General features: G+C 37.0%; 1 protein-coding gene across 1 annotated transcript; it reads left to right on the top strand.

Annotated features, from left to right (window-relative positions):
* Nucleotides 1–14,726: 14,726 nt before the first annotated feature.
* LOC105087697 (T-cell receptor-associated transmembrane adapter 1) lies at nt 14,727–49,597 on the top strand. The gene is made up of 6 exons (XM_010978397.3): nt 14,727–14,974; nt 26,254–26,364; nt 33,043–33,079; nt 39,374–39,435; nt 41,841–41,929; nt 46,727–49,597. The coding sequence occupies exons 1-6, from the start codon at nt 14,968–14,970 to the stop codon at nt 46,982–46,984; spliced, it is 564 nt and encodes a 187-aa protein (XP_010976699.1). The 5' UTR covers nt 14,727–14,967; the 3' UTR covers nt 46,985–49,597.
* Nucleotides 49,598–72,089: the final 22,492 nt, after the last annotated feature.

The following is a 72,089-nucleotide window of genomic DNA, read 5'->3' as shown; positions in this document are numbered from 1 at the left end:
AAAGACACTGATAGGTTGAAAGTAAAGGGACAGAGAAAGATACACCATCACTAACTGAGATAAAGGTACTCATGGAATGTAGAATGTTAAGAAGGAAAACCAGTTGTGGAGCATATAGGAACTCTCTGTGCTGCTTTCATCACAATTATGTAAATATTAAAGTGTTCTAAAATTAAAAGTTGATTTAAAAGGTGGATAATAAATTATTTAAATGAGAAACAAAGCAGACAATTAAATATAAAATACCTTTGAATTAAAAAAAACAAGTTGCTCTGAAAAGTGTATCTTAGAGATCACGGCATCTCTTCAGCCCGCCATGCTACTCTAAATGGTAAATGGTAACCACATGTTAGGCTGACAGAGTAAATAATTCAAAAGCTAGTTTTTTATGAAATCTGCATATTGTTCACTAAGAACTGGTACTAATTTATCCAATTATATGCATTTGAATTTCAAGAGATACAAAAATTTTAATACATGACAAAATGAAGTTTTTCACAATATTTAAGTGTAAAGCATGAGTAAGTTACTGTGTAATTTAGGTCTGTCTAGGTTTCCTGGTTTGAGTTAGCTCAATTCCATTTTGTTAGTAAATAAACATTGAGCACCTCCTATGTTTGTGGAACTATTTTCAGCATCATAGAGAATCACAAAAATGCATAACAAATAGTCTGTGCCCTAAGAAGGCTGCATGATACAGCTTGAAGTCCTTTAAATATTACTTCTATAACACTGACCCTTTCTTACAAATCCATATTTTCTTAATACCAGTAGAATCAGTATATAAATTGACCCTCCGCCTTGTAGGGTTCTACTGGGCAGTGAGTTTGTGTGTTTCACCAATAAGGTGGAAACAGTTTTGATTTCTTCTCAGGCACATGATAGCTCAGTTTACATTAGGCTAATGTTACTATTTTTTAATTAAAAAATTTTGACTAAAACTACTTTTTTCATTTTTCTTTTTAATTCAGTGTTGTTTAAATACATGGAAGTTTCTGAAAGAGCTGTAAATTCCAACATTTATACTTGGCCATGATTCTGAAAATGATTTGTTAGCCTTTTATTTTGTCTGGATGGTTTTAAGGGCTTCAGTCTGGCAGATTTTTGGTATCAAATGAGGACCTGGATTTCTGAGTAAAGTGATACCCTTATGCTATGATCTTTTCACCCAGTTTTGCTTTTATTAATAACAGGGCAATATTGAGCATTTTTGTCTAATGACTGATTGCTGGCAATTTGTTTTGATATTTCTAATACAAAATCTCAGTGATATAAGAAGGATGGTGGCAAATAGGAATGATTTGTGTGAACATTTACTGGAATAATTTAGCAAGGGGACACTCTCAAATATGAAAATGGAAATAGGCAACACAGTCTATTTAAAAACTGAATTCTCCCCATAGTGAGAACAGGCTAAAATTGAAAGGGTTTGTACCAATGCATGCAAAGTACTTTAGTAAAGACTAAACAATTAGCAACTGTATACATAACATTGATATGTTCCTTCCTTCTCCTCTCCTTTTTATCTAACAATAGAGATGCTTTAAAATAATCACTTTAGTGTTAATATTATTTAGTAACTTTGCAGAGATTCCTTGCAAATGATAAAATGATGCCAGTTAAGACCTGGTGGTGGGAAGGGGAGGGTTAGGGGCAGAGTGGTGGTTTCCCACAGGAAATCCATCATGCAGCTTGTAGTAAAACAGACTTCAAGGGCAAGATAATGAGATCACAGCTTGCTAATCATTTTGAAACCCATCATTTGCTATTTCCAAACAGGATGGCAATTGTCAGGCAGCTTTATCTTATAACATCAGAAACCCTTAGTATCTTTTAATACTGCCACTGCAAATATGTACAGTTTACAGAACGTTTCAGAAACTAATCATATTAGCCAGCTGTGGGTTTAGTAGCATGGAGCACCAACCCTACTGAAGGGAAAAAAACCCAAGCAAGAGTTTTTGGTGACTTCATTGCAGATGAAATCATAGGGAAAATCCCTTCTCTCAAAGTGTGCTTGCTATTCAGTTTAGCAAGTATTTAAGAGAATTCTATGTGAAAGCCTCTGAGCTGGGCACTTTGAGAGCTGCAAAGATAAATAAAGTAAGACCTGCAAGATGTGGCCATGGCCAAAGAGAAGCAATTAAATGATTTGCAGTGGTAGAAGGAGCAATTGTCATCTAAACAATGTAGGGAAATTATGCTTTTGCTCTTTTTCCCCACCCTATCCTTAGCTGTCAAATGACATTTTGTCTAACTCCACAAACACCCAGTGACAGAATTGTCCAAAGCCCTCCATTGCAGAGCTAGATCTAAGCCCAATATCTCTGAGTTGTGAAAAAGTTCTCCATCCCAACCTGCTCCTCCCCCCCGGAGCTGACCAGACTCACAACTCCCCTCCAGAGCTGACCAGACTCACGCCAGTTACTTTATCCCCAGTTACAGAATGCCTCAGCCACATCCACCCATGCTGAGTTCTACAGAGCGGTTTCCACTGGCGCTTAAACCACCAAGGCTGACTGTTCTTGTTCTGGGGTCAACAGCAAGTCTTGCTGACTCTTTGAGGCAGTGGTTCAGGATGAGTAGGGTAGTGTATTGGGGAGATCTCAGAAACTTTCCTTTGGACTTTTCAAATCTCTTAGTCACATTAAGACAATGACAGTCATGCTTCTGCCCAACGGACAAGCCTATCAAATCATGCCTTGCCCCACACTCCCCACAGATGGTATCAGTACATATTTGTTGAATGAATAAATGGCTGAATCAGCACAAAGAGGAACGAGACTCCTTCTAGGAGCTGCAATCCCAGTGTGTTGTTATCCTCTCACACATTCTAGGTTGTTCTGAAGGGAGAGGAAAAGCACTGTATTTCCCATGGGAAATTCATATTAGATGTGCAATTAAATGACTGAAGGCCATTTAGGAAAGTCAGCTATAATAGGTACTTTTCAAAATTGACAAATATTTGCAGAACACTGACTCTGTGCGGTCACTTTCTAGGTATTGGGGAAGCAGTGCCGAGGAAGAGAAGACAGAGACGGGACCTGACTTCCTGTAGCTCAAAGTCTTGTGGAGGAGAGTAGACCATAAACAAAAACATCAGCAAAGTAATTTCTATTTTAATGTGTTACACAGGAAACAGGATATGATAGTGTGTACCCAGGGAGATGGGTGCCCTATTTTAGTCAGAGTTATATAAAGTAAGGCTGTTCAGAATATTTAAGTTTAAGGTGAGCCATGGAGGAGAAGATTGAAGAAGCTTTGTAAAGAAACATTTTACTCTTTCCAAGCAGAAGGGAGGACGAGTGCAAAGGCTGGAGCTAATAAAAAGTTTATCTTGATCGTGGAGAGAAAGGAGACTAGCGAGGCTGTAGAGGAGGAGCCAGCACAATTTTTCTATAAAGGGTCTGACAGTAAATATTTTAGACTTTTCAGGATATATGTTCTCTGTTGAAAGGCAACTCTGCTTTACAGCATGAAAGCACTATAGATGTACATGCTTGAGTGAGTGTGTCTGTGTTCTGATAAAACTTTATTTGCAAAAACAGGTGATGGGATGGATTTGGCCCATGGACGGTAGTTTGCCCTGCTCTAGACTCTAGAGCTAAAGGAAGTGCAACATGTTGAACTTGGAAAACAGCGCAGAGTCCAGACCATGTGGGCCAAGGGCAGAGTAAGAAGTTGGAATTTTATTCTTAGTGAAATGTAAAGCTGTTGAAAGCTCCCACTAACCAAGGGGTTGATTTGGTCTAATTTAGTTTTTAAAATAGTATTCTAGATGCTGTGTAGGGAATAGATCAGAAAAGCCATCAGTATAGAAGTAGGGAGGCATTTGCAGTCGTCTGGGAAACAGGTCATGATGCTTGGCCTACAGGGGGCAGCAGAGAGACGGTGTGCATGAATTGATGGGTCTTCTCAAATCAGGACAAGAAGGTGGGTCAGATGTGAGGGTGAGAGACATGTTGAGGCAGCAAGGATGAGTTGTAGGTTTCTGTCTTGAATTAGGTTGCTGTTATCAAAATGTGGAAGATGGGGAAGGAATCCAAAGTTCAGTTTCGGAAAGTTTGACATGTCTGTTGAGACATTCTGAGTCATCCTTCAGAAAAAGAACGCCTGAATAAATAACTACAAGGGAACATGGACCATTTCTGAAGCAGATCAAAGAGAGAAGCAAGGCCAGTAGCCTATCATTCACACTAGAATGACTTTGTAGGGAGCCAAAGCCCCTCTATAGATAAGTATATACAGATGCCGGGCTATGAAATTACACGAGCAAACTCCACTTAGGACTTTTGTTCAAGTGGCCACAATCATAACTTCCTGTCTCAAAACAGAGGGCGACCTCCTTCCACAGCATCTGAAGCTGCATGCTTCCCTCTCGTGTCTCTGTTTCTGCACCGTCAATGAGCAAGCCCGCACAGCAGTGAAAGGGGGCTGAGTGCAGGCAAACAAAAATAACTCGTGTAGAGAAACACAGGATGCTAATTGTGACCAGCAAACAAAGTCTACAGGTTAGTTGTGACCTACAAATGTGCTGCTACACATGTTTCTCCGTTGGGCTTTGACCACATCCTAAGACATAATTCAGCACTGTTGATTTTTCAGAGCTAGTTTGCCTGCTTCAGTCATCCAGTCATAAGCATAAGAAAAAAAAGGGGACCATGTTTTATGGCTTTTGCTTAACTCAACTTCGACTGGGTGCTCCTAGGAATGCTGCTGCAGAAAATATCATAGAAATAGGGAACAAGCTAATGAACCATGGCGCAGAGCACATGCTAAATAATGTCACCTGATCCATTCCACATTAGTTGGTGAAGTTTTAAAAGGTATTTTTATTCACATGTTTAAGAAGCATTAATTTTGTTGAAGTAGGTTTATCTATGGCAGAAAATCTTAATGCTGATAATTAATATCACTCACGTTAATATGCAGTATGAAATTCCAGAAGGAAGATACAGTATTTGGTGTTTTCAAATTTATTGAAAACATACCACAATTTGATAAACACACATGCATATACACTCTATATATACGTACATATACACACACACTATATTTTCATCAGATAATAGAGTCATCATCCTATTTTATAACTTGGGTTAGTTTGGATTATGCTTTGCTGTCAGTGACAGAATGTCCAATTTTAGCTACTTAAACAATTAGGAGTTATTTTCCTTAAAGAGCAAGAAATCAAGAGGTAGGTTAGTGGCTTTATTCAGTGGCTCATGAATGTTAGAACAAACTCTTAAAATTTCTCTTGACCTTTTCCTCTCAGTTGTGAAATAACTTCTGCAGCTTCAAGTACTACAGCTGTGTACAAGGAGAGGAAGAGGGAATCAGGAGGCAGTAAGAGGCGACCAGTTTCATCTGTTCCTTGTTAACAAGGAAAACATTTTCATAATTCCTGTAGCAGACATTTCCTTGGGTCTCATTGTCTTATTGCCATCAGGCTCCTTGATCTAACTGCTGCAGAGGGCGGGAGGGTGGGTAGAGGCTCCAGGAAGCAGTAAACAGGATTCTCGTAATTGGTTTAGACGCATACCATTTCACCTGGCCTGGGCATGTCAGGCTTCAAACAAAAAACGAGGAGAAGCTGGATCTTGGTGAGGCGACTGAGTCTGCTACACAGACTGTGAGAGCAGACAAACTTAGCATAACTCATTTGTTATTTTCAAATTGTGACAAACATTGCGATGTACTGCCCAGATTCCCCTTCAGGAATAAAGGACTCGTTACCCAGCTGCTGGGAGGGTTGCTGGAAGGAAGATGGGCCTCAAGCTCTCAGCTCCCTTGAGTTATCCCTGCAACTGAAGAGTCTTCTTCCCAAGGACATGAGCCTGCCTAAGGCTGTGTTCATCCACAAAGGCTGCAATGGCCCCTCCTCTTGCCCTTCCCTGACCCCGCTCTCTGCTCCCCACACTCAGAACAGCTCTGAAAGGGCATCGTGCCCTCAGAGCAGGGGGTTGGCTAAAGCTTCTGCCAAGACTGCAACTCAGCTTGACTTTTCCCTCTGTGCAGTCCTGCTGTCTCCTGTCTTCCACAGGTTCTCTTGATCCCGACGGCACTTCCAGTAAAGCTCCTGCAAGCTCATGCCCATCTAGTCCTGAGAACCCAAACTGCTCCAAAAATAGAACAGGAAAATTAAATATACTCAAAACATATTCCTTTCTCTATTTTAGTTTTGAAGTTTGTTTGGAAACTTGAAGTATTTTTTTTATTAAAGTTAAAATGAAGTTACTAAAGTTAAAATGTAACTTTTCAGATGCCACATGGAAATGAAATTCTTTGTCATTACAACATTGGTAAGTGTGAAAAAATTTGCTATCTGTACTAACTTTTCATTTCTCTGATTGAGCAAATACTTGATTCTGTTTATAAATTTTTTTAAAAAGCTTTATCTGAATTAGTGCTTTTACTGCAAAATTACAAAAACAGGTAAACGTTTGCGAAAGAAAAATCATCTCTAATCTTAACACATGTTACTCATCTTTGAGTGGTATCTGTCCAGACTTTTAAAAGGAGTTTACACCTGCTTCTTGGACTATTTATTTAGTCTTAGGAAAGTTTGAGGATTTGATCCATGTTCAATATTAGCTCCTCCTTGCAATATTAACTGAAAGAATATTTAGGAATTGAATGAGAGCTGATCCTTACTAAAAGAGAATCTGGCCAAGGACTACAGGACCAAACCATACCTCATCCCTCTGTTGCTCTGTTACTGTCTTTCATGTTAAACAAAAGCTTTTGGGATACGGTTTTAATTCCTGTGTTGATTATTTTAGCTGTATTCTTTGAGATTTGTTGTTAGTTGCTCTAGGGATTAAAATATTCATCTTTAACTATCACAATTCACTTAAAGTTAGCACTGGCATAATGTCAGTAAAAATAGTATACCAGTAAAGCACCTTATTTTCTCTCCCTATTCTTTTGTGATATATATAAATCCTTCATATATTCTGTAAACCCAATAATACTGCATTAGACTTATGGCTTTAAACAGTTTCCTAATTTTAAAGAAATTAAGGAAAAGAAAAAAATTATGCATATACACACGATCTTTATTTATTCACATATCTCTGGTGACCTCTATTTTTTCTTGTGGAGCTGAGTTACTGTCTGGTGACATTTCCTTCAGCCTGAAGAACTTCCCTTGTTTTGTTTGTCAGGTCACCTACCAGTGAATTCTATCATTTTTTGTATATCTTTGTTTAGAAATGTCTTTATTGTGCTTCTTTTTTTGAAACTAAGTTTTACTAGGCAATAGAATTGGTTGCTTTTTCCCCCCCAGCATTTTGAATACGTCACTTCTCTTTCTTGAGGCTTGCTTTGTTTTTTATAAGTTAACTATTAATCACATTGTTGTCTCTTTCCATAAAATAAGTTGTTTTTCTCTTGCTGCATTCAAGATTTTCTCTTTTCACAATAGCGAAGACATGGAAACAACCTAAATGTCCATTGACACAAGATTGGATAAAGAAGCTGTGGTATATTTATACAATGGAATACTACTCAGCCATAAAAAATAATAAAATAATGCCATTTGCACCAACATGGATGGACCCAGAAATTGTCATTCTAAGTGAAGTAAGCCAGAAAGAGAAAGAAAAATACCATATGATATCACTTACATGTGGAATCCAAAAAAGAAGACAAACAGATTTATTTACAAAACAGAAACAGACTCGCAGACATAGCAAACAAACTTGTGGTTACCAGGGGGGAAGGGGATGGAAGGGATAAATTGGGAGTTTGAGAATTGCAGATACTAACTAATATATATAAAATAGATAAACAAGTTCATACTGTATAGCACAGGGGACTATATTCAATATCTTGTAGTAACTTATGGTGAAAAAGAATATGAAAATGAATATATGTATGTTCATGTATGATTGAAGCATTATGCTGTACACCAGAAATTGATACAACATTGTAAACTGACTATACTTCAATAAAAATATTTATATAAAAAAAGATTTTCTCTTTTCTTTGGCTTTCAGGAATTTGAATATGATGTGTCTGGTTGTGTTTTCTTTTATATGAGTATCTACTTTGTGTTCATTGGATCTGGAAATAAATGTCTTTTCATCAAAATGGGAAGTTTTCAGCCATTACCTTTTAAAATACTTTCCATTCCCCTTTTCTCCTCTCCTTTCATGACTCCCAATAAATGTATTCTTGAAATTGTTCTACAGATCTTTGAGACACCATTCCTTTTTTTTCCCTATCTCTTTTATTTTTGTTCTTTGGATTAGACAATTTCAATTGATCTATCTTCTGATTCACTAAGACTTTAGCTATTTCAAATCTGCTGTTGAATCCACCTAGTGAATTTTTTATTTTGGTCAATGTAATTTTCAAGTCTAGAATTTCCATTTCGTTATTTAATCTGGGTTCTCAAGAGTCAATTTTTATTGACTGCTTTTTTTTTTTTTCTGAATATGGGTCACACTCTCCTGTTTCTTAGCATGTCTTGGAATGATTTTATCACTTGTGTATTCTGTTTTATTTTTCTCAAGCTCATTGTATTGTGGGTTTCTGTTGTTATTTGTTTGTTTTAGTAACTTGCCCAGACTTAAACCACAGAATCTCTCTTCTTCTAAAGCTGATAATGTGTCTGATCAGTCTATTTTAGCATTTCCTTTTTGGGGACCCCTCTGTCAGCATAGGTTAGTGGTCAGCCAGTGATTTGGGCAGATACCTTGATTCTCTAAGTCTTCCCCAGATGTTGCCAGTTGAGGTACATGTATGTTGAAGAACACTTTCAAACTTGTAGCCCGTTCTCAAGTCTGCCTTGGTTTTCATTATTTGCCTGCCCTTCTCTGGTCTCCCTGACACCATACATAGTTTAGCAGTAAGGCAGGAAAGAGTAGAAAGCATATTTTAGCACTGTTATAGCTCTTGCCATTACATTTGTGACTGGCAGAAAATTTGTCCTAAACCAAGCCTGCAACTTTAGATTAGCAAAGTGATGGTCTTTCCCCATTCATTCTGAAACAGGCTGCTGCCTTTAGCCAGCAAGGTATGGGGTTGTCACACTCATATTCTCCCTTGCTTTCCTAGCCCTTCCTCCCCACACCGCCAACAAGTCTGCCACCTCTGGCTTTAAACTGTTGAGTTTTCTTGCCTTTTTCAAGCTGGTAAGCTACATGCAATGACGGGCGAAGGAGAAGGAGGGGAATGAGAGCAGCCAAGGCCAGACAACCATGGACTGCTGTTATTCTTACCTGAAACTGCAGCAATTTCCCAAGAATAAGCATTTTTTCTTCCAGTTTTATTGAGATATAATTGACATACAGGACTGTATAAGTTTAAGGCATGCAGCATGATATGACTTACAAACATCATGAGATGATGACCACAATAAGTGTGGTTGAACATCCATTGTCTCATATATAGATATAACACTAAAGAAATAGAAACAAATTTTTTCCCTTGTGATGAGGATTCTTAGGATTTACTCTCTTAACAACTTTCATATATGACAGAAAGCAGTGTTAATTAAATTGATCAGTTTGTGCATTTTATCTTTAGTACTTATTTACCTTATAGAGTTTGTATCTTTTGACTGCTTTCATCCAATTTACCCTCCCTCCCCCCAAGAAAATAAGCATTTCTCAATTTTCATATGGTAGTTTTAGGCACTTTTCCCCTTTATATTTGCTTTATCCTTGTTTTTTTGCACAGTGGAGCTCCATAACCTTATCATGTCACTTACAAAACATCTCCTTCCATCTGATTTTTAAAACAATTCACATGTATGATTTTGATAAAAATTACAGAGGATTTGATGGCTATTTCCTTAACATGATAATATAGCTATATCTTTTTACAAATCTATTGTGTCTCTATAATTAAATCCATATCTAAATATATAGCTATACCTAGCTTAGCATCTATTGACTATTTTTTCTAAATCAGTTATTAATTTGATAGTTTCAAAATGGTGGATGTTCTAACTCCATCATGCCTTCCACAGTTACTAGTTGGCGTTCTGTTCTAAGAAACAATTTTCCCTTTTAATTTGTTCATTTTTCTTCCTTCCTTCCTTTCCTTATCAACATGGACCCATAGATTATTTATTTTTTCTTTTCTCTACCCAAAATTTTAAAGTTAGACTTATCAAGGTGTATTTTACATAGAGTAAAAATGGGTCATTCAAAAAATTTCCCAAAACAGTTCCCTTAGGTCCTTTTGCATTCAATCCTTTCTCCAGCCTCTAGCCCTCAAACCTACTGACCTCATTTCTGTTCCCGTTTTAATTTCTGATTTTTTTATTGCTAATATAAAGTTTTATATATTAATCTTATATTCTGAAACCCTGCTACACTTGCTAATTAGTCCCAGCAGATTGTTTTTGTAGCTTCCATATACAACATGTCATTTGTGAGGCTTCTTCCTTTACTTCTTGCTTTCCAATCCAGACGCATTTAATTTCTTTTGCTTATTTCTTGGGCTAGAACCACCTCTAGAACAATGCTGAATTACAGTGGTGAGAGTAGACAGCCTTGCCTTATGTCTATCCTAGAGGGAAAAACATTCAGTAATTACAAGAATGTTGTCCTTAATCATTGATTGAGGATGATGTGAGCTGTAGGTTTTTGGTAATTTCTCTTAATCATGTTGAGGAAGTTCTCTTCTATCCCTAGTTTCCTGAGAGTTTTATTTTTTTAGTCAGGAATGCATGTTGAGATTTTGTCAAAAAGTTTTTCTGCCTCTACTGAAATGATCATATGGTTGTTTTTTTTGTTTTGTTTTGTGAGTTCTTTCAGTCTGTTAACCTGATTTACATTGATTTTTTAATGTTAAACCATCTTTCATTCCTGGGGTAAATCCCACTCAGTCATAACATATTATTATATTATTCTTTTAATATATTGCTGGATTAGTTTGTTTCTTGTTTCTGAATTTTTGTTATCTACTCTTTTATTTGTGTTTGATTTTCCAAGAATTCTGGTTCTGTAAGGCTATAATAAGTGTAATAAGAAGATCTGAGTATGTTATGCCAAATCCATGCAGTGTTCCATTGCTTTTAAATTATTTTTTCTCTTCCATCTGAATAATTATGTTTTCCAGAAGATCTGATAGTGTAAACTCAATGAAAATATGGATCATCAATATAGTCTAATCAGAGGCGATTGTAACACCATAATTAATTTTGAATAATTTCTCATTTTAAAACAGCATGATTGGAAGCACAGGGGTCCCTTCCCCTCTTGTCTTTCATACAGCTGTTTGCTTACTTTGTACTAGCTTCTGTCTTACTAAAGAATGATTTACCAGGATAAAGAAAACAATCACAGAGAGAGAAATTCTGTTTCTATAAAAACAAAGGTATTCCAAAGAGCCTTTAGAATGAGGAAGCATCAATGATAAAAGTAGTGTAAGCTATTGTAAGTAATTTTAAACACTAGATAAATATATAAAATGTAAAGTTAAAGTCCCAGGCAATCCCCTGCTAATAACTACTCTTAACATTTTAGAACCCCTTGGACCAAAAAAAAAAAAAAAAACTAAACCTCTGTGTGTGTGTGATATATGCATATGTATGCAAATAAAAATAAATATACTATATAGTGATAACGATTAATTATAAACTAATAGAAAAAAAGAGGTTGAAAACTGGGCCTTTTTTTTATACTCTATGACCCATTTTTCTGAGTGTTGAAGCTCTGATTGGCAGCTGCCATTTTGATGTTTTTTTTATTTTCTTTTGGCAACAAAACCTCAATTTTGTTGCCCTTAAAATCCTCATTTCTTGACAGGTGCCCATCAAAACCACGCACCTTTCTCCCAAATTTCATACAACATTTATAACTGCTTCCAGCTTGTCAGGATATTTCTGCTTTGCCCAGCGATCTCCTAAACTTCATTTTGATAACCTCTCATGAAAAAGTACTCCAGAAGCTTCATGTTTATTTCTTATTTGAACATGACTCATGAAGCCATCAGTCAAGTCTCTGAATGCACTCCCTAATGTATTTCATAACAAACGTATATCCTTAGGTTTTTATATTCTGATAACATCCTCATATGCTCAGCCATCCATATTTAATGAAAGACTATCATTCTCCCCCTGGCCAATTCCAACATCTGCAGAACCATCTAATGCACAGACACGGACCTTCTATGTGACCTTGGACAACCTTGTTCTATATCCTGAGTATATGAATGTACGGAATGGGGACCACTGTAATGCAAATCACTTTTCAAGAACATTCTAATAATTAGAAATTGTGAAGTGGTTCAGATTTATCAGCCTGTTTGACTATTCTGGAAATGCCAATCATGCACATTATGTACAATCATGCACCTTAACCCTGTTAAGCCATTAGGTAACCACTCAACATACACCTCAGGCTGCTGTATTGGCCTGAAGAGGGCGGGTGTGCACTTCCTTGGCCCCTGCCTGTCTCCTGTGCTCCTGTCTTCCCTGGATCTCTGCAGACTTGTGTGTAGGAGGCCACAGACTTGAGATAGGCAAGCCTAGGCATCTTCAGGCGCTGTCCCACTGGTGGGTTTGGCCTCTCTCTCCCTGTTGGGCTGTCCTGAGAGCTATACTTCTCGGGCTGACCACAGAATTCCTGCATTTTGACCTGAGGCATTATTGCTGAGTCTGACCTTCTCTGCATCCAAAGCCAACTACTAAACACTCTTATTGTCTCTAGAATTGCTCTTTATCGATCGGCCAGTATGAGGGCATCCTTGTACCTTCTTTTCCCATCCTCTGCACTGTTCTTGTTCTAACAAGGCGGGTGCCTGCACTAAATTTCCAGTCCTGAGACTCTTTCTCTCTCCAGGGTCCTCTGCACGCTCCAGTTGATATAAGTGGAGATCTGCTTTGCGCCTGTGCTAAGGTCCTGCTTAGGGAATCTCTGCAGTTCCCTTTTGAGCCTGGGTTTTCTACCCTTCTTGCCAGTCATCTTGTTTTAGGACCAAAGGGTACCCCCTCATGGCCACCCCACATCAGGGTCCTCGCTTCTTGAATTGATGTCTCAGGTGTCCAAAGCTCCCTGGCAGTCTGAATGTCCTCTCTTCAGCTGTCTCCATTGCTGGGTTCTCTCTAATTCTTGGATGGATCCTTCTGGTTCTTTGTTGTCCTCTGGTCCCTACATGAACTCAAGACTTCTATTCCCTTGAGCTCTTCGCCTGTAGGCATCCAGGCCTGCTCATACAATCTGCCACCCTGCTAACAGATGGCAGCTGAACCAAAGCTTCTCTGCACAAATAGGTTTAAAAAAGCACCAATAAAAAACATTATTCAGGTTTCCTTTTTTGTACAACTTATCTAAGACTTTAATATACAAATTTGCATCCACAGAGGTGAAAATAATACACAATTTTTCCAAATACATTTGTTGAAGGCGTATTTTTTCCAAGAGTTTCTTAAAGACCTAGAACAAAATGTATTCTATGAAACATATTTTGAAAATGCTTTTTTAGAAGATGAGACTAGAGAATCTCCATGGTCTCTTTCAGTTTTATAGATTCTGAATCAATGATTCACAAGAAATATTTTGGGGGGGAAAAAAACCTGTTCATGTTTAGTTAACTCAGTCCAAGGACAAGAGAAGCACTGTATTTTGGTTACTAGGTAGTTGTTTTCTACAATGGAGCAGGGAGAAAGCAGAAAACGAATGTTCCTTTTATTTATTCAATCACTGTGAGAATATTTATTGAGACCTACAATGGGCCAGGCATTATTCGAGATGCTGGAGTTTTAATAATGCATAAGATCAATGTTCTCCTTGCCCTCAGGAATCTTAGAGAAATCAACTAAGCAACTAATGTCTTTGCTTTGAGTCCGTGTGCCCCAAGTCTCATTCTGAAGTTTCCTTTAAAGTTTGAGTTCTTAAAGTTTTAAGTACGTCTCTTTCTGTCATAAATGGGATTCAGATTTGCCATTATTCTATAATTAAACAAAATTGGTGAAGTCCATAAGCAAATATGCATAAGCATATAATATGCAGCAGGTAAACATACACAGAAACATGTACAAACTGTATACGTAGATATGACCCAGACAGTCTCTATCTGAATCATGTTAAAAACAAAACTACCAGTGACATATCCATGTAAGTTTCTCAGAGGTTGCCCAGAACACTTATATTAAAATAGCCAAGGATAATAGTGAAAATGCAGATTTCCACTCCAAATACTTTGATTCAGTAGGGCTCAGGCATAGGCATGTTAAACTCATGCCACATAAGACACTTCTGCATACTAACCTTCAAGAACTTCTGCTATGGAGACTCTGGGGTGGGGGTTGAGAGCTGGAGCTTGTCACCATGGGGCCCCAGATGGGACAGAGGGACTCACATTGGCGGAGGCAAGGATTGGCAGGACAGAAAGCAGGCACTGAATGTCCCAGCAAGATAGTGTGTAGAAGCTACCTGATACATAGTTAAGTGTTCAAAAAGTGTGAATTCCCTCTCCTCTGCCTCAAAGAGAACACAGCCAGCAGCTGAACACACCTGGGGGCTTCTCACTGTTTCCTCCCCGGTTTCGTATATTTCATTTTATTTTCCTGTGACCTCACTTGGGAGGGGATCCCTAGATTCTCTCCCAAGAGATGGCAGATCCTTCCTAGTCTAATTCATACCTTGATTTTACTACTTATTTTAAAATTTGATGCAGGTATTGATAAAAATTCAAATACCAGAGTACAGAGGCTTGTGGGATTTTTCTTCTCACGTTTCACAAAAATGTAACAGACTACTGGTTTCAGATTAAAACTCTAGAAGCCACCATCACCACGTTTCCTGTTTGTAACTGAACAAAGTACACACAAAAGATTTTAAGAAAGAGAAGAGAGAAAAAACAGAGGTGCAGATAAAGACAAGGTTTACTGCCACACTGCTTCTAACATAATAGAGCAACGTTAACTTAGAAAAAAAAGCTTGGGGGAGCATTTTTAATCCATACATTTGCCTATGGCTACATAAGGATTTCTCTGAGAGAAGAAGCATGTCAGGTAAGTGGCATTTAAAATTCTTTTGTTCAATTCCTATGCTTAAAAATTCACATGATAATTCCCAAGCCTCTGGCAAAAAGACACTTCATGTTGGGCAAGTAAATTCGTTTACACAATTATTTCAAAAGTGTGAGATAATCTTTACCATAATTAGAACATATTTTGAAATATAGTAACGTGTGTAAGTTGACTATTTTCTCTGAAAATAAAAAGTTAGGCAGTATTTGATAATATAAAGGTAGTTGTATCTATTCAATTACTAAGTGTTCCTTGATAATCACACAATTTAGAGTACTTATTTTTAAAGAAACTTTTGTTGACCATGCATATTCCTCTTTGGTTTAGTTATAAAGCAGGTTAGGAGTAGCAACATTCTAATTCCTTAGATTTTAGGCATATATTATCTTCCCAGAAATCGATCCAATCATCAACTCTCAAAGAGATGACAATTTGGCAAAGGCCAGTGAAAATTCCATCACTTGTAGAATGAACTGTGAGGGTGGAATCTACATTCATTAGCCGAATGTCTGCTCCACGTTGATTGATCATTCCTCCTTCATCCTTTTCTGTACTTTTTATTTCTTTAATAAAACATCTTTTTGTTATAAGAGAAGACATGCATATTATATAAAGTGAGAGAGCTGTGAAATACATACGGAAAAAAATTTTATGTCGTTTTCATCATTTTAAAAAATGAGATATTATGTTGTATGTCTTTCCAACTTCTTTGTGGTTTGCTTTTCATAACTGAAATAATAATGAACATAAAATAATATATTCAGCTTTTTCACTAACATACTATAACCATTTCCATCTTTATGATAACTTCTGCTTAATTGCTTTATGTGAATGCACAAAGTGACATCTGTTGGGTTAATTATAGTTTACTTAGTTCTTTGTTTATTGTTGGACATTTAGGTTGTAGCCAGTCTTTTTATATTTTAAATGGCAAAAAAGATGGACAACTCTGTAGCTTTTTCTATATTAAGGGTTATTTTCTTAGGAAAGATTTCTAGACATGGAATTACTGAATAAGAAGTTGTGAACATTTTAAGTCTCATTAATGCCAAATTGCCTTTCCAAGACTGATGCCAGTTCACTCTCATCCCAGCAGCGTTTCTCCTTAACAAGCTGATCTCACTTAAAAAAACCACTAATTTGATAAGCGCAACATGCTAACCCATTGTTTATTATGTATTACTTTGATTATAACGAGGATGAACATTTTTGCCTGGGCTTTTAAACAGTTTACAATTATTCTATCATTTGCAAATTGTCTGATTACATCTTTGGCTTAATTATTATGCTAATAGTATTTTAATATCAATATGTATGAGTCATTTATAAAGACAATAAGTATTATAATTTCTGTGAATTTGCTTCCCAGTGGCTTGTTCAATGGATTTTAAAATCAATTGGTTGGATTAATCACACAGGGAATATAACCTGATGTATGATTTTCTTAACTCCCTTTATCTTTTCCAGGTATATATATTAGCAAAGAACAAAAACAATTGTTCCAGTTTTGCTAGTGACATATTGCCATGAGCTCATGGTCATGGGGAACTTGGCAAGGATGGGCAGGCTGAAGGCTCTGAATATGACATTCAACTATTTCCCATTAATTCATTCTAAATTTGGAAGGGATGGTCAGATTTCCTCCATATAATTTCATAGTTTAGATTTAGATCCCTTCAGGAATAATACAGAGCTCCTCTGTTGCCAATTAAGACCTACAGTTCCACAGAAGAGATAAAATATATACAGTATTTGTCATTAAAGCCTCATAGATCTTAAAAGCAAAACAACAAACAAAATCAAGACCCCAGAATGCTAAATGTGAAAAAAAGATACTTGAACGATAGTATTCCTTATGTTTAGATAGGTGGTCAAAAATGAAAATAAGTGTGAACACAATGAAAAAGTAAAATGATTCCTAATTGAGTAAAATGATGTCTGACAAGAAAAACCTAAATCTCCCCTTTTCTCCTACCTCTAATGCCTTGTAACCACAGCAGCAATAAGTGTTCCAGCATCATTATTCCTACTGTGTTTCTGTCTTCATATAAAATCAGTATTAACTGAATCAAATGGCAGAAACAATGCCTTTTGGCTACCATTAATTTAGGTTAAACAATGATTCACAATGTAGTTACACATCGCTGTTTTTCAGAAGAAAAAAAAAAAAGGATTCTCATTGTCTTTACTCAGTTTTGTCTTCCCTTGAGCCCCAATCACCTTTTGAGAACAATGAAAGTCTTTCTTTTAGAGACTAGATAGGACTAATTTATGAATCATCTTTGAAACTCAGTTGTTCTTTAAATTAAAGATGGGTCAATGTTTCACCATTTAATTTAGGTAATATTGGACAGAGATTTTAAGTTAACCCAGGAGAGATTGTCACTCAAAGGTCACAGCTCTAAGAAATAAATCTCCACAAATGGCTAGTTCATAGTGAATAAATAAATATTGGACTCTTTTCCAGGCATTTAAAAATTTCATTTTTTCAGCATTCCTGAATTAAAAAGAAGAGAGAAAAAATTAACAGGCCTTCTTAAAACAGTAAAGAAACATAAGAGTTACGGTATTTTGTTGGATGAAAGTTGCCACACTCCCATGCCACCTTCAGAGGCTCTTCCCAGGCTCTCCTCCAATAGGAAATGAGGAACACATATGCAAAGTGGAGCAGCCAAATCCAGAGAAGGAGAGAGAGGTTTGTCCACAGCAGGGATTTTGGCGGCACGTTAATCCCAAAAGGACTTCTTGAGTTTACCAATTCCAAGTTTAAAAGAGACAAAGAGTGAAGTACTAGCGGAATCATAACCTATTATCTTAAAATCTACCCTTCGTCTCACGCCCATGTGTATGCCGTCCTCCGTTAAATCCAGTAAGCATTATCTACAAGGAATCATGAAGGGGGAACTTCATGTCACATAGATGGGGATCTGAACTTCAGTAGCACGGTTGGCTTAGTGTGAGGTTCAGGGATTTGCGGAAAGTCACACAGCTAGTAAGTAACTTCCCTCATTCTTTGTCCACACACTTCAAAAACAGACATTCCAAAGCCTCATGTGGCTACCGTCCCTCTCCCCACCATGGGCCTAACCGGCATATATCATTCACATTTCAAATAACCTTTTGTTAGTAATAGACACTCGTTTAAGTTTGGCAGTTTTCCAACCTTGCATTAAAAACAGTATCTTATTTACGCGAAAGCCTGGGACGAGGTCTGAGAACTTCTTTCAGGGCTCGTTTCCGTGATTCTGGTGCCTCTGGTTGATGGCATGATGGGAACGGATAATGGGAGCAGAGGCTGTGTCCATGGTGACAACAAGCCACATCAAAGAGTCATCAGGAATGTGCCTACTTTAGCACCAAACCATCACCATAAAAAGAAAAATTCATTTTATAAGTAGAATCCAGGGGGACTGTAATATCAGAACTTTTTGTTGAACTTTCTAGGGTGCTTAAAATAATACACATTCATGGAAATATACACAAAGAAGAGATGGTCACTGCACTGGGAGAATTTACAAACCAAGGAAGAGAAACCATCAAGGAAAGCCATGTCCTATAAGCTAGAAACTCAGTTACAGAGCCTCTGAAGGAGAAACAATTTGGGCATTACATTTATTGCTTTTCTGTTGTTAACTGTTTAAGTTAACTGTTAAGTAAAGGCTTCTGTATGAATCAAACCTGCCAGCAGAAAGACATTACATTTGCTTAGCTGGGTTTCTTTCCAGAGTACTTGTAATTGTGAATTCCAAATACAGTGCTTGCCAAGTACTGTAGGCTTTGAGGGAGTCAGAGGTCTTATAATTAAATCTACTACTCTTAGCCCCTGGTAGTTGAAAGCTAGACAGAAACTTAAATCATAGTTTTCCTAGCTGTCATTACCTCATAAATAACTTCCCGAGACCTTAGCTTTGTAGCAGTGTAAATTGCTAAATTAAAATTGTGTAGGCATTCTTTTTAAATTGATAAAATCTATATAAATGAAAGTAATTACAATTAATGAAGAATGATACTAAAGACTGCATTTGCTGGGCAAGAATTTTTAGGCACTTTGCGCATCTACTATTATAAGAGGCACTGTCTGTGCTAAATGGATACCCATCTGGGGCTGGAGGACTTTCCATGCTGCATATGGAAAATAACTGGGTAAGGGGAGGTAGGAAGTACGTGAGTGTGTGTGTATGTGAATATTTATACAAATCTATCATTCAAGTTGAAAATCTCCACCATTTAGCTATTCAGTATCTTCTCGTCTCTGTGTGTTTTGTTTTCCAAAATGGGGGCATTTATTGCAGGCAATCACAAAATTATGAACGACATCAAGAATGTCATGAAATACAAAACTTCTAAATGAAAATCTTCCTATTTGTAACTCAGATTACATCACAAAAGAAAAATATCTTGGAAAACAGAAGGGTTAGACAGGAATCATGGACTCCTAAAGTCAGAGGAAAACTGGAGACTATGTGAAACCAACCCTGACATGTTAGAATTTAGCCTGGGTTTTAAAAGGCCTTCAATTGTTTATGTGAAACAAATTTACTCTTACAGCAAATGAAAAAACCCAGCCCTACAGGCATGTACAGTGTAGTCCAAGTTCTTGCCTTAGAGTTGCTGACAAATTTCATGAAAATTACTAGGACCTTCCTAAGCCTTCAGTGTAAAGGGTAGACTGGGGGTATTGATTTGGTTGCTTCCCTGTAGCTGAAAACAAAATTATCTTCTTGTAGCAATTAATGGACTAATAAAAACTTTTCAGTGCTCCCCTTAATTAAAAAAGAGAAAGAAAAATTTCTAATTGAAATATAATTTTTGTGTGAATGATAGGATAATTTATGGTTAGCATCAGTATAATTTTAAAATGAAATTAATGCTTTCTGCTTACTGCTTTGAAGTACACCTTTTGATACTGTGCTATATTTAATTTGCCCACACCACAACTATTTATTGAGTATATACTGAATTCTAGACGCTGTGAGAAATGGAAAGGAATAAAACTAAGTACAAAGGAGATGGATGTTATTAGTTCTCCCAAGAATGATAAATTCCAAAGATCTGTTATTACTTTCTATGTATGTATTTGCTTTCTTACCCCTCCCTCAGAAAGAGAAGTATTAAAAGTGCATAGAAGAGTATAAAAGATAACCAGATAAATCAAGGCAAAGATAAAATAAGGAGCAAGGGATATAATTAGTCACAACAATAAGTATCATAATCCCAGAGATTTCCTTAAGGTAGATTGTGTGTCAAATGATACACAAAGACAGACAGATGGCCAGTGGCAATATTCACATGGATTATAAGAGTAAAAATGTCTTGTTCTTGAGGAGATCCCTAGCTTCTTATACCTGATACCAAATGATGTATTAAACAACATCTTCTAATCCATAGCATCTCTGTAAGGAACGAATCTAACAGCAAGTTCCATACAGGCTGTTCTTCCTAAAATGAGCTTTTTCTTGCCCTGATAACAAAGGCAGAAAATGTGGAAAATGATAAAAAACAAAAAGAGCAACAGAGAGTTTCAATTTTCATTTTGCAACTACTACCTGAAGTTCAGTTCTCTGCTGTCATTTTAGGCAGGTCATTGGCAGAGATGGAAGCAAGTTTGATATTCTCTTAAGAAATCTTAGGAACATAACAGGAACATGTCCTAGGATAGAAAGTCATCGAAGCCTCCGTTCAGAGATAGATTCAGGGAGAACCTCCAGCAAGGATCAAAAATCTCCTTCCAAAATCAGTTTTCACTCTTTTCGTCATGTGTATAAATGAATAATCAAATTTCCAAAGTATATGTCATAGGGATTTGACGCAATATTTCCAGGCCAGTCTATTTCTAAAGCCAGGTTACAAGTCGCCCAATTTGGCTCAAGGTAAATTATTTAAACATTCATTAAAGGCTTAATTTTCAGCAGTGCAGCTTTTTGGTCAATGTGTTGTGTTCCTAGGTAAGTTATACTATACTACATTATATTATGGTGTATAGTTTCTAGGCTGAAAATAAAAAGAAATAATAAAGAACGTCTGCTGAAAACAATCTGAGTTTTAAGTAGTGTTGTGATTTGATTGAAAAAAACTTAATGTGTTGTCCTCTAAAAAAAGTAGTTGGTCTTCAGTCATTCTTTCTCTGACAATGACTAGACAAAACAACTATTTCATGAGGCTACTCTTGGTTTATGAAGGTAGAACCATATTGTCAGCATGCAGGAATACATCCATTTTTCTGTTCTCATAGGAGGGGGTGTGCATTTAATAAGTAAAAATAAACATATAAGGTCTTTAAGGCAAAGGTTGAAGAGGAGAGAGTGAAAGCACACCCTCGTGCTACGCTTCTCAAGATGATCCTGTGGTCTGTGAAGAGGCTGTTTCTACTCACCCTGACTCTCAGCTTTTATGCCAGCATCCCAGTTTTACACAAGTGTGTATTATTTAGAGTTGCAACTGGGTTCACAGCTTAGCTCAGCTAGCGATGTTTTCTAAATTTCCTTTTTCTGGAGATTTTACTGACAATAATCAAAGTCCTCAAAGACTAATTTTTTTAAACAAGAAAATTACATTTTACATTTAGAGTTGTGACCACCCCCATAAATCTAATCAGACAGCTAGCTGTTAGCCCCGATTTCCTTGTATCAAGTTTCCTAGGAAACAGACAATAATCACAGATGTTTTGGCAGATACAGATTTGGGGCAGAGAGAATTAGGATTTACCAAAGCTGCAGTGAGTTCCTCTTCTCACAGAGATCTGTTTCCCAGCTGTGGGAGGTAGGTCCTTTCCCCTTGGTAGTGCTAGAGACAAATGTAACAATCTCAGTTGGTCTCCTCCTGGGTTGTGGATGTGTCTAGCTCTCACTTGATCAGAACCTTTCTGTTGGCCCTGGTCATTCCATTCCCCTTCTTGATTCCACTCTTCATGTGTATTTATCAGTTGACACATCTTTAGCCAACACCTACTTTGTGCTGAATAGGTTGCAGAAATAATAGTAGGAGTCTCACCAGTATTAAGATAATAATAATAAGATAATAATGGCAACAAAAGATACCATTTTTTGAGCATTTTATTAGTGAGAAATGCTGTACTGTAAATCTCATTACATGTCTTAACTCACTGAGTCCCCATAATAATAGGTACAATAGGAAATTAAAGCATGAAGATAAAGATCCATCAGACATTCTTCCTGTCCTTTCTGTCACAGTCTAGTGGGGGGCAGACTTTTATACACAAGTGATTACCTCAGTATTTGTTGACATGCACAGGGATATATAAGAGGGCACTTGGTGAGGGAAGGGTAGCACTGAGTGAAAGCTTCAGAGAGAAGTTGGATTTGTAGGAATTTGTCAGAGGGCCAAGGGGAAAGGTGTTTCAGGAAAGGGGGCAAATATACAGACACAGAGGCATGAAATGGGAAGTGTGGTACCGACTGAAAGCTGAAGGAGCTTCAGAACGACTGGAGCAAGGCGTGTTATTGGGGGGTGTAGTGGGCAATCCCTAAAAGACAAGCAGGAAACTTAGAGTAACATTTTGTGGAAATAACACACGGTAAGGGAAGAAGAGTGTGATGTCCTCTATGTTTAGGGCAGAAATAGGAGCAGGCACCTTCTCCTGAAGGACCTATGTCACTGGCTCTAGAGATAGAACAAAGGGACCATGTTCTGCAGAAACCACGGAGGAGGGGAGGGCATGGGGACAATGTGGAAAGATAGTAGCCAGATTAAGAGTGGTGGCTGATGTAGCCAGGATTAACGGAAGGAACTATAAAGTCAGGGCCTATTGAACTAATAGGAACAGAGGCCACATTGACCTGAGAAGGATCTGCTTAGTACCTTTTTAAAATGTTTGCCATCAAGACATCAAAATCCTTTGAGATGTGCATATCCTTTGATCCAGCATTCCCCTTCTAGCAACTGTTACCTTTAAAAAAGTAAAATTGGGTGTCTAGTTTTGGCTACAGATATTCATCACAAGATTGCTTATGTGACTAAAAATTAGAAGCAACTTAAGTGTCTAACAATAGGGGGTTGATTAAATAAATTATGGAAAATCCATACAATGGAATATAGGGAATGGAAGAATATTTTGTTTCTAGGAAAAGAAGCATGCTTTAAATTATTGGGGCAAAAGTAGGTAACAGTATAGTCAGTACAGTTAAATCCTATGCCTTCAACCATAACAATTGCTAAACAGAAAATAATAATAAGTTTGGAAGCATATTAACTGAGGTGTTCACAGTGATTGTCTCTTGATAGTAGGGTTAAAGTTGATTCTTATCATTTTGTTTTTTGCATATCTGTGTTTACTGTTTTTAACTATGAACATGGATGATGTGTGTAATAAGTCTGGCTTCCTTGTAGCAATTAAAGTTCACGTATTTAAGTGTCACCAAACACAGGGACTATAGAGGGGGAGTGATTAGAGTCTTCATGTGGCTAAGCAGGTAGCCTAAGATGATAATCGAAACATACCTCAATAGAAAATACAGTGTGTGCCTTCAAATTGCTTTAAAATGTGGATGAAGTTAGAACTGTAGCTAGACTGTGGGTCCTTAAGGGACACACAAGGAAAAATAACAGAAAAAAATCTTTACTAATAGTAATGATTAATTTAATCACAGAAATCAGACATTAACAACCCTGTATTGTGACAGCAAAGAGGGAAACTGAGACCAATCTGGCAAGAGACAGCTTGCTGGTCCCAGTTTTCACCATTACAGTTAAATCAACCACCTGGAAGGGACTATTATCAACCGGAGGTGGGGAACAATCGCTCTCAGAAAAAGTTTACCTTAAAAATTTCCATTAACTCAGCAATTCTACTCCCAAGAACCTTTCTCCAGATTAAGTCCACATATGGACAAAATGTCTGTCCAATGGAGTTTCTTGCATTATTATTTATAAAATGAAAATGTTTTTAAAAAGTATGTCCATTTTAGAGGAATAGGCAGAAAAATTATACTACAGCAACACTGTGAGATTCTATGCAACCACTAAAAATAATATACAAAATGGTAAAAAAACAAATTCCCCAGATGCGCTGGTAAGGCTAAAAGTGTTATATTAATGTCCCATTTATGTTTTAATAGAGGACCTTAAATGTTATTCTACATTTTGATATTGTTGGAATTTTAAAAATTTACACTCAGCAGGCACTTGTTTTTTTTTTTAATAAACAATTAGACATAAAAATCAAATAAATAATTCTAAAAATATATGCAGTACCATGCAATAACTAGAATTTCAAATTTATTTTAAATAGTTAATAATTATTATGTTGTAGTATTCTATAAATATTTATGGGATTATGATCATGATGAATAAATTAGGCCTCTCCAAATCTTAGTGTTTTTAGCCAAATTAGTTGGTAGGTCTATTGCAGAAGATAAAAAAACTATTCACATGTTCTCAGTTTTCTTATAATTTATGAAACATAAAAATTCCCTTAAAGAAAATAAAATCACACATTTCACTACCATTATCAGTTAACTTTTCCCATTTATTAATTCTTTGAAAATTTTTATAACTCATGTACGATATGTCTGGCATAGCAAGTAGAACGCAGAAGTGGTTTTGTTCTCTGTGGAGCTTATGGTATTTTGAACATCTAACTACATGGTATAAAATTAAAGAGGTAGCAGACATTAGTAGACAGATTTTCTCATGTGGAAAGAGCCAGAGGCTAGTTCAAACCAAAGCAATGTATAGATGAATGTGATATGCAAATTATATGCATGTTTATGTATACATACATCTATATCATAAATGTATATATATAATCACCTCTATGCCTAACTACGCTCATTTAAAAATAAGTGATGCTAATAAATAAATAAAGCAACTCAAATACACAGGACTACGGAGGACAGTTCAACCACTACTGCAATATCAATACTTCGAAGAAAACAATTCAAATGTCAAATTTGAGATATAGAAAAGAAGTAAAATAGAGCAACACAAAGAACATTTGGGTTTAGGGATTCTTTATTCAATGGGTTAAAGAGAGGCTACGGAAGTAAAACTCATTTCCCTCCCATTGAGTTTTATTGTGTTTAACATTGTGGTATTTGGATTTCTTTGAAAGGGCCTAAGATGTTTTGATTCCGGGCAGTCACAGAGAGAAAGCTGAGAATATGAAGGAGCATAATCTCTATCATGGCTGTTTTCACACTGCATTTCTTATTATGTGTTTATAAGTTCATGTCCCCAACTAAACAGAGTTCCTTGAGGGCACGGATTCTGTTTTCTTTAACTCCCTAATATAGGGTATAGTTCCTGGCACAGAAGAGATGTCTAGTTGATACTGACTGAATACATAAATATTTAGTATTAGAAAATCACAAGTTATTTTTCTGGGATCAGCATTCACATGGGTATATGACTACTAGAATAACTGGCCAAGTTTTATATATGTATGTAAATATATCTTATTTATATTTTATAATATACTTATACATATATTTATAACTAGGCTAATTACCTTAGCAGTCACTTGTATATGTGTAGAGTGCCATAAATAATTAAGGGCTCAGAAATGAAAAAAGAGGCCTTCACAGAGGGAAAGGAGAGAGAAAACCAACTCTCCATTACCAGTTCATGGGGATTAAATAGTCAGAAAAAACTCTGTGGCTAATCTTTTTTTTTTTTTTTAACATTTTTTATTCATTTTTAATCATTTTACAATGTTGTGTCAAATTCCAGTGTAGAGCACAATTTTTCAGTTATACATGAACATATATATATTCATTGTCACATTTTTTTCTCTGTGAGCCAATCTTGACGAAACTGGGTCACTACGACTTCAGAAGTATTGTTTTATCCCAACACACACTGTCCTCTAGTACTGGGATCAACAGAAGGCAGTAAGTGTTCTCCATCATGAGAGCATGTATGACTATAGAATTAAAGAAATGGGAAAAGTATAGCCAATTTTGATTCTACATAATTTGGGTAGTCTTGATTTTGAACCAGAATTTTTATAATCAGTCACCAGTTTTCAACTTTTAGTAGCTAGACTAAAAATGTCTTCTATTTCATCATCACTAGGAATGTGGGGAACTTGCTGTCTTTTACCCATGCTGAATGCAGGGACTTGTCACTAATACCCATTTTGAAATCTGTAAAAAGCGTTTGGCTGTCAATGTTAATAAATTTCTTGGCAGAGAATTTGTCCTTCATTGTGGATAAATACAGTGGTTTTAATCATAGGAATACCCAGTTCAAAACAAATGAGTAAGCAGCTACTATATTAAGCATGTGTTTGCTTTTGTTTGCAGAAAACTCTGAATGCCAGTTTTATGTCTGGGCAATTCTCGCCTTCTTGGGTTTAGCTCTGACTATATCGCTGATCTTCAACATTTCCCACTATGTGGAAAAGCAGCGACAAGGTAAGACATTTTGAAAAATAGCCATGTGATACCTGCTTGAATGGAGTTTGAGCCACTGGAAAGCCTACCAAAAAAAGACAATTTTATGAAACGCTATTCAATAGGATATTTTTATCTGTAGAAAATCTATTTGATACATTTCTTTCACCCTAAGGGTTCTCTTAATTTGAGAATGCAATCATGCTAGAAATGTAAACAGACTCCCAGTTTTAGCTTTATCTCTAGGATATAGAATAGGAAGGGATTATCCTGTTAAAATGTATTTTTCCTCCTCCAGTTGAACAACTAATGAAACTGTAGCCTATTCTACAGCATCTCTAATGGCTCTTTCTGATGTGTGATGAGAAAAGCACAGACTAGCTCTTTAAGATTCGACTCAAGTCTACTCAAACTTCTCAGCCTCATTCAGTGCCTCTAGAATGCAGCAGGCTCAGTTGGAATCAGAAGGGAACTGGACAAGCAACAGACTGAACCACCGTTGTTATCAAACACTCCCATGACTAGGAGGGCAGGTCAAGAGGACCTGCACCATCAGCTTTTCTTTTCAATAAGGCGGGCAGCAGTTTTAACCACGTGGCTTTCACCCTGTGGTGCCATGATGGAAATAATGTGATGCCCAGTGTCTGGCACGATCTTTGCACACTGTAGGCATTCAACACAGGTATGGGTGCTGAGCACATGGACAAATAGATGGGAGAGTGAAAGTTCAACTATTTCTCAGAGTGGTCTTAATATTCCAGAATCAAAAAACTCTTGGGGGCAGGACATTTAAGTGATAAACAAATAGAAGAGAAAAGGTAAATACATTTTCTTTTAACAGATGAAAATAAATGAAGTAAACTTAACAAAACTAAGTTAGACACATGTGTCCAAGACAAAGCGTATGAAGCTAATTTAGAACAATGTTCAGATTCCAGGGAGAGTCCTTGATCCTCTTGAGTGTCTTCTTAAGTATTGATTACACGAATGTAAAATTTGAAGAAGGCATTACTGTCATACAGATTTGAAAACAAAGATGAGAGGCACTAGCAGATGAATTGACATAGCTGAGATCACACATCTATTCAAAACCAAGGATAAGTGCTCAGTTTTTCTAATTATCTGTCTAAGCCATTTCCACCAGCACATGCTATTTTCACATCCTTGACCAAATGTCCTCAGACAGAAATCCAACTCTTTTAGGACCTCTATCAGTTCTATGCCTAAGATGAAATTCCAGGGGAGCAACACTCTTTCACTAGCAATGATTTCAGTAGTTATTTTTTAAATCAAATATTTTTCAGACTGACAAACTTTCTATGTTAGTGCAAGAAAGATCCATCATCAGACCTCTTCTAAAAAGTTTCCTTCCTTTACAGAAAGAAGAGAGCTAGGAGTAGCACTGTTCTTTACACAGTAGCTTAAAATGACTATACTTTAATTTCCTCATTAAATATTCCATGAATGCAGGTAATATTGTCACCTGAATTAGTAAAAGGTGAATTGAGAGCTGTAAGAGGTGAAATAATTTAAGGTGGGAACCAGGACGAGAATGGTCATCTGAACAAGCACTTCACTCTCCCACTGACACCAGCAGAAAACCTCTGGAGATTTGTGTGGAGCTAGGGAACAAGTGGGTTCATATGTTCAACTTGAATCCAATTGTCTAACTGAAATTTTATCTAGCGAATCTGAACTATTTAATTTCAACTTAAATAGCCCTTTTTTCCAGCCCTATGATTGCACTGAAGGTTGGTGAATATGAATGTTTAGAATCCCTTTTATCAGTGTGATCCAGATCAGGACTGGCCTGATTTTATTGACCTATCACTTCTGCCCCAGATATATTTGGCTGCACCGGTCTTTTACAACACAGTGTAAGTTCTCCTCCTCTCATTTGTGGTAGTTTGTGCGTTGGGATTTATTTATCCATATTCATACCATTTTGCCACCATACAAACTCCTTTGGGGAGTTGTTTGCTTGTGATGGTTTAGTTGACAAGTGTTAAAAGACAATACGTAGGCTAACTAAAGATCGATCTCTTCTTTTTTTTCTTCTTTTTAATTGTACAAACTCTTACTGCCTCAGGCATGCTATGCATGACTCTGCTGCCTAAGTCACCGCCCCCCCAGCCAGGTCTGAGCCAGGGCCAGCGGCTCTGTCTGACCACTCCAGGCAGGAGGACACTGTCCAGCAGGGGAGTCACCAGTTTCAGCCCTGGTCAAGTGTAGGGTTGGGGGTTTTATCTCACACCCTCATGCACACCCTCCCATCCTTTTGGGACACCCTTTTCCCCCCACCCACTCCCAACCCTTGAGACCTGCCATGTGTCAGGAATTATGGGTACTGCCCATTTCCACCAGGGGTTGGGGTGGGTCAAGTGTAGGTTCAACCCCATGCTCATGAGTCCAGGAGGGGAAAAAAAAACAAAAAAACACACTGAGACTTTACTCAATCTTTCCTCCTTAGGTGGAGCGCATAACACTGGGTCTTGCACTTTACTGGTGTGCAGATCTAAGATTAGCCTAAAAGCAGTGCTCATTGCTGCCAAAAACATGCCCTTTGTTCTTATCTCATTTCACCTTTTTCTCTCTGCAGCCTTTCCAAACACCCACATATTACTAATGACTGCCATCCTTTCAATTCCATATGAGCAAACAGGTCTTTCTTTCTCACCCAGACATTCCAGGTGGTTTGGGAGTTGTCTCTGCAAACTGTTTGACCCCTTTCCAGTCCTCCTGAAGATACCTCCCTGCTTTGTTTCTCCTAAACAGACAGACTGGAAGATATTCCATCACATTAGCAGCTTTTCTGCCCCCTGGTCTGTGTACACAACGCCCCTGTATCTGGGTTCATGCAACTTTATTTTTACATCTTTTGCTATTCTTTGTGGTTAAGAAACTTGCAAAATCTGACTCCACCTTGAAGTCAGTGAATAAGTTTTGCTGGTGTATTAAATAGCTTACAAAAAAAATCTATATCCCAACAACAATACAGTATCTACACATTCAATCAGATAGACAAGATAAGCCTCTCCCTTGATGCTTTCTGTAGCAGGGCGAGGTAGAAGCTTTGAAATGGAGTTCTCCCCTCCCCAAAAATAAATCTTTCACTTTTATGATGCTTTGTCCAAATCTGTTCTTTAAGAGTATTATATTTATTTCTCTTTCTGATAGGATTGCACTCGCTTTTTCTTCCATAAATCCAAAAAATATTCTTTATCCAGCCTTTCTTCTCTGTTTTGAGAAGGCTAAATAACTGTATGGTTTGCTCATACATCAAAGTCCTATCAGTGTATCTCCTATTTGCCAGAAAATTATAGCACATTATTTTTACATTTCCACGATAAAAATGTATCATAAAATTTGCATTATGGAGTTTAAACCATGTGCTGTTGTTTCTTGTTGTTGTGTTTTGCACATGGAAGGGTGAACACTACATGCAGGAAAACATAAAAGCAAATGTTAGCCCACACCCTCTCCACCGTGAACCTGACCACAGTGTTTGTATCTGAATCAAAGGAGAGGATTATGAAAACTCCCCTAGCTTTTCCAGCACAAAGTCTTGCAAATTAACTGCCTTATAGTAAAATAAAAGCTGCATTTTATTTTATTAAATATAACTGAGATGTGTAAGACGGTTTTAAATCATGCCATTTATTTTAAAATTAACTTAAAAGTCCTCATGACAGAGCACGCTCTTTTCTGGAGCCTGAGCTTGCTGACCTTTCTCCTGTCCTGTATCCTCTAAACTTTTGATGGCTACGCCCCTGTTTAAAGAGATAGTACTCTGTCACACTTCTTATAGTAAGTACTGTTAAACTAAAAGCACACAAGTACTGACTGCCCAGCTCCAGATTATACATCTAAATTCTAAGAGTAGCGTGATGTGAACTTGACCTTTTACTGTTCCCTTTCAGGGTGCTTCTTCAGTATAGTTGGTTCTGATGTATACTGTTCTTTACTCATTACTTATTTTCTTGTTCACATTTAGTTCACATTTAGTTCCCTTTCCTTCCGCCTAAGCATCACATTATACTGTATCCTTTACATAGTTGTTTCTCTTTCCTTTTTCAACCAAAGCTTTTTGGTCTAAATTCTTTTTTTTTTTTTTTTTTTTCGCTTTTCTCTGCTGATAATATGTCAAACTGCATTTTCCTTCTCTAGAGCTATCCTTTTACATGTTAAAACAGTATCTTTTCCAGGTGCCGTCATTCATACACTAAGCACCTCCAACTGGAAAATCCACATTATCTTTAAAAACTGTTAGTCTGTTTGGAGAAATATTTTTACTCCATACCTGTTTTTTCTTATTCCACTCAAGTACTGTAACTATTTTTTTTTTATCTTTCCTTTCAATTTACTACTCAGTGACAATCTTCTTGCCAAAGGTGAGATTTGATTATTTCATTTCAAATTGAGCTTTACTTATAAATCTTTTACCTTTAAAATAGCACCTTAACTATATCAACTTGTTTATAGCTAATCCATTTAATGAAGAAACTTCTCAATTCAAATCAGCACAATTAAATGTGCCTTGTTACATGACAGGGATTTAGAATGTGGAATAGTAATAACCAACTTTGTCATTTCCTGAAATATGTTTACAGAAATTGCTTCATTTATCTTCCACATCTACTCCATGATATAGGCATTACTAACCCTACTTTATACAAAAACTGAGAGTCAGAGTTTTACAGTGATTTGCATGTTCATTTGCAATGAAATGCATTAAAGAGCTGGTACCCAAATCCAGTGTCTTCTGATTCCTAACCCTAAATTTGTTCCATGCTACAGCAGGCTATAGGTTGACTAAATTCTTCTATGTGCACTTTAATTCCAGGCAAATCTGAATAATAATTAATGACCTGAGTCATGTCATTCATATAAAAAGAAATCAATACATACTTTATATTTTCCAGTTTATAATTTTCTAGTCTATATTAATTAAATTTTCTTCCTATATGTATTGATATTGTTTACATTTCTCAAGTGTTCTGGTTTTGCTGGGCTTCCATTAACTTGTGGCTATTGTGCAGCAGTAGACTTCCCCAGGCTTCTCCCAACACACATGTTGCATTTGTAGTCACAAGACTAATGTGAAAACAACTGCATCTTTTAGATGCAGGCTAGATATTTCTGATTGATCCCAAATGGATTACATTCATCACTTTTGATCCCTCGGTCTTGGTTGCTTGATGTTTGTGCTCTGCAAAAACTTCCTGCATTTGGTCCCTCACAGCATTCGTACAAACACGTGGACATATGAGATGTCCATTTTGCCCTCCAATGTGATGACTTTAATAATTTGCTTCAGTAATGTTTCTCTAAGAGTTAATGACCTCTCTGGAGAATAATTCAACTTTGTCACACATAAATTTAAAAATAGTCTTTGCAGTTGTTTGGAGACTTGTTCAATTATTTGGAAATGTTTTTGTCAGTTTCTTATGAACACACAGTGGTTTTCACATGTTAAAACTGAAAGATCACCATTTGATTCCTATTGTCTCTGAGTCATTGTCAGAGACTTAGATAATACTGGGCTTCACTTTTATATGATAGCTTTTGCAAGACTTTGGCTTTTAATTAATGCCAGGTTAAATAATATGCAATCAAAATATAATAAATATCATACCAAATACATCTATCTAGTTCAAAGAAAATTTATTGATGAATGGATAATAGACTTCTTCATAATTTTGATCTTAATTATTAAAAATGAACTATGAATTTCTCAATATCCCTCAATTATTCATTATCAATCTATTGTCTTTCTAAAAATAATTCTTGAAACTATTTCCTTCCCATTTTGATTTATTTTTTAATAAATGTATTTATTTAATTTGAAGTAAAAATACTTCCTTTCATTTGCCTTTGAACCACTGCCTCCAATGTTCAACAGTGGGTGCTTTCTGAGATGTGACGCATAACTTTTATTATGATTTTCACATCAAATTTCTGGTCAGCCTTGTTTCTGCAGGACACATACTGTTCTTTATGAAAGTCATTCTACTGTTTTGATTATTTTCAGAGACTGTGTTCCCAACTTTTTCCATATTTCTTCTTCCTAGAACCCCCATATGTCCTTTCTCCTATTTGCACCATGTGGATGAAATGGAATGAGGACCAAAGGAACATCCCAAACATCATTTTCATGTTGTTGTCACACATCAAGAAATGTTAACAGACACTGCAAAATTAGGTAGATAGGTAGATAGATAAATAATAAATAAATAGAAGTATCATCTAGGGACTTTGTGTGTACGTAAGGATGAAAAAATATATTCAAACCAGCAAGGGCAAAGGGGGAAATTTGTCAGAAGGAAGCAGAGGTGTTTCATGGAACCCAAAGGCAGAAAGTACAGCCGTGCCCCACAACAGACTGGAATCACAGAAAAGGCAGTGACAGAGGTTCCAGTGTTTTTGGCTTGGAGTTTCCCCTTCATGACATGGCCACACATCTGGGCTGTACATCACTTCCAAGCCAGCTGCATTGTTTCTCCGTCCTAGATTACCAAGGAAGAACATGATTGGCCCAAATCAGAAACGTCTTTATCTCTAGGTCAAACAGTGGTGGCCAAGAGGCTTGATTAAACATGTAATGATGTTGAGGCAAAGCTACTCTCAGAACCTGCTCTAGGAGGTTTAACACGTTATGTCAAATTTTCTTTTAATTTGTCCACTTTGATTATCTTTCAGATAAAATATACATGTACCCCGATGACTGCACTCCCAGGTATGTAGAAAATAAATCATAGATTACGACTCCAAGTAATAGGGAAAAGTAACTAATGCTATATTACTTATAGGTTTGGCTCAGGAATGTTGTACTTAGGTTAAAATAAAATGAAAAGTGAGTTTTAATTACTTTTACTTCCATCTGAAGATTAAAAGCTATAACGTTATTATCTGCCCGAGCTACCTACTCATGCTGAGTCAGTGAGAGAGCTGGATGAAGGGCAGAATGAGATTCTAAACTGGTATCTATAGAGCCCTCATCAATTTCAGGAGCTATCCTAGATTATGATTCAGATCAGATGGTAAGAATGTCGCCTAATTAAATATAGAATTGCGTGGCTCTTAGGAATCCAGGGTAGAAAGAAATTTGGCAATACCCAATAAATGTAAGGTAAGTATACACACATTCGTAGACACGGATGCTTCGCACTGTGCTGCTTTTAAGGGGATTGCCATTCACTAGGGAAATGTGATAAATAACTCTAAAATAATATGCAGCTATAAATAAAACATAACTTATTTTCTTACACTTATTAAACGATTTGCAGATAAATTTGTATAGTATGAAACTTCTAAAAAACTTTTTAAAGAAGGTTAATGGTAAAAATCATAGTAAATAAGTTTCATTTTCTTGGACAGTATATTCTGACCCAAATGTGTCATCAGATTGGAAATTTCTCTTTTAGAATAAAAAAAAATTTAAATATAGAGCATTTCCTAGAGGACTCCTCAAGACCTTTTTGAAATGGAAAACTAAAAGACTAAAAATGTCTTCCCAAAACATAGCTTTCTCACTGGATAGGATAAGACTATGAGCTTTTTGTTGGCTAAAAGGTCCTATTTTGAAACAGTCTTCTCCATGTGGAAATGCCTCTGGAAGAGTCAGGATCTGGGCTATAGGCAGACCCATACAAAAAAAAGAAAATCTTTATTTTTGACTACTTTAACATTGGATTCTATAGCATGAGATAATGTTCAAGTCATTAGTTCATATCAAGAGTGATTTGCTGATTTGGTTTCAGCGAAAAAATATGACAGAGAGAATCCTACATAACCAAGTTGGAGTTAATCTGATGACTGATTTAATATTTGTCATTTGAAAGGCAGTTAAGATGCAATGTGATGAAAGTCCTGTGATATGGTCATTCTGCCAAAGTCTGGGTTGGTGGTTTTTGGATTAGGATGGGAAGATTCAGAGAGGAAAATTGGCAAAATACCTATCTCAAAGCAAGGAGGCTCTTAGCTGCAGGGAAAATTCAGAAAAGATGCTGGTTCTTTTATAACATTCGTTCATTCAATAAATATTCATTCAACAAATAAGCATCTGCTAGACAGTAGGGATACAAAGATGAAAAGATACAGATCCTTCCCCCAAGGATTTAATAATTGGTTATCTATTGTAATAAATCTTCGTTTAGGAAAATTTGAATACACAATGCAGATTTTATCTATAAAAAGTGGTTGGCATATTAATTTACAAGTTTCTGTATGTACTTTGCAGCTTGTCTGTTTCTCTGATTATGTAGTTTGGGAGCCAAAATCATCTTGATAGGAGAGCATGGAGACTTCAGGGAAAAAACAAATGAGCTATTTCCAGCCACTAAAATATAGACAGTAAAACAGCAAATGGAAACAAGGGTTATCTTCCTTAGGTAGGGCTAGAATTACGGATGCCTCCTCGGTTCTTAGAAGATCTGAGTCTAGACAGAAGGGCGGCAAACGCCCATCACACCGCGCTCCTGGCTGCACTCTTTCCCTGCCCCTGCTCAGCGTTGGTTTAGGTGGGAAGCTATGCTGGAGGGGAAAGAAATTTGCTTCCCTGATCTTATTATCCTTCTTCCCCTGGTCCCTGCCCTTCCTGCATTAGAAAGTCACGAACATGATCACTTTAAGAACAGCATTGCATCTACATCTAATAGAGAACTAAATATACACTTCTTGGTATTTACCACCAGGCCACTTAATTTTTCCTTTAAACACAATTCTACACAATTCTTGTCCTTTGATCTGTGTCAGGAGGATAATTCTGTGAGGATATCATGGATTTGAAATCCAGACAGTTCTGGGTTTTAATCAAACTCTTGCAATTACAATGTGTAAAATCTTGGGAAAATGAGCATTAGTGACGTTGAATTTTATCATCTGAAAAATACAGGTTATAATATGATTCTGTATTTACAGTGGGTAGTTGCTAAAAAAAAGCCGGCTGCTTTGTTAGATGAAAATTGAGGTCTAGGGAAAGTCCCACCCATTTGAATTATATTCACCCCCTAATTTAGGAAAGGAGTTCAGGTTTACATTAAGCTAATTATAACTCCTCAGTGTTCAGAGAGTCTCTCAAAGACTTGAGGCAGATTTCTAGCAGCTTTTGCATGGTCTCCTCCTGGGTGGAACCTAAATTGCTTTTTATCACAAAACATATCTCATCTCAGCTATTCCTCTATCTTAAAACTGTTTCTTGGATTTCTGGATCTCTGCAGGCCGAGGACCCCCTTTCACTTCCCCTCTTTGCTAAATACTAACCTGATGCCCTGGAACAGACCTGTACTCTCAACTGTCCTCTTCACGTGTTCCCAGGGCTGAGTGCCCTGATAACAGTGGAACTCCTGGGTAGCCTTCCCTGCATCTCAGACTTCCAAGTAGATGTGCAGATGAGGCCCTCTCTGTGACCATGGCCACATTTGGAACCAAAGCATCTCCGTGTTTTCCAGCTTTCTGTTTACTTCTTTTAATGTACAAATAACCATAACCCAAGCTCCAACCCTATGTGACAGCAAGAAGTCCAGTCTCCTTCCTAAGTATTTTTGGGAATCCTTGAGGAGTGCTCACAAGTTCCAAAAATCTTATTTTTGACTGGCCTTTGGGTACCCCTAGCTCCAGGTCACTGCTCTAGGATTCTTTCCCCAACTCTTAAGAATTCTTCATGCTAGCCAGTTTCCTTTCCCCAAACCTTTGACAAAAGGCCCTTCTTTTGAAGTGCTCCAAAGCACTAGCAATGTAAGTGTCTGTGTTTGATTGACTTTACAAAGAAGTGGGCTTCATCAGAAGGGCACTGGAGCACTGACAAGAGAAGAAAAATTTAGTGTTAAATATCATGGCTCTGAGAGTCCATTAACATCCTCCCTCACAGGAAACACTACTGATTCTTAGCTAAACTTAACCATAGAAAACTTGCTGGGGTTTACATTTCTCCCCTGTACCAGGGGTCTGTCTTTGGTGTCCTCTCACACCAAGTTCAAGACACCTACACCCATGGCACAGTCCCTGTCAAAGAAAGCAAAAATCCAGTGTGCATACACTCAGGGTCACATTGCTGCAACAACTTTCCCTTTTCTCTCCTGCATTATCACTCTTTCTGTCCCCTTTGTCTCATTCCCATCAGTATACACACAGATAGTATTGTCTCATATCTTAAAAAAAAGAAGAAAAACTCCCTTGATACTATATTGCACACAGTTACCTCTCCATTGCCCTGCGCCCTTTACAGAAGAACTCAGAAATTCCACCTGCATTCTTTGCCACCTTTTTGCTGGCTTCTTTTCCTCTTCTCCTCCTTCTTAAACCTACTCTATTCAATCTTCTGTCCTCAATAATCCACTGACTCGGCTCTTGTCAAGGTCACCAATGAAATCTACATGGCAAATCTTAGGCTCATTGTATGTGGTCCATCTGACACATGGACCTTCTCTACTTCTCTAGACACTTGCTTCTTTGAGCTCGGGGCCACGCCCTCTTGGGTTTTCCTCCTCAATTACCAGCAACTTCTTCTCCTTGGCTGGTTTCTGAACCTTCGACATCAGAGTGTGCAGGGCTTGTCTAGTGAACCTCTTCACTGCCTATACTCATTCCATTTGTAATTTCATCCTCTCTCACTTTTATACACTGGGGAAGCCCAAACTTCTAACTTCTGAGACCCCTAAGCTTGTTCTTTCCTCAGTCTTATGACTTACCAGCCCCTTAAAATAGCTTTATTTAGTTTTGTAGAAATGTCTTTTATTTATTTATTTATTTTGGATATTTATCACAGTTATGTGATAAAATTTGGGAGCTGAAAAGATCAATGGGGATTAAATAATTTAATATCCTTATTTTATAAATAAGGAAACTGAAACTCAGAGACTTTCTAGGCAAAGTCACCCAAGCAGAAGTAATGATTATTTAATAATTGAATTTAAGCTACTTAAAGTATTTGAGGCATTTTCTTTAAAGGACTTCACAATAAAATAATGATAAAATATAAATAAGAACTTTAAAAATAGAGACTAGAGAAAACATATGTGAAAGCAGAAAAACTTGGATGCAATTAATATTATTTTACAAGATGCAGTTAATATTATTTTAAATTCTGGAGTATCAGTAAATATGCTGATTGGTTAGGGGATTATCTCAGACATGTCGAGAACAATGGAGAATCTGATCTGGCCCCAAACTCAGAGGTGCACATGCTTCTGGGCTTATTTATTAATTTATTTTAAATAGCAATCAATCTGCCACATAAAACACTGCCAAATGTTTGTGCTTGAAGTTTATTAGATATTCACAACAGGCTGTAGCTATTTGGCATTGCCAAGTAAAAATATACTTTTTAATTTGTTGGTTAGGCAACTGCTGCTTTACGTAGCTTATTTGAGCTGATTAATCATTTGAGACCTGCCTGTAGACACAGGGCATTGCATTATAAATCACATCTTATTTTCATTCATAGAGAATGAAATGATGTTCATTTTTTGGACATGATTTATCATTTACAGGTTGTATCTGCTATCTGTGTGGGCTAGGAAAATGGATGGATTGTCTTATTAAAAATTCTTCACCTTTTGCTATTATATTCACTGCATAGCCAGAGAAAAACCATGAACAGGGACTGCTCCATATCCCAATAGTAAGCTGAATTAAATTGCCAGTGGAAAGAAAAGTTACAGATGAGTTTCTTTGTTATCAGATAAATGAAATTCATGCCAGCATCTGGACTTTTCAAACCATTCCATACCGGTATCATTTGATCTGTTTTTTTTTTAAGGACACCTACTTAGTACTTACACATACTGTGTCTTCTTTCAGAAGCATGGGAGTGGTATAGGTGTTATGCCTTGAGATAAGAGTTCTTTTTCCTTCTGATGCAGTTCCCTCCAGCTCTTGGTGATATGTAATCTCAAAGTTAAAGCAGTTGCTGCTATTTTATGAAATGCCACTCTCACTGCCTGAAATGTTTCTGTGTTCCCAGCCTGCTATTGTGAAAGCTGGTCATCAGGGCCATCGTCACTGTCTGGTGACAATGGTAGGATGTCTACCGTAATCCTAATAGGATTACTCAGATGAGGCTGTAGGGAAATTTAATCAAACATCAACAACAAATAGTATTCAGAGCTTTAGGGCCAGACTTGCATCACAATCCTAGCACTGTCATCATTGTCTCTGTGTCTCTGGACAATTTATCTCTATGTATTGCAAATTCCTTATGTGCACATGAAGATTTTATTTTAAAAAATGCCTCTCATATGGTTGTCCTGAGTGTTGAATGAACACGGGCATAAATAAAAGCTTTCACAATTGGTATTTATTGCTGATATTACACATAAGGTTACGGAAAATACATTGAACTATCTGAATCTCAGACTTTTCATCTGTAAAGTGGGAAATAATAATATTTTTGCAGAATTTCCCTGGGTTTTTTAATACAATACATGTAAAACAGCACAGTGTTTGGATATAATAGGTGATCAGTCATTTTATTGCATCTACCAAGCTGAGTCTACAGTGTTTCTCTGGACTCATTTTTTTAATCATCACTGCCAATTAAGATTTACTTAGTAAACAGAGTGTTAGGGGTCCATTCAGAGTGATATTCTTGGCAAATAAATAGGAAGTGCAATGTATAGTTCAGAGCACAGATAATCTAGTTCTAATCCCAGCTCTGCCATTTATTGGTCTTGTGACCTTCAGCCTCAGTTTCCTGATTAGGAACTGTCTGGTTGGACTGTTATGAGAATTAAATGAATAAATATACATAATGCACTTCAAACAGCATCTGACACACAGTATTATGTACTAAATAATATTTGCTATTATTATTCCCTGAAAGAAGGTCCAAAACACAACTTTTCAAATTCCTACACCCACATGCATGCACATTTGCAACTGACTCTCTCACGCTCACATCAACATATCTACTTTGGGTGGTCAAGGTTAAACAAGAACATGTAATCATTTACCCAATATTGAATTGAGCTGAAAAATTAGTTATGAACTATGTGTAGATTCTAATGAGGCAAATTATTTTTCCTTATTATAGGGAAGATGAGTATGATTTTGAAGACACACCAATTTATGGTAACTTAGAAAATGTGGCCTCAGGTAAGTTTAATTTTTCCAGAAAGTAAATTTATCTAGAAATTAATTATTCCCACTTAATTCTACAAAGACTTTGAGGTGGCTTATTATTTTTCATCGCAATCACATTTAAACATTCCAACGGTAATCATAAATTCAAGTATATTTCGCACGTTATTTAGTATATATTTCCAAAGCTGCATACTGTAAATCGTATTGCAAAATTCAGTGTAAATCAACATCCTGTTTTTCTATATTCTCTTCATTTCCCTCTAGTATTAATGAGAATACAGGAAGACTCTACTACCCTGAATTTTGACACAAATAGATTTCTTTGAAATACAGCTATCTCTAGAACAGAAAATGGCCCAGGGAAACAGTGCTTGATGCTCTGTAGAAAAGAGCAAATCTACAGTGAATAATTGGGAACAAAGAACACGTTCTCTGTTTCCCTTGTTTTAACTCATTCTTTTTTAAGTGGAGAATCTAGGGTTACATGGAGGGAAAGAGAAGAGCCAAATCATCACCGAGTGGGTTACACAATTTTTGTTCTTATGTAACAAGTACTCTTCAATTCCCAGCATCTCTTATTACTTGAAGCATCCCAACCAGCCCAGAGCCAAATGCCCCTAAATGCCTCCTAACAGACAGCTGTGATCTGATCCCAGCGCTCTGACAGTAATGCTAGCATTTAACCCCATCCTTGCCCTGCAGGCCGTCACTTAATTCATGATAGGAGACTTGGGGGGTAAGTCCTGTTGGTCTCTGAGTCTTCAACACAGAGATTTCCAGCAGCAGACTAAATTTATCTGAATCTCTATATATATCAAAACAGTATGGAATCTCCAAAAGTTAAGCATGAGAATTTTATAGGATTCAAGAATATAATTTTTGTCTTTCCCCCCATTGTAAAGTGTCCTCTAAGCTCTGTATTCTGAAGAATCAGAAACAATTTTTTCAGGAATAGACTATTAAAAAGAATTTGCCCTACCAAAGGGGAACGGGGGGAAGGATAAATTAAGAGTTTGGGATTAACAGATACACACTACTATATATAAAATAGATAACCAACAAGAACCTGCTGTACAGTGCAGAGAGCTATCTTCAATACCTTATAATAACCAATAATGGAAAAGAATCTGAAAAAGGATATGTAATATATACATATTACTAAATCACTTTGCTGTACACCTGACACTAACACAACATTGTAAATCAACTATACTTTCATTAAAAATAATAAAATAAATAAATAAAAAGTAATAATAATTTGCCCTTCTGTTTCCCCTTGCAGAATTGTGGTGCCCACCTATAATATTTGAGGACTTAATTTCTTATGTATTCTGGTGGCTCAAAGCCCACCATATCTGCAGTTTCCATGTCTAATGAGCAGAGGTGTCACTCCGACAGGTTCTGATTTAGTAGTTCCACCACAGGGCTCAGTAACCTGCTATTTACCAAACCTCCCAGGTGATACTAATGCATGTTTTTCATGGACCATGCTTTGAGAAACATCACTCTATGGACCATTTCTCTGCATGGCTTTTCAGAGGAGCTTGAATGACTATGAAGTGCCTTGTATTACAGTAAATATATCTTTTTGCCTATGGGGTCAAACTGGCGCAATCCACATTTCTGCCAGGCTACTCACCATCCTACAAGTCACTAACTCTACTTCCTCTCCCTTTTAAATAGGAGTATCTGGGGGCAGAAGGGTATGGATGATTCAGTAAGCATCCCCGCAGAATGAAAGGAGTGCAGGTCTGCTGCCTCTTTTTCAAAAATAGGATGTAGGGCATCCTAAAGGCATTTAAAATGCCTCTGAGGAAAACTTCTTACTTATGCAAAAAAATTACTAAATTATAATTATCAATGTACGTGCACTGTGCTTTATGCCACCTGCACAATTTGTAATCAGACTTAAATAGAAGAGAACACAGGCAATCCTTTAACTTCTGGAATCTCTATCACATCTAAATGGTTTAAGTTGAGTCTGTCAGACTGTCATGTCTTGCAATGGTAGTGTGAAAAAATGAGTATGATCTAATCCTTATCTCAAATGATCTTTTTGGGGGGAGGTGGGGGAGGTAATTAGGTTTTTATTTATTTTTTAATGGGGGTGCTGTGGGTTGAACCCAGAACCTTGTGCATGCTAGGTACACACTCTACCACTAAGCTATATCCTCCCCCCCACCCAAGTGACCTTCTTTTGTCCAGTTGTTCATGTTATGGGACAACAGACTTCACAGTCTGATCTGCAGAAAAGAGCTTGTATTTCCTCACCTCTCTGCATCACCATGAAAAAGACAAGTCAAATGATCCTCGAGGGTTTCCTATTTATAGCCAAATGTTGTTTGGGTCATGTATTTTTATTTGTGCCAGCATTTTTTATTTTTCCTTTATAAATCTTGATCTTGTCAACTCCCAAGAACCAGTGGATGAAAATTGCTATGAACAAATGAAAGCCCGACCAGAGAGGTCTGTCAATAAACTGCAAGAAGACAACCCCCCTGCACAGGTGAGTTTTGTTTTTCTGTATCGAAGGGTCAAGGTCAGCCTAGGTCATAGCACAGCTGCTTGTTTCAAGAGCATAAAAACAGCATATTCTAACATCAGCAGCAGCCTGTTAGGAATTTTGCAGTCCAAATCAGTGTCCGATTCTCTAAAGAAAAACTCAAAGGCAAATAAACAATCCTCAGAGTCAAAATTGTGTCCAATTACAAAAGCAATAGATTTCAAGGGAAAAGTGGATCCTCTTCCTAAACAGTTAAGTTTTTTTCTTTCAGAGTAAAATAAATTACATGTATCACAGAAATAAATATGAAGGTTGACAGAAGTATAATGCTAAGAAGACCCAGAAGTCAGGAACTTATGGTGGATGGAGAGAGAAAGCGAGTTTTAGTTAAAAGATAAATTCGCTAGCTATAAAAAACAATAACCTCTGTTTCACAAGGAAAATGAGTGTAAATTTTATACTATTCCTACGGCTCTCGTCTTATCTCAAGAGACTCACACATGGCTTGTGTGGGGATAGGCAGGACTAAAGCCTAAGCAGGAACAGAAGAGCCCAAGAAGAAGTAAACAGTTTATCCTTTTCCCATCGTAACCAGCCCAGCCTCCTCAGACACAGCACCGCCATTCACAATTCTTAGCCTACGTGCGGCTGAAGTATTAGAAATTTCAGTTAAAATGGTTTTTCCTTCTCCTCCCCGATTTTGCCCCTTTTATCATATGCTCTCTTGCTATTCCCTAAAAATAGCTTCAGAGCCAGCATTTCCTATGTAGTTGTTATGTGTCAGGTATTATGTGCTTTAAAGGCATTATCTTAGATTCCTATGAGGAATTCAGCATGATGATCCTATTTGACAGAGGTTTGAAAAGGATGAAAAACTTACCCAGAGACACAGATACTAAGTGGGGAGATGGAATCCAAACTGAGTTCTGCCTAACAAAGCATTCCTCTGAAAATAGGTCACAACTTGGAAATGTCCCACTGAAATATAATTTCTCGTTTTCTTTATATGAATACCCCGAAAAATCAAATTCTTGAAAATTTTTATTAAGGAATCAAGATGTGGTGAGGTTTAAGCAAAATGTAAAGTTAACCTCTCATGGGCAAATCTGTCACGTGATGTTCAATTAATTGTAAAATGGATTTTTAGATAAAAGATAGGAAAACCTGCATATAATAAAATGATCTGCTAAATTCATGATAATAAAAAGAAAACCTCTCAAAGAAGGTTAAAATATAACCATGCCATCTAAGATTCATGGCACCTTAGTAAAAGGAACTGAGAATTCTGAATAAAAGTTGCTGTTTAATACATGTAAATTGAACAGGACAGCTCTATTTGTGCTGCATCTCGTTTTTACTAACATGGAAACTGTGCAAAGCCTTAAAATGTCTTTAATACAAGTTTGCCATTTTATGAATTATATATTTAAAGACACTTCTAAAGAGATTATTTCTAAACAAAGACTAATCTCTGTATTTGCTCAATTCCATTTTATTAGAATGATCATTATCATCAAAAACACTACCCAGTTTGCTACTACGATACTCAGATACTCTTGTCAATTACAAAAGCATAAGGAATCTAGAATATGATGCATAAAGCTTGATGGATAAAATGATTGTTGGAAAAAGAAATAAGCTCCTTGCCCTTTGAAAATTATGTGTGCAGTTCAGAAGTTATAGTTTTAGTATCTAAATCTGCTATTAGCTAGGAAGAGTTGATCAGGAAACCTAAAAATAAAGTGAGTTCCTGAGAATTCTCATATCCTAAAAAAAAATCGAGGGACACAAGTGTGAACTTACTCCCCTTCCCTTATCCTCATGTCAAACCTCTCACCCACATCCTTCCTTTCCCTCCTGTGTCAGAAGCATCCTCTCTCCTTTCCAAAGTCAATGCTCCTAAACAGGTTTCTTCTGGGAAATATATTCAATATCTTGTAGTAACCTATAATGAAAAAGAATATGAAAAGGAATATATGTATGTACATATATGACTGAAACATTATGCTGTACACCAGAAGTTGACAACATTGTAAAAGGACTATACGTCAATAAAAAAGAAAAACATAAAGTCAGTACTCCTACTTGTGCTCTTGACTATTTCTCCTATTTCTTTCAAGATCTTGCACCTTCAGTTATTTGTCTCTTTTTAAATTAATTGCTGTTTACCTACCAATATGCACAAATCTCCACGATACTTAAAAACAAAACCAAATAAAACAACAAAACTTTACCTCAACCATTTTTCTCTCCCATTCCTAAACTGGTTTTTACTTTCCTCCACAGTTTCTGTTTCTTTTCATAGATGCAGATTCTTTTATCCCTGTCTGTATCTTTTCTACCCATCTACTCAACTGAAACAAAATTCTGGAAGTCACAAATGACTAGGTCACATACAATTTGTGGTCCTTCCTCAGGACTCACGTTGTTTGAACTTGGCAACACTTGATAAAGTCGACCAATTGTTGACCAGACATATATTATTTGAAATGCTTTTAGTTGTGAGTACAAAAACCCAATTCGAACAACTTTAGCATAAAAGGGAAATCACTGGGTCATATAACTGGAAGATGTAAGGGTATATTTTGGTTTAGAGATCATTGATTGTGGGGGCTCTCTCCATTTCTCCCTGATTCTCTCTGTTACTGACTTCATTCTATTACCAACAGACTCTTCCATTGAGGCTGGGAAAGCCACTGGCAGACCCAGAATTTCTTCCTTCCAACTCCACAAAAAGATGCCTTTTGTATTTCTTCATCTGTACATCAGTCCCAAGGATGCCATATAATTGGCTCTGCTGAAGTCACATGCCCACTTTGGACCAACTTCTGTTGCCAGGAGGTTTGGCAGGGTGGTTGGTTCCAGCCTGGATCATGTGCTTAGACCTGTCCTGAGCCTAGAGTACAGTAACTGACAGGATCTCCAAGACCAGATAAAGGAGAGAAATTTCCTAAAGGAAAATGGAGAATTTATCAAAGAAAAAAGGATAGAACAAAGTGCTGGAGTGTCAAAAAAGATATCTACCCACTTGAATTACTGAGTGCCTTCTGGTTTTTCTGTTTGTTTGTTTTTAACCTCACTGACATCTTTTCTGTCTAGGCAAAGGCAGAGCTTGTAAAACACGAGGAATGTTCAGGAAGCAGTGAAATGTTCAGTTGGCTTGGAATACAGAGTAGTGGGAATCAAAACAGAAGATGTGGAGTTATAAGCATGGAAAACCTTGAATGTCAGGCTATGAAATGCAGACTTCAGTCTGTAGGCTAAAATTTTGGAGACAGGATGGTAAAGTATGAAAGCTGTGCCTTAGGACGATAATTTAAAGACAGACTGAGCTAACTAGCAGAGGGTAGAGACAAGAGCAAGGACACCAATTAGGTATCTGCAGTTTTCCAAAAATGATTATTTTAGGATTAAAAAGTCAGGCAAAGATACCAGAGAGCCATCCGTCTGGCTGGTAGAGAACACAAGACATTTAACTCTTGGCATGAAATTGAGTGTCCAAAGGGAGAAGCTTATCCATGCGTTAGTGGTTTTGTTAATCCACAGGTTGCCTCCTTACCCCAGAGCCCACAAATTGATATCACTTTGGCTTACTTTTAAATGTAAAATTTTAATACAGAAATTTGTGATTTATTTAATGGCTGTCCTAAAGTTTTAGCATACAACTTCTAATAATTAGAATACCACCTTACTTTTGGACCTTGAATAACCAGGTTTGAACAGTGTGGGTCTACTTACACACTGATTTCTTTCACTAAATGCTTACTGCAGTGTTAATGACAAGGGGTTGGTTGAATTCCTGGATGCGGAGCTGTGGCTACAGAGGGCTGACTGTAAAGTTATATGCAGACTTCAACCTGCTCAGAGGGTCAGCATCCCTAACCTCTGTGTTGTTCAGGGGTCAGCTGTTTACTGTCTCTATTTGCTAAGAACACTGTAAGACAGGTGCTGCCATTTTAAAAGCAATAGGCTCAAAATAGTTTAAAAAAAAAAAAAAACTTCCCAAGGGCCCATGACCAACATATTACAGAGCTGGAATTCAATCCTAGGCTTTCCAACACCAAATTCAAGGTCTTGTTTTCAAGCCTATTGCTTTATCCAGTATCTCTAGCCTCCTGTTCTTCTTCGATTACTGACTCAGCTCTAGCCCAGAAAGGGCCAACAGGCAGCCCCCTTGGGTGTAAATGAATATCTCTGAGACCAACCTAAATGAGCTCCAAGGGGATCTGGGGACAGACAGGCAAGAAGGAAATAATAGGGGAAAATGGTAAATGTAATTCTTGCCAAATGCCAGTTGTATAAATGGACACTGTTGGCCTTATACTTCTGAGTCTCAAAAATGTAGAAAAATTGGGGACTTTTGTGGGTACCGTCAGAGGCCCAATTATTAAATGTATGTAAAGCAGATTGCTGATTTGTTAAACTGGGAACAGGCATGAGAGGGAGCAATTTAACCCAATCAGAGTGTGTCACTTGATAGGCAAAATGTAGGGCAAAGCACTCCCAGGGTGAAGGCCGGGGGAGAGGCAGGTAAGAGCCCATCTAAAAGTTTCGTGTTTATCTTGACTATAAGAAAGAAAACTACACACACAAAAAGTTCTTTTAAGCACTTTTTTCCCCCACTCCAAAGTCTTGAGTTGACTATTGCTTTTCATTATCACCCTAAATGACAAATTTGTTAAATAAGGTAGCTGAAGTCCAGAAAACAAGCTGTGTGTTTTTTGTAGGCCTTAGAAATTCCCAGAAGTCAAAGTTAAAAGAATGGTTAACAATGAAAAATTAACGTGCCTTTCTTTGTAGGAAACCAAAGAAGCAAAGGTGTTCTATGCCGCACTAGAACACAACCATGAGAGGAAGCGCAGAAAGCCCAAGAAACAGAATACTTACTTGTCAGACAAGGACGAAGCTGGGCTGGCACATGCAACGAATGTCAGCCTTTCTAAGACCACTTTGGTGGACGATTTCCCACCAGAAAGCAAGGTGGTAGAGGAAAACATTCACGATGACCCCATCAGGCTGTTTGGATTGATTCGTGCACAGAAAGAAACTGTAAACTAGCAGGAACTAGCATCCAGCTCCGTGATCCGGCGCTTCCTGGACACGGCTATTAAGAACACAAGATCCCTAGATGACACAGTGTGGTTTGGCAGGGTGATGGTCTGGTCATCTGTTGGTGGGATGGTGGCTGACCTCTAATTCAGAGTTTATGATCATGCACACCAAATGTAATTAGTGGATTTAAAATACACTATACAAAAATTATCTAAATTATCTGTGTGAATCCACTTTAAAAAATGCCTATATAGTAAAATACAAATGAAATCAAGTTTGCAAATTGATCCTGATAACAAAGTCACAACTTCAAATCAATTCTTAACACTCAGTGAAATAAACCAAGATGTTTTTAAAGCATAGGTATGTTCTGGATCATATTGAAAGAAAGAAAAAATTTTGTTAAAACAGTTCTCCTTTCTCAGCAATGTGAAACACCCCATAATTGGAAGACATTTCTGATTGAAAGGCATGGAAGACATTAAAATTTGTTCCTAAGAGAAGAGGGATCATCTTCTTAAGAAGAATTTTTTTCCCAAATGGAAATATGTTTATTAGTTTTAAAAATTATAAAATTAATGCATGTTCCTTGTAATAATAAACAAGTATCAAAAAGAATTTAGATATTTTACTAGCCAGAGGTAATGACTGTGACCAACTTTCTACATACCCTTCTAGATCTTTTTCTGGCAGGACCATATGTTCACCCATATATATGCCCATTAGTTGTTGTATCTTTTAATCAAAAAAGAAAAGGCAGGGGGAGGATTATTTTATATATATTATTTAAACTTTTTTCACTTAACAATATATTGTGAATTTATTTCCACTTGTGTTTTTAACTATAACTAAATATAGTTATAATTTTAATGCCTGCTTAGCATCTCACTGATAATTACACCAAAACTTATTTAAATAATTTTAAAGTACATTTAGCTCATTTCCCATTTCTGGGTTTTTGTTTGTTTGTTTGTTTTTTGGGGTTTTTTTTTTTTTGCCTTTACAAAAACATTGTAATGAGAATACATCTCCACACACGTTTGGGTACTTGTCTGCCTTCTTCTTAAGGCTAAATGTCTGGGAAAAGAATTGATGCTGTAAAAGGTGTGCATAGTGTGAGTCTCTATAAAATAGATTTCTGGAAGGTCAAGAGTTTGGTCAAAGTGTGTGTCCTGTTTAAATTCCAATAAGTGCTCTTAAACTGCCCTCCCAAAAATAAGTGTTTAAAAAAACTTCCTTTCTCCAGTTGGAGCAGTTTAATCAGGTCTCAAATTATCACTGACCAAGAAAATTGTACATGACAGCCGTCAGTCCTGCCCTCTGACCAGAGCTTAGGGGATTTCAGTAGCTCTTTCCTCAGTGGTTTGTGGAGCTGCTGCTGCAGTTTAGGTACCAAAGTATGGATGGTGAGGGAAACAGAGTCTGAACCACTGATCTACAAGGTAGGAGAAAAGATGAGTGTCAAGTTTACAAAGAAAAGGGTAGCTACTAGTAACAAAAAAATACTAGTAAAAAAGTAGAGTGATGAGAGATAATAATGGAGAGAAGGCATCTCTGAAGAGGAAAATTTAATTCTGAGAACTGAACAATGAGAAGGAGCTACCCCGGGAAAGGGAGGAAGGGAGAACACATTTTGGATAAGAATTCTATTCGTATTTGGAAGTACTGACTTCCGTCAATAATTATTTTCCATTAGGCATCTGTAGAAAATTAAACACTAGTGACAAAGTAAAATATTTTAAGTTGTCCACAATGCCACAGGCAATGCAAAATATATACAAATTAATGTCTAAAGGCAAAAGAAAAGGAATCCATTTTCTGATTCCAGAGAAGAACCAAAAAAAAAAAAATCCCATAAGAAATAGAATGAATAATTAATAACATATTGATTTTAAGTTTTTATGTTTAATTTAAAATAAAATCTTTGCTATCATATATGCTGATGTTGTTACATTTCTATATATACCAGGGTTCAGTAAAAACAAAGTTTGATTGTATTTTTGGCAGTTATTTTTTCCTGTAACTATTCCACATCACTTACTTACATTATTTACCTAGCACCTAGAGATATCTGAATTTTTTGCCCCTGGTTTATATTATTTGAATTCCAAAATATTTTTCAAGTTTTGTGTACCAGGTAGTTGTGAAGTTTTCTAGCTACAAATTTAAATTCTTTAATAAATATAAGGCTCTTCAAATTATTTCTTTGTAAGTTTGTGTCGTTTGAGGAATTTTTTTCCACTCATCTAAGTTGTTAAATTTATTGGCATAAAGTTGTTCCAAATATTTCCATGTTATTTGTTTAATATTTGTAAAATCTGTTGTGATTTCACCTCTTTTTGATACTGATAATTCTTCATTTTCTCCCGATTTGTCTAGAGATTCATTAATTTTATTGATTTCCTAAAGAACTAGTTATTGTTCACATAATTTCTGTTATTTTTATATCTTCTGTTTCATTGCCTTGCCCTGTAATCTGTATTATATCATTTCTTCTGCTTATTGTGTGTTTCATTTGTTCTTTTTTAGCATCTTAAGGTGGAAGCTGAGGTCATTAATATGAGACTTTTCTTGTCTAAAATAAACTTTTAGTTTAATAAATTTCCCCTTTTAAAAATATTGTTTCGCTTTAGCTGCATACCTCAAATGTTACACCTGATCTTAGCCAAAAGGCCAAGAAGCGATACATCCCTCAAATGTTGATGCACTGAGTTTTCGTATTCATTCATTTCAAATACTTTCAATTTTCCTTTTGATTTCTTCTTTGACCCATGGGTTATTTATAAGTGTTTTATATAGTTTCCAAATACTTGAGGATTTTCCAGATCTCTTTCTGTTATTGATTTCTAATTTAATTCCATTGCAGTCCTAGAACATATGACCTGACCCTTTTCCATTTATTGAGCCTTCTTTTATTGGCAGAACATAGTCTATCTTGGTGGATGATGGTGTGCACCTGAAAAAAGGTGTGTATTGTTGCTGGTAGACTGTTCTGTATATGCCAATTAGGTCAATTTGGCTGATAGAACTTTTCAAGTCTTTTATATCCTCACTGATTTTGCCTACTTGTTCCATCAAGTATTGCGAGGGGAATGTTGAAATCTCTGGCTGTGACTGCACGTTGGTCTGTTTCTCCATACCATTCTATCAGTTTTCGCTTCATGTTTTAAGCTCTGTTGTTCGGTACCTACATGTTTAGAAGCACTGTGGGTTTTCGATGAATTGATACCTTTATTGTTATGTAATGACCCTCTTTATCCTTCAATATTGTTTTCTCTGAAATCTACTTTGTCTAATATTAATAGTGTCATTCTAGTTTTCCTTTGATTAATGTTAGAATGATAAATCTTTTTATATCCTTTTTAACCTATTTACATGTTTATATTTTAAATGCATTTTTTGTAGGCAGCATACAGTTTGTTTTGCTTTTTTTCTTTAAGTTCAGTCTGAAAATCTCTGTCGTTTAATTGGAGCATTTAAGCCATTTTCATTTAATGCAACACTCTTGATATATTTTTTATTTATCCCATTTGTTCTTTATTTTTTCCCTCCTTTTATGACTTCTAGATTATACCAGAATCTTTTCTGTGATTCCATTTTATCTTTATTGTTGTATTATTAGTTATGAATCAGTGTTGTGTTATTTTAGTGATTTCTTAGGGTTTATCATAAACATCTAACTCTTCAATCCTTTGTGTAGATCCAGGCTTCCATCTAGTATTATTACTCTTTAGCTTAAAGGACTTTCTTTAACATCTATTTTAGCTCAGGTCTGCTGGTGATGAATTCTTCAGCTTGTTTTATATTCACCTTCATTTTTGAAAAGTATTTTCTTTGGGTAAAAAATTTCAAGGTTGAGTTGACTCTATGTTTCTTTCAGTGATTTAAAGACCCTGCTCTACTCTCTTCTTAGTTGCACTGTTTCTGAAAAAAAATCTGGTGTCATGCTTGTCTTTGTCCCTTTGTGTGTTCTTATTTTTCTCTGATTTAAGATTTTCTTTATCACTGGTTTTAAGCAATATACTTTGGCGTGGTTTTTTTTTCAATGTGTTGTATTTGGAAATGCTATGCTTCTTGAATCTGTGTGCTGATGACTAAATATTTCTTTAAATTTTTTTTATTACCTTCTTCCCCATTTCCTGATTCTTCAATTACTTCCAAATTATCCCACATTTTACTTATCTGTTTATTTCAGTCTTTTTTTGCATGTTTCATTTTGGATAGTTTTTCTTGTTATGTCTACAAAAGTCTATTTGTCAGTAATCCCAGACAGATACTTTAAATGTCAGACAACTTAGTTTTTATCTCTATAAATTCAGTTTGGATATTTCCTTTTCGCATCTTTCATGTCTCAGATATGTTTAATCTTCTGTCTAACTTCTTGAATATATTGAATACAATTATAACAACTGTTTTAATGTTTTTATCTACTAAGTCTGTCATTTGTGTCATTCTGAGTGAGCTTCAACTGATTAATTTTTCTCATTATAGGTTGTATTTTCCTACTTCTTTAAATTCTTGCTAATTTTTTATTAGGCAGAAAATAATGTGAATTTTACTTTATTTGATGATGGGTATTTTTCTAATCCTAATATTCTTGAGTTTTGTTCTGGAAAGTGGTCAAGGTACTTGGACACAACTTGATCCTTTAGAGTCTTGCTTTTAAACTTTGTTAAACAGAACCAGAGCAGGCTCCTGCCTCAATCACAGGCTAAATTTAACTTAGGTGAAAAGATGTTCTGGCCCTCAAATTATGAGGTATTTCACTCTGGCTGTTAAAACAAGGACTATTCCCAGCATTGTGTGAATCACAGTCACTGTTTTCTCCATTCTTTCCCATAGGTATCTCCCCAGGCTGTGGTAGTTTTCTCGCCTGCATGCACCTATCAGTATCCCACCGAATCCTCAAGGCAAATGCTTTTTACACATCTCCGGAGTTCTCTCCATAGGCAGCTTTCCCCTCTTCAGTGCTCTGCCTTCTCAGTTTCTCCTGTCCTGCAGCTTCATCCCTCAGTTCAGAAGACCAGCGGACAACACCTATTCCCCCATCTGCCTGCTCTAGGGCCTGAATGCTTTCTTCAGGCAATAAGATAGGGCAACAGAAGGGTTCACCTCATCTGTTTCCCATCATTCAGGGTCACTGTCCTTCATTGCCTGATGTTCAATGTCTTGAGTACCACTGCCTCATATTTTTGTCTGGATTTTGTTTGTTTAAAGTAGAAGGGAATATATCCAAGTGAGAGGGTAAATCCAAGATGTTATTCTATCTCGAGCAGAAGCAGAATGCCAAGCATCTCATACCACTTTGGTATAATTTTAAAATTATATTTTTAGTATAATTCAGTGTAATTCTATAACCTAGTCAGGGCTCTTTAATATTAATTAATAAGCTATGAATTACTGATTATCATGCAATTATTAAAAGAATACATATGGTTCACCTGTGACAGTTCTCAGGGAAGTATCATTATAAACTTTCACATTTCAACTGAAAAAAAAATGCACAAAGGGAAATATAGAGAACAATTTTGACTAGAAAACAGATGAAGTCTAAATCTTAAGATTTTAACTGAAAATGTCTTAAGGTCCCAAAAAGTTCAACTAAAATCTCAAGAATAGGAGCAATGACTCATTTTCCTTTGGTGTTAAAGAACTTGTTTCTGGCAGAGTAAAGGCAGGAGGATTAGTTTTGAAATATGATTAAATCTCTCTCTGGGGTTTTGCTTTCAGTTGACAAAGAGAATAGACAATTTATATTAAGACATTAAAAGCAGGAAACATCAAAATTTAGAGAAGAAATCAAAAAAGAATACAACATTTCCTTTGACAGAGATGTGCTGGTAAAGCCACCCTACCTACTCGCAGCTTCTACCACCTGAGAAGTCATAGCTGGCTGGAACAGAGGTGGGGAACTGAACCAAGACAGCCAGAGCGTGCTGTAAACCGGTCTGTAGATGGGACAGTTATGAGTGGGGCAGACCCAAAAGGCTGTCATAAGATAAAACTGGGGCCCTTGGAAACAAGGCACAGCTGCAAGGGGCAGAAACTAAGAGTATGTACAAGAAGACGGTAGAGAATGGAGTTCAAGACTGTGTAATCAGACTAATCGGATAATCATCATAACAACTATTATTTATTAAGAACTTACTAAGCGCAAGACACTGGGCTAAGTACCTACCTGCATACGTAATTTAGTCACACGAAACCCTAAAAGATAGATGCTATTATAATCATAATTTTACAGATGAGAATGTCAAGGCTGGTAAAGATTAATTCGCTTAATACTGCACAGATAAAATGCAGATGCAGGATCTGAACAAGCCGTCTAAGTCCAGAGCTGGATCTGTAGAGAAGCGGGTCCCTTCAGTTGGTTCAAAGCACCTTGGGCCCTATTTTCGGATTGTCCTTACACCCTATTTAGTCATAATAATCTCTCTCTACTTTAAATAGACTGGGTTTCTATTATTTATAATCAAAAGACTGTGACTGGGTTTCTGTTATTTAAAATCAAAAGAGGTGAACTAAAACAAATTGGAAAAAAAGGTATTTCTTAAAAACGTTGAAAAAGAATGAAATTTATGATAGCCTTCACATACTAAAAGCCCCTCTAAGTTTAGGATGAATGCAAGTAGAAGTCCACTTAAATGACAGTCTGTGGCTTTCAATAAATACTAAGACATCTACCACAACATGTTCGTATTAAAGGGCTGCACAGGGAAGTATTTTATTAATGCCACTTGCTTTTAAATGCCTTAGCCTTTCTTTATCAGTCTTTTATCACAATATTAGGGGAAAGAAGTAAAAGTCATCACTTGGGATACTAAAGTCCTGTTCACACTTAAAAAAGACAAAACCCAAAACAAACATGCAAAAAAAAATTCCAGTGTTACAGCCAAAGTTTTGTGCCCAATTTTTGTCCTTGGGAGATAAAAATTATCTCATTTAGAATCAGAGAAAATTTTATTTAAACCAGATGGAAAGAGACTGGAATAAGAGTTTCAATCAGTACTGTCCTTGGCCACCTCTGATGTGTTGAACACATGAACACGTGTTAAGAAAGAACAACTTTTTTAACAAGGCAGTATCCATCATAAACTTGAGAGTTAGTAGACATTTGGTTTGGTTTGTTTTCACCTAAATTGATTGAGACAATAGGTGGTAGATTAATTTTTTAAATTGGTCCATGTATTGAATAATAAAAAAAGTAACAAACATTTTAACTTAAAATGTATAAACATTTTAAATTAAACTTTTGATGTAGGACCAAGGTCATTTCTTGAGAAAGTCTATTATGGGAGTTCCATGCCATCTTTTTTTTAATAATAATTTTTTTTATTGAAGTATAGTTGATTTACAATGTTGTATTAATTTCTGGTGCCATGCTATCTTTCTTGTATAAATCTGACTGCCCATAAAACACTGTCTATAGCCCCAGTTTTAATTTCTTTAAAGTGAAATAAGAACTTAAAAATATTTGTGATGAAATCTAAATGCGGAATCCCTCTAGATCTTTTTTCCCCAATAGTTTTTTAGGAATTTTACCCCCCCCCCCATCTAAACTTGCAGCGATTTTTCAGCAAGTCACATTTATCTTTTTCTTGGCAAAGCAGTGGGCTTAATTATCATACAAAAAGTCCTATCCACACCCGTATTTCATTAGAACACACAATAATTAATTATCTTATGTAATTACAATAACAAGTAGAGCTGACAAGTATACAGACACACATCACTGACTCTTGGACAGTGTACAACCCTGGTGGTGGAAGAAGTTCAGCAGGTTTTAAGAGTGTTATCTACTGGCCTGAGCGTTTTTCATGCTGTGGTCAGAGGTCAGTACTTTTACAGCAGGAAGGGAGGATGGCTCGCGAAAAGTAGAAGTTGGTTAACAAGTCTGCTTTACAAATCAAACATCATGAAATGAATTTTTGGAACACTGGAAGGGTCCCAAACATTCATAAAATCTTTACCACACAAGTAATAGTAGTACCTGAAATTCTACCAATAGACTTGTAACCCTTTTTTAATTGAGCATGTTTGTGTTTTTGTAGTCTTTCTTTAAAGAACCGAGACAGAAAAAGTTACTGAGCCAGTGGGAGCAAATTGCCAGTAGTCCTCCAATTTTCATTCTCCCATTCATTCTTTTCTGGTACAGAATCTCGATTTTTAACTGGTGACCAAGTGGGCCTTAATATTTCCTCAGCTTGACAAACTTTAGACGGATTTCTTCCTGACTATAGTCTCCAACCTGACCTACCTTTTCCTAGAGTTTAAAATACTTGTAATTGTAAATTATTTCTCTGTAGCCTTCGAAAGATATAAAAGTTTCCTTAGGAGCCTCTTTGCAGTGTGATGACCCAGGGGATGTCTTTCTCAAGGACCTGGGAACCATCTCTTTGAAATATAAACGTCAAGGAAGACAGTGCCCCTATTTCTCAGTTGCCTTGGGACGGTAGAAGCCTAAATTTAGTGGGTACCTCGCTCCAAGTTATAAAATTTAGCAAACACAGGTGGCCTAGGTTGACCCCACCCCAGCTCCTAAAAACCCTCCAGTCCTTTGTTTCATGGAATAGAGTTCAGTCTCCCCCTCCTATTGCAACATTCTTGAATAAAATCTTGCCTGTTTAATTTTGTTCAGCATAACTGACACTGGATGCATGGCTGCTGGAACAACGTTCCCCCTGAAGCCTGTGTGGCCTCCTTCAGTAGTCTTTCCCTCTAGCTGGAATAAAGATGTGAAGGCTCAATTTGAGCAGCCATATTCCATCACAGGATGGAAGCCATGGGCTGAAGATGGCAGAGAAACATTAGAAAGAACCTAAGTCTCTGATACAAGACACATCACTCCAACCTTAGACCAACTCTATCTAGCTTCTTTAATATGAGAGAGAAATTTGTTTTATTTAAGCCATTATTTGGAGTTTTCTGCTACTTCCGGGTGGACCTAATCTAAACTAACACATCCACAAATATCTTAGTTTCATTTTTTAGGCAACTTTTCTCCAAGAGGAAACAAGGAGTGCTAAAACAGTGTCATTTGGGGTGAGGTGCAGTTGGCAGAATGAGATCCCTTGGTATATATCCCCAGACTGAATCTGTTCCACAACACTCAGAATAGTCTTCAAGATTAAAGAAAGGCCTGTTTTCAGGAAGATGAATACACATTGAAATTCCTCACAAATTCCTTATTTTCTCTCCATTAAAGTTTAGAATGTTTCATATGTGATTATGAAAACTACATTTGCATACAGTTATTGGTTAATGTATTTACAAATTCAGAGGACATACAATCAAAAGAGTAAAATTATGCCTTAAGGAGATCACTGAAAAGAAAATATTTGGTAAGACATTTACAGATATTTTAAATAAATAGCAAACAACCTGCTTTAAAAGACCAACCATTATCTCTCGATTATTTACACCTCATCCACTCTAAATCTTACTGTCATTAGGGACAGTAACACTTGCTGTATTCTTAATTACCAAGTTGATATCAGTCTGACCTAATTCATTCAGCCCAGCTGGCCCCAGAAGACAAGGTTCCAGCAAAGGTGGAAAGCAAGTGGCCTGCGGAGTTCAGCTCTGCTCCAGTTCAGAGGGAAGCAGTGGAGACGGGAGATGGTCACATTCTAGCCAGGAGGTCTGCAGCCTCTTGTAGGGCGCTCAGGTGAGCAAGTTTCCTGTTCCTCTAGTCAGGAGTGCTGCAGAGTCCCCTGCCCTAAAAGTTTTTAAAATTTTGATTACATTAAAAACGGAATACCTGCCTGGGTCTGTTGCCATCTTTTTGTCGATTTTTCCATTCTTGCATTCTGTGCATTCAGTGAGGACTAGCACCGTCCTCATTTGCAAAATCATAAAGTGGAAGATTAATGCTAGATGCACCTTCTTTCACTGTTAATAAGTCAAATCCTATTCATCTCTTATTCCATTTCTGCAAATAAAAATGAGGTTGCGGGCCTGCTTTTTACTTTTTACGCTAAGTAATGCAGTTGACAGAGCCTGGCCTTAAGCACAAGTCTTCACAATTAACAAGAAGAGTCTGAAAGAAATGAAGTTACAGAAATAGAGAGCTTTCTGCATCATAAAACAAGCTCAAACGGTCTGATTTGATAAGGTTTTGAATTGAGAACGTTCACAAGAATATAAATCTTGTCTCCCGTGCAATGAGGGGATTTGTGTGACTATTCATAACCGTTACCAATGCATACTGTTCTGTCTAGTAATATAGATTTGTCCTTGGAAGCAGCATTTGAAGAAAAGATTCTTGTAAGACTTTGAAGACTTTAGAGATTGTTGCCATGCCCTGTAATAATAACCCAAAGAAACCTGCAGTTCTGATTAGTTACCTTACCTGACCTGGTATGATTATTATAACTGTCATCTCAGTGTTGTTAGGCAATATAAATACTTGCTGTATTAGTAAGTCGTGTCAGGAAATAATCACTAGCATTTTCCAAATTCCTAACAGTCATGATCAAAAAACTTGATGTCAAAGACTGCAACTTTTCTTGTTTTAACAAGGAGATTGAGTTTACCAACTTATCAGGAATAGTAGATCACAAATATTGTGCAAATGGAGGAATCATCTACCCATATGCTGCCTACAAGTAATCTAAAACATAAAGACATAAAAGAAGATATATATAAAAGAAGGATATATAAGAAGATAAAAAGGTGAAATATATATATAGTAAGCAGATAACATAAAAGAAAGCAGACATAATGTCAGGCAAAATAGACATGAACACAGAGAGCAGTAATAAAGAGGATCACTGCAATCAATAAAGTTAACATTTACTAAGAATATATAATGATTCTAATCAGCATGTGCCTAATTCCACATATGAAGCCAACATTGACAGAACTGCAAAGAGAAAGTATCAAAATAAGAGACTTCGCTGGGGAGGAATTTTTCCCCTCTGCCCTTCTAGATTCTTCTGGCTGGTGTAATAATTAAACTAAGATAGATTAACGGAAGAAAAGCCAATTTAATTTTGTACGTACAGGGTCCCCAGAGACCTGAGATCCAGAGAAGTGACCAAAGCAGGCAGCTTTTATCCTTTTAGAAGAAGAAACAGTAAATTTGTGAAGAACCGAGAAGATGGTGAAATTCAGGTCCAGGTGCTAATTAGTGAAGAACCTAAGCAGTTTGTTCTCACGGCCTTCTTGCCCTAAGTCTCTGCCTCCTGGTGCAGGGAGGCTACCCCTCACATGGCAGATGTATTTCCTGCTTTCAGGGGGGAAAAGGAGGGTCAGAGTGTCCTCCTGGCACTGGCTGTTTCTTAAATAACTTTAAAATAATCAATATGCCACATTTTGTCACGGCCTGCCCTGGGCCCCATTGAGTTAAATACAACTTTCTCTGTAATTTATGGAATAATACACAGAGAAATCAATAAGGATTTGGAAGATGTGGAAAATATATTTAATATTGACCCAATGCAAGACTTATAAGCTGCTGTGCTCTGGGAAACTGTTCTACCGTGAAAGGGTTACAAGTCGGCCCAGATCTTAATTCCCTCTGCCCTAGGGAGCCCTGACGGTGGGCTGGGTGTCTTGAGCCTCACAGATCAGTCTCATCTGACGTCAAGTAACCTCATCCATTTACCCCAGTAAGGCATGGTATGAAAATAGTTGAGAAGAACTGAGACAATGGACTTGGATAGAAAATTATAATTCAAAAAAAGGAAGAAAAGAAAACTAAATTCAGCAAGTGGACATTCTTTTCAAGAACACAGAGGTTTATGAACATTATTGACCACATTCTAAGCCATAAGCTGTCTCAGTATATGTCAAAGAATCAGCATTACACAAATACATTCTTTGATAATTAAGTTAAAAATGGATTTTTAAAATAAAAAATTTGTAAATTTGGACATTATAAAAACATATTTTTAAAAAGTCCATGGATAAAAGAATAACTAAAGTTAAAACTGAACTATAATTCCACCTACTTGTGTATTGTTACTTATAAGGAAATGTATAGTCTTAACTACTTATGTCAGAAAAAAAAATAGGCTGAAACTGAAGCATTAAATATCAACTGTAAAAAGCTGGAAATAAACATCAATAAGACTAAACAGAAATAAAATGTAAGAACAGCAATGAATTAACCAGGAAAAGAAAAGATAGAATCAACAAAGCTGAATTTATTCTTCAATAAGGCATAATACTTTGAAACTTCTAGAATGGTGGTCTGCAACTGAGAGCAGTTCTGCTCTCCTCCTCCCTCAGCCTTTCCCAGGGGACGTTTGTCAATATCTGAAGACAAGCTGTGACTGGACATACAACCTGGGGTGGGGAGTGCTACTGGCATGTAGTGCAGAGAGTCCAGAGATGATGCTAAAAATCCTGCCGTGCACAGGACAGTCCACAATAACAAGATTCATCTGACCCAAAATGTCAAAATTGACACCCTGCCTAGTTGGAAGTATTAAGAACAGAGAGAAGCCACTAGTACACAATATTAGGAATGAAAAAGGGCTCATGTCCACAATTACAGAAAGATAAAGAAAGATAATTAGAATATTATTAATAACTATATGCAAAGACATTTAGACAAAATGCTTAAACTCCTAGAAAAACACAAATTACCAGAACTAAAGAAAAAACAGAAAAAGCAAAATGTTCTATAAGTGTTAAAGAAGTTGATTCAATAATTTACAATCTTCCTACTGAACACAAGTACTCTCCTACTCTGCTGGTAAAGGGTGCAATCCAATACATGGCAGAGGGCAATCTGGCAATATTTGTAAAAATTACAAATTCATTTGCTCTATGACACAGCACTCCCATTTTGAAAAATTCATTCTTTAACTACATTAGGATGTATTTGAAATGATATGTCTATGCAGCATTTATTGCAGCATCATTTGCAATAGCAAGAGTCTGAAAGCAACAAGAGTCTTGTTAAATGAACTTTGGTATAGCTACTACATGGAATACCATGCAGCTATAAAGAAGGATGGAGGCATGCTCTGTGCATTGATGTGAAAAGCTTTCAGGATATAGGTTAAGTGTTTTGAAAGCATAGTCTGTAATTATATAATGTATGCTACCTTCTGTGTAAGAAAGTCAAAGGTGGAGGAATAAGAATATACATATATTTGCATTTACTTGTATTTGTATAAAGAAAAATTAATACACCCACACACAGAAAAATCAAGAAATGGTGTGAACTTGGAGAGGATTGGGAGTGTGACTTCTCATCCAGGAACAGAAAAAAGCCCTTAATTTATTTTATGAGATTATGATAATCTTGGTAACAAAAACAGATGACAACAATGGTATAAATCCATTTCACTTAAGAGTATAGATTTTAAAAATTTTAAATAAAAAAAATCTGCAATTTATTAAAAATATCTTGGCAAGAGATAGTCGGCACTTAACCACATCAAAGATCTCAATATATGAAGAAAACTCAACATTTATTCACTGAAAAAGAAACAAACGAAAACTCTCAGGAAGTTCAGTCTAGAAAATCAGGAGCCAGAGAAAGATGCCTATTATTATTGTTCCTATTCAACATGATTCTGTGAGATTCTTCTTGGCATAAGAATCAAAAGTAAATGAAGAAATAAAATTATAATAACAAATTATTATAAACTTTAAAAAATGCCTAAGAAATTACAGAAATATTAGAATTAGTTTGTAAGAATGCCAGACATTTAAAAAATCAATAAAAGGCAATTGCATTTTTACATACCAGTAACAGAGAATGTAATCGAAGATAGTTACTGCTTATAAATAAGTAAATAATGCCTTTATGTAAATCTAGTAGAGATATGCAAATTGAAATGAAAAATATTAAAGTTGATTTACATAAATGGAGAGAAATATTAGGTGTGGATCACAAGAGTCAATGCTATAAAGATGTCATTTCTTCCCAAATGTACATATAGTTTCAATACAATTCCATTCAAATCCCAACAGGCTTGTTCATGAAAGTTAAAGGCTGATTCTAAAATTTATATAGAAATGTAGAGGACCAAGAATAGCCAAAGTACTCTTGAAGGAGAATTAAACTGAGGGAAGAAGCTGGTGCTGGAAGGTGAGGGCACACCAGAAAAGTGGGGAGGGGGAGAGGGAGAAAGGAGAGACAGGAAAAGGTGGTGTTTTTTTTAAGCACAAGGGAGAACAGTGGATGTTTAGGGGGTATCTTTGAAGGGCAAACACATGTGCCCCACTTACTCTTGGGGCCCCACATTTGGTGTTGGCTGTGAAATGTCCACAGAAGCAGGCTTTGAAACATAGACACACTGGGAGCAGTGTTAAAGGTTTCTGTTTGGGATTAACAGATACACACTATTATATATAAAGGAGATAAACAACAGGGACCTACTGTATGGCACAGGGAACTTTATTCAATTTCTTATATAACATATACTGGAAAAGAATCTGAAAAATTATATATATATATACATATGTATGTATATGTATAACTGAATTGCTTTGCTCCACAGCTGAAACTAACATTGTAAATCAACTACATTTCAATAAGAAACCAAAGAAAGAAAGTTTTCTGAGGTAGAACTGGGAGAGGACTCCTGTGAGAAACAGGTCAATAGCGACATGCAGCAGGAGCAAAGACGGTAACAGGGACCTCATTTTCTGGGCAAGAAGATTTCCTCCAGGGAGGCGGAATGGCCTTCACAAATACACTCAGGACTGATTTTCATGGAACCTTAACAAGTGAAGGAATGAAACCAGTATTAATTTGATTTATACAATAAAAGCAATGCAACTTTTCTTGTCCCAGAGTCTAATCTGCTGAGAAATATCAACCCAAACGAGCAGGGTTTCTTTTGCAGAAATAAATTACACCTATAGCCAAAAGGGGGGAAGGCAAAAATATGGAGCACAACTTTTCAAGCCTTTTGTTTAATGAACGCCCCAGATTCACCTTGCCTCAGATGGCTCAGACAGTAAGTGCACTAAAGATTAACAAAGCAATACATGATAAAACTGACTTTTAAAATACTGACACTGTTGTGTCCTGATTATTTTATTTTTCTGCTGTTTTATCAGTATAAAGCTATACAAAAAATGATACAAATTTCTGCCTCAAAAATTTTATTGGCCTCACTTTCTATACAAGATAATTAAACAAGTAAAGATAATTGGGCAAATGAAGATGAAAAAAGCATGGTAATCATTTGTCATTCTAATCTCATCAGCAGATAATTCATCTAGCTCAGACATGCTACTATTTAATCTATCTCCTTTCAGTTTGGGTAATGTTGCACTCTAATCAGGGGAATTCAAGCTTACTCAATTATAAAGCAATGTTCCACAAGGTAGAACAGAAAACCTAAGCTACCTGTACATGCATTTTGCTTAATAGCACCTGCTTATGTGTCACCAACAGGAGGTAAACTCTTTTGACTCTACTTTCAGAGTCAATTGATGTTCAATGAAAAGTAGAGATATCTTTGTTTAATAATCAATATCAGTTCAGTAAGGAAAAGGAAATAATTCTGAAAAGTGAAAACAAAAGGCCCTGCTAAAATTTGAAATTGGTCCCATTTTTCCAAAATTAAATATACTCATATTAAATGATTCCACTGGTTCTTTAGGCTTTAGTCATCTTATCATTTATAATTCATAATAGCTTTTTCCTTTCATCACTAGATGTAGGGGGAAAAGCCCACCAAACAACATAATAACAAACAGCTGTTGGATGTGATCAAAATTTCCTAGGAAAGAAAATATGCTTAATATTATTTTTCTCATCATTTCGTCGTGTTTTGAAAGCTGCTTGTCACAGAACAGTTTGTATATAATGTGTTTATCATGTTACATAAAAAGTGAGAGATTCTACAATGAGCCTAATTATGCCCCTTGTGTTGGAGCCAGTTTTTGCCTGAGTAGAGCCAGAAGAGAATTCCTGCCCCAAATCCCAAATCCACACTGACTCCAAACGGCTGTCCCTTACTTGTCATGCATCTCAGCACTTGCTTCTGACATGTCGCCTTTCTTTGTGTATGCTTCCAAGAGACCTCAGGAAAGCACTGTAGTGGAGCCAAAAGATCTGGTCGCCAGCTCCCCCCACCCCCACCCCAGTAACTCTCAAGAGCTTTGTGGGCCCGCCAGGATATGCTGCAAAGCAGAGGGTTTTGTCACTTTTCTGACAATGCACACACTCAAGAGGAAAGACATCCAGTTTGTTTTGTGTTGAAATTCAATTTCATGTCAAAAATAAAAGTTGACTGAAACTATTTGCTATTTATTGCATAGATTCTTAAGCCCTTAAGGAGCTAAGTCCTCTACCCGACAAAAATATCAAAAAGGTCAGAGAGCCCTTTGATAAATGCCGAGTCGTGATTTTGTTTCCATTTTCCTAAGGTGTGGGCTGTGTAGCTTGTACACAAATGTAACAGTCGAAGGAAGGATTTGAGGATTTTATTTTAAGTCTATAAAAATTTTTGCAAATCTACAGTGTGGCCCAGCATGTGAGAGAAGAATCTGTTCCTCTCTGGGCCTCTGTGCTGCTCACTCGCTGCTTTTGAGAGAACTGCCCCAAGCAATTTGTCCAGCCGAGGTAGTCACATATTATACCATTTGACCTATGGCTGCCCAAGGGCACTCCGTGGCCGCTGGTCTATAATCTGGACTGTTATAAGGATTTTTCCAAGTCTAGGCATGATGACAATTCACTGGGCCAGATTCAATCTTGTTATTCTTTTATTTTTTTTTAAAGGCCGGGGATTATTGACAAAAACCATATAACTGGGAGTGGGTCTAGAATGAGAAAGACAACAGGAAGCAGAGGGAGACAGAATATCTGAGAAATACAGCAGCATAGCACTAGAACAAAGATGCATGGATAAGTGCTCCTAAAGGAAGATCTACTAGAGTTCATCCTGTGTCACCAGAGCTGCTGTCAATCAAACTACCAGAGCTATTGCTGTGTCATTAAGATACTTCTGTGTCAGTGAAGCTTGGATATGTAGGTCGTTCATTCTTTCAACAGATATTTATTGAGCACTTCATGTACGCTGAGTACTGTTCTTGATGTGGACAAATAGACAGTAGTGAAATAGACAAGACACCATGTCCCTCATGGGGCTTATTAATGCTTTGATGCAGAGAGGCAGAAAATAAATGAAATAAATCAGTAAATTGTATGACAAATTAGAAGGAAAATTGTTATGGATAAAACAGAGCAAGAAGGGGGACACGGGATGGAGGGAGTGATGGGAGTTATGGTTTTAAATACGGTGGTCGGGAAGGACCTGAGGAGGTAGCATCTGAGCGATGATCTGCAGAAGGTGAAAGAGCTACCCATGAGGATATCCGGGGCAGGAATGTTCCGGATGAAAGAAACAGTACCTACAATGGCCCTGAGTGGGGAATGTGTCCAGCCTGTGAGAGGCCACTGTAGGAGCATCAGTGTGAGGGAGCTGAGAATAGGAGGAAAGGAGTCAAAGAGGTCAGCTCGGGGGGATGCAAAATGTGTGGGGCCTTGTATGGACTTTGACTTCAGTGGCGGGGAGCCCTTGAAAGATTCTGAGCACAGTGATCAGACTATATTTTAACAGTCTCTTAAGCTGCCGTATTGAATTTAGATCACAGGCAGTCGAAGGGAGAAGCAATCACGGACTTATGACAATAATTCCAATGGGAGATGGTGGTAGTTTGAGCCACATCGGTAGCAGTGATGAAAAGTATTTGGATTCTGGGTATATATTTTGAGTGTATCCATGTTCCTTCCTGAGTTTTTTTAAGATTCTTTTATTTCCTGAACTTTAGAAGAGTTTTTATTTGTTGAATAAAAATTCATTAATCAAAAAAAGTTTATTGGCTGACTTCTACTTCCAGATAGATGAAATAGACTTAATGGTCCGACTTCTCTAAGTACAACTAAAACCCCTGAGCGTTCTGTATCAGAAAGACTAAGAAGACTTGAGAAGTTGAGAAGAGACAGCTAGGAAATTAGAGTCCCAAGAAACAGAATAGTGAGTTCCCTGTGTTTTCTTTTTAACTCATATTGTCCTAAGTTGGAACTAAAGAAGCCAACAACCTGAAAATGCCACCAACTGCAGGCAAAAAAGCCTATTCTCTTTAGGTAAAGGACCGGGAAAGAAGCAGTCTTGCAAGACAGAAAACTTTTAGACAGTATCTGCTCAACTCCAGTCAAACCGTAGAGGAAATTGTGATCCCGTCTCCACTCACACAAGCAAAGGCTGAGTGAAACCTAGACTTCCACACTCAGGAGGCTGTAAGAGGTTTCTCAAAACCCCCACCATATGACATCAAAGAAAGCCATGGGGAGCCAGGATTGTCATCTCTCTCTGACCCCAGAGGGTAATGAGGTCCCCACCTCCATCCCACAGGATCAGTGGAGATCACATGGAGATCAGAGGAGGCCTAGTGGAGAGTCAGGACGCTAAGCGCTGCCCAGCAGTCAGAGACCCACTCTCACTCTAATGTCAGGGGTGACCCCTTAGGGAGCCAGAACTCTCACCCAACCCAGCAGTAACAAGGACTCCCCACCCACCCTAAGTTGTCAATAGACGTTTGAGAGGAGAACCTAGACTCCTACCTCCACCTGGCAGGAACCAGCCAGTGCCCGCTCCCCACCATTGCCAGAGTGCTGAGAGAGAAAGCCTATCAAAACAGAAGGTGGAAACAAGAATCAGAGTCTCATTAACAAAAAACAGAAATGTCCAGATTTCCATAAAAAATCACCATTATACCAGGAGCCAGGGTGATTCCAACTGAATGAAATGACAGTCAGTAGATGCCAATGCTGAGATGACAGAGATGTTACAATGATCTGGAAAAGATTTTAAATGGGTCATGCTAAAAAAAAAAAAAAAAACCTTCCATGAGTAATTATGAACATTCTTGAAACAAATGAAAACAGCCTCAGTGAAGAAACAGGAGATATAAAGAAGACCCAAAGAGAAATTTTCGAACTGAAAAATACAAGCCTTGAAGTGAAACCTCAGTGGCTGGGCTCAAGAGCAGAACGAAGAGGACAGGGTAAAGAATTATTGAACTAAAGACCGAAAAATAAAAATTATGCAGTAATTTCTGAACAATAGAGAGAAAATAGATTGAAAAAAATAGAGTGTCAGGGGTCTGTAGGGTTATAGTAGAAAATCTAACATTAATGTCATTGGTGTTTCCAAAGGAGAGGAGGAAAAGGCTGGAGTTAAAAAAAGCACGTAAAGAAATAACGGCTAGAAAATTCCTAAATTTGACAAGAGACAGAAACCTACATATTCAAAAAGCTAACCAAACCCCAACAAGACAAACCTGAAGATACCCATGCCATGAATGGGTGCTGAATTTCATCAAATGTACTCTCTGAATCAATTGATATGATCATGTAATTTTTCTTCTTCAGTCTGTTAATATGGTGAATTACACTGAGTGATTTTCTTGAACATTGGACTAATCTTGCATCCTTGGAAAAGACTATAATTAAAAACAAAAAGCTTGGTATCCACTCAGTTGGGAATAACGCAATTGTGCAAAATCACTTTGTGTCCTCGTTCATGTAATTTAGATTTGATTAGGGACTTTTTCTTTAAGCCCCAAGACCATTAGTCTGGTTTTTCTCATGACTTCTTCAGTCAAAAGGTTATCCTAAACAAATCACAAAGAGAATAATTGATCTTCTACTATAGTACCTGCGATGTAATGTTTCACGATCCGAAACAAGCCACACATTCTATTTTTCTCACTTGACATAACCTTAGCATTTTAAATTGCTATTCTGTCACTATATAAGGATACTAGCTGTGACCACACTAGCTTTGTTGAAATGTATTTCTGCTTAAAAGAATGTAGTTGAAAATACTGAATAAGTTTCATAATAGAAAATAAGCAGAGAGTGTGTGTTTTAATGAACAATCTTAGCCTATATAGAAAAAAACTAATACACTTCCTAACTTTAATCAGAACAGAGGGCAGTGTAGAGAGCTGCTTATTTTCATTTGTGTAGACACCAATTATTTTTCATAGAGGTCACTGAACTATTTGTAATATGCTAATATGTTGGACATTCAATGCCACTGCACAAATTTCACATTTTTTCCCAACAGGGAATCTGGGAGCAAGCAGCAGGAGAAACAATAGCAATTTTGAGTTCTTATGTAAGAATTGCATTTCTTATGCAACTATATTTATTGATTCTCAGTCTCCCCTCCAACCTCCTCATTGTCCCCAACTTCCAAAAATCCACTTTCCTACCACTGGTCTTAACCTTGCTTGCCTGTCCTACTCTGCTTCATATTAAATTGGAGGATACATTTTTTTAAAAAAAGATGCAGTGTATTTAAGCCCTCAAAATCCATGGTTGGATCACAAACTACCTTTATGGGTTACTTCAGGAAAAATCCAAGTAAAAAATAATAGTTTGAAATCAAACTGCTTTGCTTTCAACAGTGTCTTCTTAAATTATCACTGAACAAAACCACTGACCGAATTGCCATCTCTTCTTTATGTAATGTTTCACATTTTTTTTTTTTGCTAAGCAAAAATGTAAACCACCAAAAAAGTATCTCCCCCAAATGAACACTATTGGAAAAAAATTCAAGTGACTAGTGCTTCAGATGGTGATTTTATATCTTTTCAACTATTTTTCTATGTAATTGAATTATTTGCAGGACAGTTTTCCGTATCTAAACTTGTATGTGGATTCTTTGTGACGCAGATATTATCACGAACTAAACGTCTGCATCACAAATAAAATACCTGTGTCATCTTCTGTTGTTCATTTTTTGTTCAGTTTCAAAAAACTATTTTCTAACTTACTTTAAGTCATCCTCCTTTAAAAGTACATCTTACTCCTAAACTTTATCAGCTTTAATTATAGCCACAGGAAATGGAGTTTGGACTGGCTTGATAGTAAACTATTCATTCAATTGCCATCATTTTTTCAGGCTCAAAGTTTTTAGTTTCGTTTGGTTTCTTTTTTGTGACCAATATACAAGACTATCACTATAACTGTGCTGACAGAATGTTTAATAATATCTTTCTAAAGAGGCAATGGGTCAGAATAAATATTCCCTGAATGTTAGTGCCTGGTAGGTTTCCAAATATGAAAAAAAAAATTATACTGAGAAAACATCACTAGTTACTAGATGTAATCAAGAACTTGCTTAAGCCTGTCTTAGATGTTCAAATTAACATAACTGATTTCTGTGAAAAATGAAGATATACTTCAGTAATATTTTATGTAATCTGGTGGGCTACATCTGAAGGGAAGTTATATGTCAAAGGATTTATAAGGACATCTAATTCAGAGATATGCTACATTTTAAGTAGAGAATGTGAGCAAGAGTAGTTTGCTATATAAACTTTTTTAGAGCATCATGCCATTTGGTGGAATTCTTGACAAGATATACTGTAAATAATACAAAGCAGTATAAATGATGTGTGGAAAAAAATCTTTCACTGGTGGCCTATTTTTCTTTTCCCAACCTCTCTTTGCAATCTTTGACTCAAACCCTGGGAAACAGTATTTCTCTGCAGATTCATGTTGCTCATTAAACAAGGTCTGGTGACTCCTTAAGATAATCATCACCACAGCCTGTAATTAGCCTTAAGGAAAATGAAAACAAAAACTACACACATTTATCCGTCTATTTTATTCTAGTGCTTGCTGGAAACAGACACTGCAATCAAAGAGGAAAAGGAAACATATTGGGAGAAAAAGAGGTGGGAGAGAGTGGAGAAAGACATGCTGAGTCTGTGGGCTCGGGTCTAGCTTTACATACAGGCATGAACTTTTCTTACATTCGTTCATTCATTCCAAAACTGTTTTGCAGTGCTGGCCACCTGCCAGCTGGGCGATACCCATAAGGATAGAATAAGGAAAATAAATAATCATACAAAGAAGTGTATATAAGTGACTCCAAAAAAAAAAAAAAAAAGAGAAAAAGGATCTTGTTAGGGAATTGGGGGACGTTTACCAAAGAACTTATCATTTGAGCTAAAATCTGAAGGAGGATAGGACTGGACAAATGGGAAAGAAAAATCTCTCTGAGAGTGGTTACAGGAAAGCAGAGGCCCTATGTCAAGAGGAAGCATGGTGATGAGAAGCTGAAATCTCATCCAAGAACCCAGAAACTAATTAGTGCAAGTGACCAGATATGAACGACACTGCACAATGCAGAGCCTTATAGAGCCTGATATTAATGACTTGTGGAGGAGTTTGAATTCCAATGGTTGTTGGATTAGTTCTTGCAAACATTTCAACTGGACTTGAAACCCTTTCATTGGAAGATGAGACACTGATCAAGATCTGGTTGCCCACATTGCTAATCAGGAATCAGGAATCAGGAATCTGGAGCAGGAAATTGGGTGGTAGAAGAGCCACACAAAGTACTGTGATTCCAAAAAGTCAGATTTCTACCTTCTGGGGTGGGCTCCTGCCCTTGGGTTATTAAAGTGGTGAACAGCACAGGGTATCTGAAGGGAGGCCTGGAGAGAAGTGATAATACAAAAGTGACTGCTTTTCTTTTTATCTTAATATTTTTAGGAAAGATTTCAGACCATTATAACAAATAACTTCCTAATAGAGTGACTCAAAGACCAGGTGGCTTTCAAGGAGGAAGACGGTCCTCCTGCTTGAGATGTTCATTTATAGTCTTGACAGATGGGTCAGATGCCTGAAACAGATTGATAGATTGATATGCAGTAACTAATTAGTTTATCATTCTTGATTTTTTTTTATTATGCTGTCAACATTGTCCTGTTTAATGGGCAACATTTGTTGCCTCAGTGGGTGTGAAACAATACGGTAGAAATATGACCCTTGTTTGTCAAAAGCCAAGGCAGAGATTTGAAGAACTCAGAACATACAATTTTTGTCCTAAACAAAAATTGGGGAATATTTGAGAATATATAATAAAAAGCAGTCTACAGTGCCTCCTATTAAATAAAGATACTTTAGACTCCTTAGAAGGAGTGAGTTTAAATATAAAATAATAAAGTTAGAAGCTGAGATTCCTGAAAATTTTGTGCTCTATTTCAGGTACCAGATCTCTGCCTCTAAGCTGGTCCACCCAACTTAAACTTTGTTAAGGAAGCAGAGATCAAAAGCAGGGTAGCGCTCCAACACCAAGCCCCCTCCACCAATTCTTGAGTAGAATTTGAGAAGATGCAAGGCCTGTAATTTCCCCCATGTCCTAAGGAGCAGTAAAGGAGAGACAGTTTCTATGGCCAAAAGTGGGACCACAACACATTTAATGCTTCTGTGAAACACTTGGATATAGCACAGAAACTTCTACAGGGACAAAAAGATGTGGCTGTGGCTTGGGTGAAACAGTAGTTGAAGACCAGAAGGGCAGGGTCACCAGTATGTGCTGGTCGCTGGTACTAATTAGCTACTACCAACATCCATTTTGATTGTGCCTGTGCCATTTTGATTTTTTGATATTTTAATATAGTTTGATGACTACCCTTGATCATTACCGAAGTCAGCTGGATATATGGCAACACACACCAGACCTCATCCTCCTATATATTAGTGTCACTGGCAAAGCCCAGTAACAATTCTTGGGAAATAAAAATAGAATCTGGGTGATAAACTAAAGCCTAATCTTTTCCTTTCCTTTGTGCTTTGTCTAGTATAACTTGCTCTTGGGGTGCCACATGTAGAGACCTTGTCCCCAGCACTTCAGATCAGAGTTCCTTGTGCTAAACAGCCAGGTCGGAGGGACACTGCAGCTCTGTGGTCTGTGTGCAGAGACGCTGCTCCGGCACTGCGAGCTGAGCTGGAGCTCAGAGGGAACAGCTCAGAGGGACCCGCCCAGGAGAGCTCCGCCCCGCCCGGCCCCCCCCCCCCCCCCCCCCCCCCCCCGCTGACGCCGTCCCTAGAAAGCAGCCCCACCTGCAGCCTCCGGGCGAGCTGGGGGCGCGAGCTGGGGAGAGCGAGGACGCTGGATCCCTGAGCTCGCCCCTCTCCATTCTCTGATCACAGAGAGAGCTTTCCTTTGCTTCGGAACTGAACTTTGTCCCATTCTATCGGTGTGAGTGACACCAGGCAGGAGGACCCTTGTTGGAAAGTGACTAGAAAAGGTCGTTAACATTAACATTACTAAGTTCACCTTATTATGGGTGAAAGAGAGAATGGAAGAGTTTCTAAATCGAGATTACATTTCCATTATGAAGAAGAATGGTAATCTTAGAATTTAAGTTGTTATAGAAAAATTCCATTCCATTCCCCATACACCTGACTGTGTAGACCAAGAGTTCATATGTATCTGAACATTATACACACACACTCCCCAGAGTTTGTAGCAACAGGAAATAGTGGCTTTTTGTGTTGCCTATCAATATGAGACAGGTAGTGCTAAATCAGAACTCTGTTTACCATCTAAAACAAAAATCTCTTCCTCTTAGGAGAGGAAAAATTACTTATCTGAAAAAACAAAATAAATTCAAAATATAAACACACATAAGTAAGTGACAACAAAAACACTGAGCCCAGTCAACGTAAGAATTCTCCCAGTAAATATCATCCAGGTGTCAAGACTCAGCAAGGATGTTGTTTGTTTTATACAAACTTTCCACCAATAGCCCAATTCTCACAGGCATCTCAAACCTAATGAACTGCTCACTAGAGGAGGAAAGCCTAAACGTGATCCTTGTTAAAACTGACGGTAGTCACTTTAAGTCAGAGAACACTGGCAGGCTGTTCCCTGCCTCTAAGCCTGGCTGTCAGAACCATTTCAACTAAAACCAATCATCAAAGCAGGTACACACGTCTCTTTCCATCCACATCTGGTTGGTCCCTGATGCATGTTTCTGTTTTTTGTGTGTGTGTGTGTGTTTTTTTTTTTAATATTTATTGTCTTACAGTAAAGTGCTAGGGAAAAAAGTATGTGGAAGTTAAAATAGGAAGCTATTTGGTGAGGCTGGTGTTTTTTAGGAGTATAGGATGGTCAGTGGTCAGGGAGCCACAGAACGTTGCATTCATCAGTGTTGCTAAATTCATATCCATTACTTACTTCACCCTTGAAGCCACAATGTTGAGGGCAGAACTAGGCATAGAATCCAAGACTTCAGACTTCATTCAAATCAAGGTTATTTCTATTGCAGCAAACTGCCTTTAATCATATTCTGTAATGTGGGATGCAGGAGCAATTTTGAG

The sequence above is a fragment of the Camelus dromedarius genome, chromosome 2, assembly GCF_036321535.1.
Source record: "Camelus dromedarius isolate mCamDro1 chromosome 2, mCamDro1.pat, whole genome shotgun sequence".
NCBI lineage: Eukaryota > Metazoa > Chordata > Mammalia > Artiodactyla > Camelidae > Camelus > Camelus dromedarius.
The sequence above is the reverse complement of the archived record's forward strand: the minus strand, read 5'-3'. Positions and strand labels throughout refer to the sequence as shown.

What these genes read in the sequence shown, in the direction of transcription:
- LOC105087697 (XM_010978397.3), top strand. An exon ending in CCCGATGACTGCACTCCCAG is followed by an intron (nt 33,080 to 39,373) that starts GTATGTAGAAAA and finishes TCCTTATTATAG; the next exon opens with GGAAGATGAGTATGATTTTG. An exon ending in CTTAGAAAATGTGGCCTCAG is followed by an intron (nt 39,436 to 41,840) that starts GTAAGTTTAATT and finishes TCAACTCCCAAG; the next exon opens with AACCAGTGGATGAAAATTGC.